The sequence below is a fragment of the Lycium barbarum genome, chromosome 6 (genome assembly GCF_019175385.1).
Source record: "Lycium barbarum isolate Lr01 chromosome 6, ASM1917538v2, whole genome shotgun sequence".
Classification (NCBI taxonomy): Eukaryota; Viridiplantae; Streptophyta; class Magnoliopsida; order Solanales; family Solanaceae; genus Lycium; species Lycium barbarum.
In genome coordinates this window covers 90,897,004-90,969,092 of record NC_083342.1, presented here as the reverse complement: position 1 = coordinate 90,969,092, position 72,089 = coordinate 90,897,004, and the positions used below count along the sequence as shown (strand labels likewise).

General features: G+C 36.1%; 5 protein-coding genes and 1 pseudogene across 6 annotated transcripts; 3 read left to right on the top strand and 3 right to left on the bottom strand.

Annotated features, from left to right (window-relative positions):
• Window positions 1-4,767: 4,767 nt before the first annotated feature.
• LOC132644190 (uncharacterized) lies at window positions 4,768-5,736 on the bottom strand. Its single transcript, XM_060360766.1, has one exon. It carries the CDS (start codon window positions 5,734-5,736, stop codon window positions 4,768-4,770), a length of 969 nt encoding a protein of 322 aa, XP_060216749.1.
• Window positions 5,737-9,296: 3,560 nt separating this feature from the next.
• On the bottom strand, window positions 9,297-13,192 carry LOC132644801 (uncharacterized). The gene is made up of 3 exons (XM_060361414.1): window positions 12,958-13,192; window positions 12,819-12,871; window positions 9,297-9,668 (listed from the first exon to the last, which is right to left on the bottom strand). The coding sequence occupies exons 1-3, from the start codon at window positions 13,043-13,045 to the stop codon at window positions 9,549-9,551; spliced, it is 261 nt and encodes an 86-aa protein (XP_060217397.1). The 5' UTR covers window positions 13,046-13,192; the 3' UTR covers window positions 9,297-9,548.
• Window positions 13,193-36,217: 23,025 nt separating this feature from the next.
• Window positions 36,218-48,207, top strand: LOC132644800 (glutamine--fructose-6-phosphate aminotransferase [isomerizing] 1). 2 transcript variants are annotated; one of them, XM_060361411.1, is made up of 12 exons: window positions 36,218-36,521; window positions 37,012-37,032; window positions 39,075-39,247; window positions 40,822-40,930; window positions 42,564-42,709; window positions 43,347-43,511; window positions 45,812-46,172; window positions 46,279-46,529; window positions 46,606-46,720; window positions 46,821-47,076; window positions 47,151-47,319; window positions 47,775-48,207. In XM_060361411.1, the coding sequence occupies exons 1-12, from the start codon at window positions 36,314-36,316 to the stop codon at window positions 47,856-47,858; spliced, it is 2,058 nt and encodes a 685-aa protein (XP_060217394.1). In that variant the 5' UTR covers window positions 36,218-36,313; the 3' UTR covers window positions 47,859-48,207. The 2 variants fall into 2 exon arrangements, with proteins under 2 accessions (XP_060217394.1, XP_060217396.1); XM_060361413.1 differs by lacking the exon at window positions 37,012-37,032 and having other exon boundaries at window positions 36,219-36,521.
• Window positions 48,208-51,793: 3,586 nt separating this feature from the next.
• Window positions 51,794-52,753, bottom strand: LOC132599802 (uncharacterized). Its single transcript, XM_060313005.1, has one exon. It carries the CDS (start codon window positions 52,624-52,626, stop codon window positions 52,201-52,203), a length of 426 nt encoding a protein of 141 aa, XP_060168988.1. The 5' UTR covers window positions 52,627-52,753; the 3' UTR covers window positions 51,794-52,200.
• Window positions 52,754-53,221: 468 nt separating this feature from the next.
• On the top strand, window positions 53,222-57,158 carry LOC132644799 (subtilisin-like protease SBT3; annotated as a pseudogene).
• Window positions 57,159-59,132: 1,974 nt separating this feature from the next.
• On the top strand, window positions 59,133-62,418 carry LOC132644189 (serine/threonine-protein phosphatase 7 long form homolog). Its single transcript, XM_060360765.1, has 6 exons — window positions 59,133-59,733; window positions 59,826-59,990; window positions 60,074-60,511; window positions 60,593-61,207; window positions 61,528-61,592; window positions 62,322-62,418. The coding sequence occupies exons 1-6, from the start codon at window positions 59,296-59,298 to the stop codon at window positions 62,416-62,418; spliced, it is 1,818 nt and encodes a 605-aa protein (XP_060216748.1). The 5' UTR covers window positions 59,133-59,295.
• The last annotated feature ends 9,671 nt before the right edge of the window (window positions 62,419-72,089 follow it).

Sequence of the window (72,089 nt, the reverse complement as noted above, 5' to 3'; positions counted from 1 at the left end):
TCTTTTCTTTAGATTCTGCAGTATAATCTTATTGGATTCATCCTGGCCGTTCGCGCTCGGGTGATATGGGGTGGACAAGATCTTCTCGATCTTGTATTCTTCGAAAAACTTACTGACCTTGCTGCCTATGAAATGCCTCCTGTTATCGCATGCGATTTTCGCGGGTACCCCGAATCAACAGATTATATGGTCATGAATGAAATCAATAACTTCTTTCTCTTTGACCTTCTCAAGTGCCTATGCTTCAACCCATTTAGAGAAATAATCCGTCATAAGTAAAATAAATTGTGTCTTACCTGGGGTCCATGGCAAAGGCCCCACTATGTCCATACCCATTTCATAAATGGCCATGTAGAAAGGACCGGATGAAGCTCTTCCCCGGGTTGGTGTATTGACGGAGCATGCCTTTGGCATTCGTTGCACTTTCGAGTGAAGGCTTTGGCGTTATCCTCCATCTCGTTCCAATAGTAACCCGCTATGATCAGCTTGCGGACCAGTGAGTTGGATCCCGAATGATTTCCGCAAGTCCCCTCGTGAATTTCCCTCATAACGTAGTCGGTTTCTCCAGGCCCTAGTGTAACATCCCGTAAATTCGAGTTAGGAGTGAATGTATGAAAACCAGTATTAAGTTTATATTTTAGCCATAGTAATCCATTCAGGATGAATTTGGGTGATAAACTGTCGTTTTGAAGTCAACACAAATAGTGAAGTTCGTAAGAGTTCTCAAACTCGTCTAAATTTCAATAGGTCTGACCTCTAAGACAATTTTGTGAAAATAAGTTAGGAATTTGAGAAAACTTCCTAAATAAAAGTTATAGGTCTTCAAAACACCTTTCCAACGGTAGGTTTTCCAGCTCCAACGGAGCTCTGCGCTAGGAGTTATACCCATTTTACTGAACATCGTCTGTGTAGTGTAAAAATTAGGCGTGTGCCCCAGGCAAAATTTTCAGCAAACTCAAAATTTTGATGTCGTCGAAATGGATACACTGTGTGAGCTACCCTGGGCGACGCCCTAGGCGACGCACTAGGCCATTTTATGCTTGAAGCGATTTTTCCCGAATTTTATAAAAGCCTAACTTCGTTATATTCATTCCCACTTCGTTTTGGCCGACTTTTTAAGAGGAAGCAACCCTAGAGTTTCCCCAAAACATATAAGGTAAGTTCTTGATCAATTCTCATCATTAATTCATCAATCTAACATGAAATTAACACTAGTTCATCTTTCAAAAACCCTAGATTCTTTAAACACAAGAAAGAGAAGAAGAAGAAAGGGACGTTAGGAGATGTTAATATTCCTTCAATACAGTATGATCCTTGACTTTTTTGATGTTATTGAAAGGGTTTAGACTATTTTAGGTTATCCTATGGGATTAAAATCCATGATTGATTCATGAAGTGTTCAAAAACACGTTCTAGTCATGAAAACCCTAGCTTTCGTTGGTAAGAAGGGTTTATGCGTAGAAATAGGTTAGAGTTCTAATCTCTCCTATCTAAAACTATTGTATAATAATTGTTGGATTGTTGGAAGTACGCTTGAGCGGGAATTAACGTATGCCTCTTTTGAACATACTCTTTTGATCGATTTTTTTATGAACTCTTTGGTTTTGATTTGTATGTCTCTTTTAAAGTTCTTTATTGAATAAAAAGGTGAACTTTGCAGGCTTTTGAACTCTATTTCATGCTTTGATTGTGGTTGATATACGTGAGGGACAAACCCACATTAAATCTAGATTGTATTATACACTATATATGTTCATGAGATTATAAACGTTTTCCTTTATAAGAGATGATAAATAACAAAGGATAACGATTGGTAATGATATTGGAATTCTCTTGATGGATGATTTAACTAGTTACTTGAAAGGTTGTTGACTCATAAAAGTATGTTATCACGAATTGTGGAAATTGAAACTTGTTTAAAGAAGTGAAACGTTTTCAAGACATTCTTTGAAATGATTTATCTTTACGATATGGCATAATGAACCTTAATGGTAAATGGTGATGTGACTACCTTGAGATGAATTGTAATTCAGCTTTTATGCTGTGAACTCTGTTGATGTGATTTTGCCTAGCCATTCGGGAGGATGAGTGGTCACCGAGGATTTCATATTCCGGTGTGTTTATGCCTAGCCATTCAGGAGGATGAGTGGTCACCAGGGATTTCATATTCCGGTGTATTTATGCCTAGCTACTCGGGAGGAAGGGTAGTCACTATGAATCCTAGTGTGGTAATTGCCTAGCCATTCGGGAGAAAGAGTGGCCACTGTCGGGTTCACTACCCGGAGTGCGGTTATGCCGAGCTATTCGGGAGGAAGGATAGCCACCGAGAATTACATATTTCGGTGTGGTGCGCTGTGTTTAGGGAACCTCTACGGTCATCCCTTCGATGTGATTGATTCTTAGGCCTGTATTGGCATGTGTGATATTCTTATTCTTTCATGGCACTGTTGTTGACAATCTTGATCAATTTAAGAGGCATATTTGAAAGCTGTAATTTACAAGAGGCTTCCCAATCGGTTTTGATAATGCTTATTGAGATACACCAGTTGAATAACTATTTTTATACTGATTTCATATGGTTTTCAGAACTGACTTCTTTACATATTATTGTACTCTATTTTCGTATTACTTGTTGTCCCCGAGGCACTCACTGAGTACGAAGTACTCAGGCATACCATTGTTGTTTTTATGGTATGTTAGGTAACGAAGAAGAGCAGGTTCTTGATACTTCAGGCGCTTAGGAAGGACTTGCTGTTGTTGCTGATTTGGTGAGCCCACACGTTCATTTGTGGGACATCCTATTAATTCCATTTATTTATATTAGTTTTTCGAGCTGCGTCCCGACGAGTCAAACTATTATTCCTTTATCTTAGAAGCTCCATAGTATATATTCTTGTGGGTAGTTGTTGAGTTATTGATTAACTCTCAGGCACGTTATTACGTTTGACTAAGTATTTGATTAATAAAGACTTCCGCTGAATTAATTCATATATTCATGATTTGTTTACATTTATTTTATAAACTGTTGGAGGCGAATATTAAACCTGGCGGGTTCAAGTATTTTTAGTGCATCTTTTAGGTTCTTTCGATGTTGTTCATGACGTCGGATGCCGGTCACGTCTAGGGTGGATTTTGGGGCGTGACACCTAGACATCTCGCCAAGGGGCCGTGGAACGACTTTCGGTATAACTAGTCATCGACCAAACAAAATCTTGTTGCTTTAGTTCGGAGGGCCCTTGATTCTTTGGCATCGGACGGTAGCTTCCCTATTTGAAGATAGTCTATGTATTTGTTCCTCCAATCCCAAGTGAGGCTGGTCGAGTTTATCTCGGCGTGACAGGTCTCGATGACCGATCTCATCAACTGCACCACAGCTCCAAAATCGAACTCATCCGATTCTACCGATGATCCCAAGTTTTCCAGGGCATCTGCCTCGTTATTTTGATCTCGAGCCACGTGTTCCAATGTCCATTCCTTGAACCGACGAAGGACAACTTGCAATTTTTCTTGGTATCTCCTCATTCGGTCATCCTTTACCACAAATGTTCCATTCACTTGGTTGACCACCAGGAGAGAATCGCACTTGGCCTCTATGATTTTGGCTCCCAAGCCCTTAGCCAGTTCTAAACCTGCAATCATAGCCTCATACTCGGCTTCGTTGTTAGTCAAATCAACAGACCTAATAGATTGTCTTATTATGTCTCCCGAGGGAGGTTTGAGAACGATCCCTAACCCGGACCCTTTTATATTAGAAGCACCGTCTGTATAAAAGGTCCAGATTCTCGAACTAGTCCTCGAGGTAAGAAGCATCTCTTTATCAACCTCGGGGATCATGGCCGACGAAAATTCTGCCACAAAATCCGCCAGTATTTGTGATTTGATAGAAGTTCGTGGTCTATATTTAATATCATACCTGCTAATCTCTACAGCCCATTTTGCTAATCGGCCTGAGAGTTCGGGTTTATGCATGTCATTCTGTAGGGGGTATGATGTTACGACGCATATGAGATGACATTGAAAGTAAGGTTTTAATTTTCTAGATGCGCTCAATAAAGCCAAAGCAAGTTTTTCTAAATGCGGGTATCGGGTTTCAGCGTCATCTAGGATTCTGCTTACATAATAAACTGGGTATTGCGTACCTTCTTCCTCTCGAACAAGGACACCACTTATCGCTATCTCAGACACCGCTAAAGATACAACTGCTCGTTCGCTTTTGGCGTGTGGAGTAAAGACGTGCTTGATAAGTAATTCTTGAGCTCTTCTAAGGCCATCTGACATTCGGGGGTCCAAGCAAAATCGATCTTTTTCTTTAGCAATGAGAAAAATTGATGACTTCTGTCCGAGGATCTGGAGATGAATCGGCTTAGGGCAGCTATCCGCCCAGTCAACCTTGTACCCCTTTGATGTCGTTTATCACGATGATATCTTCACTTACCTTTATCTTATCCGGGTTGATTTCGATTCCTCGATTTGATACCATGAATCTGAGAAACTTACCCGAACCAACACCGAAGGCACACTTTTCTGAGTTATTTTTAAGAAATTCAATAAATTGTTTCCTGAGCTTGGGGGTTGACCCCGTGCCTAGGTATACCTTCCTGTCAGGTAGATGAACGAACAGTATGAATTACTTGAGCTCTTCGAATATGGATCTAGTGGCATCTGAATCATCACCACAAAGGTCCTCGGAACTCCGAACTCTAACTCTTCATCTGGTGTGTTTCTATTCCGATCCTCCGACAACTCCGGGATCGGAATCTGGGATTGTTATTTGGCACTTTCCCCTTCGTTCCATTCCGATATCATTGCCGTCGTAACAGATTCTTCGATTGCGAACATTTCCTTTGCGGCCTGTTGCTCACCATGAATGGTTTTGATCCCTTCTGAGGTCAGGAATTTCAACGCCTGATGCATAGTTGAGGGGACCGCTTTCATGAGGTGAATCCACGGTCTTCCTAATAATGCGTTGTATCCCATGTCTCCTTCTATCACATAAAATTTGGTCTGCTGCGTAGTTTCGGGCTTGTTGATCGGTAGGGTGATCTCACCCTTCGTAGTTTCGCAGGCCATGTTGAATCCGTTGAGGACTCGTATTGCTGGCACAATCTGATCTAGTACTAGTTGCTCGATGACTCTACATCGGATGATATTAGCCGAGCTACCTCGATCAATCAACACACGTTTAATTCTAAATTTATTGACAAGGACAGATATTACCAGAGCATCGTTATGAGGCTGAAAGATGCCTTCCATGTCCTCGTCACTGTATAAGATGGGGTCGGCGGGTTCATAATTCCGAATACGCTTTTCTCTTGTTATGGAAACTTTGGTGTGTTTCACTACCGACCCTAGGGGGACATCCGTTCCTCCCATGATCATGTGGATCACTTGCTGAGGCTCTTCCGGCCTATCCTGCTTGTTGGCATCCACGTTCTTGAAGTGAGTTTTTGCTTGTTCACTTAGAAATTCTCGAAGGTGTCCCAAATTAAACAGATGGGCAACCTCCTCTCTCAACTGCCGACAATCTTCAGTTCGGTGGCCGTGAGTGTGATGGTATTTGCAAATAAGGATTTTATCCCGCTTCTCTAGGTCAGATTGGATTGGCCTTGGGTGTCTTGTTTCCCTGTTACGGATAACGGCCGCTGCTATGGTTGCTACATCGACACAGAAATTATACTCGGACAACCTTGGGATTTCTCTATTTACCGGGGTTCTATCGGCAACATTTCTGTTCATCAGTCCACGATTACTTGGGCCTCGATCATTCCTTTGATCATTCCTCCTATCATTCTTGCTCGATTAGCTGTTGCGCCCGTAGCTCCTTCAATCAGGTGGGTAAGGTTGATACATGTCATATGATGGTCTTAAATCTCGAACTGTCGTTCTCCTCGATCGATCATTCCCTTTACCGGAATGCCATGATACTGAGGCGGCTCTTCGATTGATACCTATTGTGTACATCAGCCTAAGCGATTGTCGGGTACTCTTTCAAGTTTTTCTTTAGCTCCATAGATGTGATCAAGCCTCTTGAGTTGAGACCTTGAGTGAAAGCCTGAACGGCCCAATCATCAGTGATCGGAGGTAAGTCCATGCGTTCCATTTGAAACTGGGCCACAAACTCGCGAAGGGTTTCATCATCTCGCTGCTTAACGTTGAACAATTTCGATTTTCGGGTTTCGACCTTGATGGCTCCGGCGTGGGCTTTGACAAAAGCATCCGCGAGCATGGAAAATGAATCAATCGAATGCTCGGGTAAGTTGTGATACCATATCATTGCTTCCTTGGATAGGGTTTCCCCGAATTTCTTAAGTAGCACCGACTCCCTTTCATCGTCGGCGAGATCGTTGCCTTTAATAGTACATGTGTATGCTGTCACATGTTCGTTTGGGTCCATTGTCCCGTTATACTTCGGGATATCGGCATGTGAAATCTCTTTGGGATTTTCATCGGTGCAGCACTTGACGGATCTGATCCTTTCAACACCAGAGGTGCCCAAGAATCTGGCCGACCCTCAAGTTGTAGTTCTCCACCTTCTTATCGTTCGCCTCTATCTTATTTTCGACGGATTCGACTCGTTTCGTCAATTCTTCGAGCATCCTTACCAGCTCGACACTCAGCCCAAGATGGTTCTCGTTATTCCGAGCAGCGCGTCTTTTTTCCGTTTCCTCGGTCTGCTCCGATGGAGCAACATCGGGTGCTTGATTTCGGTTTTGCAATTGTGTTATAATCTCTTGCTGGGCATGTAGTTGGGCCATAGCCATGTCCAACTAGTTTTGGAGCTATTGCAGCATGGCTCTATTATCCCTCCCCCCCCCCCCCCCCCGGCTGGCACGTTGCTCACCGATGACCCGACCTGGTCAGGATTAACTGAGGGTACGTTGTTGTTGGGTATGCCCTCATCGTTGTGCTCATGATGGCTTGACTCAACTTGAAAATTGACAGAATAGGAGTCCGACATGTTTGGTAGACCTGAAATCAAACCTCAAAGAACAAGTGTAAAATGTCGAGTGTAATCAGAACTTGTATTAAACCACCACTATTATCCCAGGCCCCACGGTGGGCGCCAAATTGTTTACCCTAAAATGGATAACAATTGAATTTATAGGTGAAGCCAAGGATATGCGGTTTAATTTAATACAATTTATAATTTTATAGCAAATAATAGTACAGAATCAGACTACAAATCTAATTATGGAGGGCACCGGTTGGCCTCGAATACCGGGGGTCGAGGTTAATGCACGGGGCCGAATGGAAAACTCTGAACAATGAAATAAAGAAGATGAACAATGCTGATGATGTTATTGCTTGCTTGAAATATAAATATGCTGCTCTCTTTTTGGGGGGGAAAACCTGGCCAAAATAAAAGGGGTCTCTTCTTTATATAGTAGAGGAGTCCCGACCCTAGTACAATACTAAATAAGGAATAAAATCGAATAAAATCTATTGACAACAGTTGACGTGATCGGTGCCGAAATATTCGGCTGATGGCGGATATTTCAGTTTTCTTATCATGGTGGCTAACCGCCTCTTCAACCTGCCTCAATGTCCTGATTCTGCTCGATCTCGGAATCCGATCCCCGATATGGTCGATCTCATGGCGACCGAGCATAGGTTTCATGTGGGGAAACCGGGGATATCAATTACCTCGGTTTCACCGTATGCAAGGCCTTATAGAAAGTAATTCATATTAATTATTATAGCAAGGATTCGTTGGGAAAAAAAAATAATGTGTCATGACTAGAGGTGTCAATATGGGCTGGCCCAGCCCAACCCAACCCAACCCTAAAGGGCCAAAGAATTAAATGGGCTAGGACGGGCTGGCCCTTTTAATTGAAGGGCCTACAAAATGGCAGCCCAACCCAGCCCTAAGCGGGCCGCGGGTTAGGACGGGCCAACCCTTTAAATTTTTTCGTCTTCCGAAATAACATTTTCTAAGTGATTTTTGGTACAATTTGAACATGAAACTTATGCAATATGAAATAGAATCTTCTACCACACCATTCTTAAGCAAAATCATATCATAGAAGAAAAAAATTTAAGAGAACAAATATAAATTATTATTTTTGATCACTAATTCAGATCACGTTCAAAAGAAATTAAACATAATATAAATTCTAAGACTAAAAAGTATTACTTTATTTTCTAATTTACTACTTAGTAGTAAGTACATTCTTTTTTAATCATTACTTTTATCTTTTTGTTTAATTTACTTATATTTTAAAAAAAAAAAATTAATTTATTATTCTTTTCTGGCCTCAAGGGCTGGCCTCAGCCCAACCCTTGAGGCCGGCGGGCCAAGAGAGGCTGGGCTTTTGAGCCTCACTTCTATATGGGCCAAACAAATCCTAGCCCAACCCTACTTAAATGAAGGGTTGGGTTGGGCCGGCCTCGCGGGCCAAGCCCATATTGACAGCTCTAGTCATGACCTGGAAATGCAATAATGAAGGAAATGTACTTGGTGCGAAGCTGGGGGGTGGAGGGGAGCAGAAGAATAATTAATATTAATCAACGGCCGAGATTAGATTTTGCTTAATGAGATTAAAGGTCCTGATTATGCCAGCTGGCTAACTTTGTTATGAAACTCAACAAACTAGTCGGGCAAATTACTCATTGAACAATACGGGTGATTCCCAATTCTCTTCTCTCAATTTTGATTTCTCAACTCTTTTCTTTTCTCTTCTCATCAAATCTCTTCTTCTTCCTTGTTACAGATCTGAACCCAACCTTGAAAGCTCGTTAGATCAAGCTCCATATGTATCGTTTATTAGTATTTCAATTTAGTTATTAATTGTAATTGCAATTTTGCTTTCAATTCGAAAATAAATCAGAAAACTGTTCAAAAACTTATTCGATTTGTTTGTTATTTGATTGAGATTGATAATTTGATTTGCCCAACAAAGTTGGCCAGTGGCAACATCAGGACCTTTGAATGTCATTGAGCAAAATCTAATCTCAGCCGTTGATTAATAATAATTATTCTTGTGCTTTGCCCTCAGCTTCGAAACTCACCAAGTACACTTCCTTCATTATTGAATTTCCCAGGTCATGACATTATGTTCTTTTGAATTTTTGACAATGACACTTTATTTTGATTTATTTGTAAAAGGATAGAAAGTTATCAAAAAGGGATCGGAGTATCTTCAAAAATAAAAGTTGAGATAACACTTTTCTCCACTTAAAGGAAAATGAGAAATGAAACAAGATTAAAGAGCAAACAAGTCTATTTTAAGACGGAACCGAGTTGAACGAATTTGAAGCAAATAACGTTATGTCAAATAAATAAACAAGAGATGAGATTGTTTGCTGATTGACTCGTTTGATTTGAAGCTCCTTAAACAAGGTACAGGCTAATCAGAGAATTCTGATCTTACAAAAACCAACAATGAATCTAGATTCAAAATTTATAAATAAAAAATTCAATTTAAAAAACAAAAACAGAGAGAATCATAACTAGGTCTTACAAAAGTGAAGAGAAAGCTCTTTAGCAAACAGACTGACGTCAAAATTTTGTTTATACAACTGATTCCTCTAAGGCAGTTATCACCCTTTCACTTCTTTGCACCGCTTGAGGACTCAGGCTTTTTAAGTATACATAATTGACCACCATCCTTAGTAGCAAAAGTGGCTGCTTTTGCTTCATTGCAGTGATTAATAAACTTTGTCAACTCCTGGTCACAGAAAAGAACAATGCAGAATAATGAGACAATGGAATTACACGCCTAGAGTTCGAGATAAATTATTTTCAAATTCGACATTGCAAAAAACACAAAGACGCAATAAAATAACTTTATCACACCTTCCATACTAATTTATGTGACGTTTGAATGTGCATCGAGTTTTTAAAGTTTTACTAGTATCTTATACAGTAGTATTAGTTAACAAAGAGAGAAAAATTATTCTAGAAGTACTGGACTAAGTTAAGAGTAGACGGGGAACATCAGATGATTGTCCAAGTAAATACGTTTAAGTGCATCTTTCAAAGAAAATGTGATATAAAAAGTTGGTACTTGTGAAATCATGTAAAACACTTTGGGACACGGACATCCCAAATGGAAAGCTTATCATATAAATTGGAACACAGAGAGTAAAACTAGTACTAAAACTTAAAAAGACCAGCGAAGCCGGAACACTGAACACCGAATATCCTGACAAAACGCATCTAATTTTCAAGAATCATTCAAATTTAGCGCAAGGCTGCTTCTGTGTGACAATGATAGATAGTTCATGCCAGAAATCACATTGATAACTTAATTATTTGCTAAGAACAAGCAATTGGAGATTCAAGTCTGCTTTCCTACAATCAGAGATTCAGAGTCAGCTTGTCATTTGCAGAATGCCACTATAAATTATCATTTAAACCTGTTCACCAGTTAAGCAAATGATTTGGCTGAACGTTCAAATTGAAAGTGCAGCCAAATAGCCCTCTTTGACCACAGAGATCAAGCCACTGCAGTAAGCATTTTTAAGAAAAGGCAATTGGAATGTGAAGACTTTAACCTGAGCAATGGTAATCTAAACAAAACATCACTGGATATACCCAACACCAAGGCACGAAAAAACAAAGATAAAACCAAAATGAAATCACTTGTGCTGCTGACCATTCTGGTTCTTTCTCTGCTCCATCTGTCCTTATGCCCAGCATATATCAAATTAGCATAAATATCCTCTTGATAACCCAAAACTTAACTGCTTGTAGCATCTATATTTAAGTACTCAAAAGGTTGCATAAAAAACAACTCAAAGTTGAGCAGGTTTTTTTTTTTTTTGTGGCAAATCTCACACAACAGTTAATATTAACCAGTCTGACGTCTTGCAGCTCTTTGAAGCAATATGAACCAGAATGTGTTTTCCTAATATAGCACCCTAATCATTTATCACCCTCCTCGAACACTCTTAGTTCGTTTCCATAGCCATAGGTACACACGTTACCCTCTAGGAACACAGAATCAAAACCCCGGATTAAGTGGACTGTGAAACTCAGGAAAGCCCTTTCCAGCAAAACTAAGAGTTTTACTATTTTCTTTGCATAATCTATCCTACCCTTTTCACACCTTTGTACCCAGCAGTAACACATTACACTACCGGATCCAAACCATGAATATTCATAGTATTTGGCAAAAGCGATAAGCTTCAATCACAGTTCCTATGCAAATGTTTTTCCACTATCCTGAACTTAGTTTTAGGGGGGGAAAGTAAGGGCCCCTACTAAGGGAATTAATATAACAAACTAACGCAAATTCCATTAGGAACAGTGAATGCAAAGTGATTTCTTCCCATCTGCCTAAACTTTCTGGAGATACCCGTGTTGGTGAAAGGTAGCAGCTACCTGATAAAACAGCCGAAGCGAGTGCTAACTAGCTCGAACCCCAGTGTTCTCACTCCAAATAAACTTCACATACTTGTGAATCTCAAACTATGTGCTGACAAAACTTTTTTATTGGTAATATGTGTGGTCAAAACTAAGATGGCTCGTTCCATCCATTTCTCATTTCCCCATGGAATTTTGGAGAGTTCAACAATTTTAGATCACAGGTCCCATTAATTTCCAATTTTCCCTGAAGTGAATGGCAGGTTACAGTGATGTCAGAGAGCATAACTCTTTCACATATTAATACATTTCTGCAGGCTGGAACTCTTTCAATCACAAAATCAAACTATAACCTAAATTAGATTAGGAAAAGATAATGGCCCTCTTTCCAACTATTTTCAGCACAAGTATGAAAAATTGCTATGCCATAACATATTTTTCACGGAAACGTTATCCTTAATGAATTGGATGACTATGTTAATCATAGCCATGGAAAAAAAAATAGAAAAGTGTGGGAAAAATAACGTCAGTTCTTTATGGGTCTAAGTAATTTTCCACTCGCTCCAACTCCTCTTAACCTTAATTACCCCTATAAATGTTATTCCTACTCTTTCTATTCGTCACAAAAACCACACCCATTCTTCAAATCCAACCCACCACCATTATTACATTCTATGTACTCAACTACTCAGTTTTTTGTGCTTGGATGATGTTGGGTGTTTCAGCCTACTGAGGACATGACCCTAGCTAGTAATAAGGTATGGAGGTTGAGGATTAGGGTAGAAGAGCTAGTAGGCAGTTGAGTGTTGTAGTACTTTTACATGGGAGAGTCAAGGGGCTAGTCTCCTCTTCTCATCTCCTCTCTATTTAGTAGTATTCACATAGTATCTTATTCTTCATTTTTTTACTACTTCCTGTCACTCCATTTGTTTTGTTTACCTATCATTTTTAACTACTTCCTGTCACTCCATTTGCTTGGTTTTCCTTGCTTTTTTGTTGTCATTTTTTTTTTCCTTTCTACATCCTACTCTCCCCAAACCCCACTTGTTGGGGGGGTTACATTGGGTATGTTGGTGTTGTTGATGATGATGTTATATATGTGCAAGTACTTTTTTTTCCTCAGGTAAATTGTTATAGTCCAAAAACTACTTCTGAGTGTATTTATATGCTGGTTACAACCAACAAGTAACATGGAGTAAAAGTTGAGATAATGCATCTCAGTTGGTCCAAAACATTCCGATAATTTTGGAACTCCCACGAAAGGGACCACATCAAAAACCAAATTTTCATTAATATACAGCCCAACCTTATTACGCCACGTAGCCATATTTTCAGTTTATACAACATTATACATCAACCTTGTATAAAAGGTGTTTACTTTATACACAAATATGGGCTAACAATCGGCCCAACGCGTGTAAATATTATCTCCCAGTAGACATAGAGCGTAATTTTCATAAAAACAAAAAACCTAGAAATCCCAAGGCATGATTTAAAAAGAAACACTCACTCGATCGACGTCCATCTGCTTTGTGTGCTTCGAGGGTTTCACAACTCTCTTCCCTGCAAATTATAATACTTGTTAGCTCCCTATAGACACAAACACAAAGAAACACACACACACACACACACACATATTATATATATACCTTTGCGAATTTGAGGGACTTTTCCATGTCGACTGGGTACTGATTGCTTCTTCTGTTGCCCTTTGAATAGATTTGCTTTTTGTGTCATCTTTCCCCCTTTCTATTGCTTTCAATGGCTACTAGGGTTTTTTGTTGGGTGCTAGGGTTTATATTCTAGAATTTCTTTTAGACGGTGTAAATGTAATGCCACCCTGAATTTCTTTTGCCGAGCTCGCTAAAAAGGGCGAAAATAGTCTACTTTTGAGTTAATACCGCTTAAACAATACTCTCATCATCTCAAATTATATGTATTGTTATTAAACATAATTGTGTCAGATTATCTATCAATTTAGAAGTTTAAGGCAAAATTATTTATTTTTTCTCATTTTATCGTTACTAGAATTTTTACGTAATCAAGAAATTATATTAATTAGGAGTAATATTTAATTAAGGATAGCTTAGTTAAAATTTATTTTTTTCTCTAGGACTTAGTATTTTCTTAAGTCTAAGTGGACACTTATTTTAAACCGGATGAAGTATTTCCTAAGGGGTATAAAACAAAAAAGTAACAAAGTGACAAATAAATTGAGACGGAGGGAGTAAGTGTTATTATTATCCCTAAACTATAGTATTTCAATAATTTAATGTGAAAATTGAACAATTTCCCAAAATATAAGAACCAAATGAACAAGGTTTTGACATTTGCATCACTCTAGCGTATTATTGCCATAGCTAAGGGTATTCACAATTTGGTGAAAAGCGGATTCAAACTTAAAATCAAATCAAACCGATTAAATAAATGCTATTTTTTTGTTTGGTTTGGTATTAATTTTTTTAAAAATTGATAATATTTTGTTTGGTTCGATTTTGTTAAAGACAATTTGTTCGCGATAATTTTTGCTAGCAGAAAATAGATAATTGCATTCATAAAACAAATGTGAGAAAAAATCATTTTATTGATTATTTTGTGAGTACAACTCTGGATGTATCCCTTGATTCTAATCTCCGTGTTGTTCGCCTTGATTCGATGGTCCATGTAGCGTCTTTCTCGAACGAAGGGTGGACTTTCTGTTGATGTGTTGAATCTTGAAAGAACTTTGAGTAGCACTTTGGATTGTTCTTGAGGGAAGACGACTCGAACTCTCCTTTTTGTTGAAGACCTTTGGAGAAGACTAATGTGGATGTCGTTGCTCTCATTTGTCTCTAGTCAAGATGCTATGCAACTTTCAAGATGTCTTTAAAACGAGATATGTGACCCATTTATGTAGGTGTGAGCTAGAGCTTGAGGGTATTTTGGTCTTCAAGTAATTTTAGCGAACTTTGGGCTAGAAAGATGTGGGTTGGGCTCGTTTTATAGAGGCCCAATTTAATGGACTAACCCAAATATAATTTGAATTTCATTCTAATCATGTAATTTTGACTTAAGTATTTTATCCGACTTTATTAACCAAAAATTGACTTGGTCAATAACTTAGAATTTAATCCAAATTTCGTATGGATTAATTCAACAAAATTTTGATGTCTACAGTTGCCCCCTACTTCAAGACTTGTTGAGGTGTAGGTTTACCGAAACTTGATTACAAGACTTGAAGTATAGCCCATTTGATTTTTTTTTTTTTTTTGTGTTTTCACAAATGCACTCGGCAATATGTATTTCGGTAGAGTGAAACAAGTTGTTGAACCAATTTTTTTTTTGGCCAACTTATGGTACAAAATGCATCTTCCATCTTAGCATTTCATTTCCAATTTAGAGATGTAATCGTCCAGCTCAAGAAATGAAGAAAATAAGTCCTTCGTGGTTTTTTTTTCCCAACATGTTCATAACTTTCTACAACCATATAGGAACAATTATTCAATTTTTGCACATGACAACTTTTCTTTCCTTGCTTATTTTTGCAAAGAATCCTTCTTTCTTGGAGTGACCTCATTCATAACAAATATTAGTGACCACAAAGTCATTTTATGTGTAAGTAAATGAATAGAGGATTCGTTTTCCTTAAATTGTTGGTTTATCTTTCCATATAGTGCAAAAGAATATATGTTTTCCTTAAATTGTTGGTTCATCTTCCAATATGGTGCAAAAGAATATTTTCCTTCTTCAGTTTTCAGCACAACTTGCCTTGTATAGGATTGAAAATTGTTGATGAAAATCTCTATATAAGCATTTTCCATGTACAAAGGTTCACCAAAGAATTTTGTCCTTCTTTTCTTCCTTGTTTTATTATTTTCGTCACGACACAATTCTTTTTTTTCTTCCTCTCTTTTATAGCTTAGGGAATCTCACCAAATTGTTCGCATCATAGTGTAGGAGTGTCCAAATGACGAGCGGCTTAATTATATAGAAAGATAACATCGAAGGATACGACATATCCAAATATCACAGTAAAAATCCTTCCGAATTGACGGAAATTAGCTTGTGTTTTCTTCTCTCAACACTGTGCAGTCTCACGGAAAACTTCATATCTTGAGATTGGAGTGCCCAACTGATAAGTGGCTTGATTCTATAGAAATAAGACATCGAAAGCTACCACATATCCAAAAACCAAAGCAAAAATCCTTCTAGATCGACGGAAATTATTTTTTAAAGTTGAGTTCCGCATCTGCATGTCGTGACTTTGGGCAGCATTCATGAGCTCGCTTCATTTTTTTTTTTTTTTGGTATCTTCCTTTTTTGTAGGTCAGCACGAGGATGCAAATGTTCTCTATTTCAGACGGACAAGATGCATGCAACGTCGCAACCATTTTTTGAAAAAACCAAGCATAATTCTCGTACGAAGAAAGAGCCTCCAAAGTTTATCATTGTTGATCAGCGAGGAACTGCTTGGAGTGTCATCAGTCCAATTTTGATGAAACTTGATGAATCATTCTTTTCGGCTTTGGAAATAAGTGACTTAATTCATCCTTCCTTGGTGATTTTTCTCTACTTTGGTGGATAATAACTTGGTGCTTCATCCTTCTTTGCGCCTTTATGAATTTGACAAGACATCAATTGACATATTTACGATCACTTATTTGCAAGAAACCATTTAGAGACAACACTTGGTGCGTCCACCATTTTTACGGGCTGGTAGAGAACACTTGGAGTTCCTTTTCCTACTTTAGTGAGAAGGCACATGGAGAATCTCATCCCACGGCTTGGTGGAAGAAGCACAAGTGACGTTCTTTTCTCACAATTTTGTGAAGGCGTAAGGAAAATGACTCGTTATTTACCTTTGTTGTCGGCAACCTCTTCTTTGACTTAGTAAAGAAGTCAAGGAGCCAGCGTCCTTCTCGTGGCATGGAGTATTTCAACCTTCAAGATTTGATGGAGAAGTACAATGACACAATGTTCACCATCCCGCATTGAAGCATTATGGTGTCGTCATTGTGGATCTTTTTTTCTTGCAGGTTTATGAAGGAGCACAAACAGTCTCGATATCAGACTAAGAAAAAGGCCACGTGATCGATGAGAAATCACTCGGTATGCCCACCCTTTTAGTAGTTTTTTTTTTTGGCGGACAATACTTGGAGCCTCCACTTTCCTTGCGGTGTTGATAAATTAATTGTATGGAGTATATTATCCTTAAGGCTTAGAGAGAATGACACTTGGATTAGTCCTTCCAACCTTGGCGAGAAAGTTGATGGTGCATCTCCCTCTTCAGATTGGCGAGAGACACACTTGAATGTCACGACCCGGCTAGGGGCCGCGACGGGTACCCGGGGCTAACCGCCGAGCACCGCTCTACTTAATACTCAATTACTCATTAAATACTTCTTTCAGAATTTATAGACGAAACATGTGAAAATCATACTTTACAAGAAACATACTTGCTTTACATACATTTGCCATACGGCTATCAAAATAGTACATACATATAGTAGTATCTTGTGGAACCATCTAACCCACACTGCGCATCTACGAGCCTCTACTGACGTGCTATACAATGGACGGAACAAGACTCCGTCATGCCCCAAAATGGATATATATATATATATATATATATATATATATATATATATATATATATATATATATATATATATATATATATATATATATATATATATATGTACGTATACACAAAAGAAATCACAAGCACCTCCGAACAATGGAGTGCTCTCAACAGCTGACTGCTCCTATGGCTCTGGATCTAGCTCGTCTCCCTGTCTACCTGTGGGCATGAACACAGCGTCCAAAGAAAAGGACGTCAGTACGAACATTGTACTGAGTATGAGAGGCATAAATAATGAAGAGAGAAACAATAACAACCTAATGAACATCAAAGTGAACATGTGAAGCTGAATCATAATCATAGGAAAGATGATGCATGCTGTCTTACTCATACTCTTTATCATATCATGTATACATATCATGCAAGCTGCCCGTCCATATCGGAACGGTGTGATCACCCATAATATAAGCCCGCGTCCAGGCCTCCCGCGTCCGGGGTACCATCTCATGCCGCCCACTAGTGGTGTCTGCCCATGCCCGAGAGGGTCATGGTGTATCCGTGTAGCCGCCCGCCGAAGCGGTGTCTGCCCGGCCAACTAGGCGCGGTGTAAATGCAATCATGACATGCTTAACATAAAATACGTATCATCATATACTTTTAAAAACATGCTTATCTTATCATCATACATGCGTGAGCTCATGATCATTTGTACTCTACCGGGGTGACGTAAGGTCGTGATCCCCCGATCTCTTTATGGAGCAATTTCTGACATTCTGCCTCACCTCGAAGAAATTATTACATGAGGTGAGTGTAGACAATGAGGACATAATCATCGCTTTAGCATTATCATATCATATCTATTAGCTCATGGAAAGAAGGGGATTTTATGCTATGGGATTCATGCCATTTGAAGAAGGGGACTAGCCTCACATACCTTGGTCACTTAGCTAGAATACCGTTCACTTGCTCTTCTGCAATATCGCGTCGTTACCTTCATAAGGGAATTTGAATTATCGTTAGTTAGTGGACTATAAGAACGCGTCGCTATTTTCTAAAGAAAATTTGGCAGCACTTCCTTTGTTTATTCTACTTTTCCCATCGTCTATATCAATTCCCAACATTCACAATAATACCCACAACATTACTACCAATAACCATCATTCATATCGACTCATCACATTTCACCATTTTCCTCCAATTTTCCCATAATTTCCTACCTAGCTTATCATCGTGTTTTCACACCTTTAATACTTATTTCATGGTAAAATCATCATTTCTAGCATATCCATAACCTTAACACTTCAACTTATATGATTCAATTCCATCATCACTCAATGGTGGCACTATTCACCTATTTTTCTATGTCTTCCTACAATTCAAGCTTCTCCTATGTTTCTAACACTTAAATAACTTAATAAGGTCATGAAACATACCTTGGATGGTGATTGAACAACCCTTGAGTTGAAATGATTCACTCCAACAAAACCCTAGGTCCTCCTTCTAGGAATTTCTTGACTCAAATAATCCCTTTTGATGTGTTCTTGCACTAGGTTATGGTGAATTGATGAATTTGATCTTAGATTTCTACTTGTGTTCTTGGTTTGGGAGAGTGTAGAATATTCTAGAGAGAGAGAGGATCGTGTAGTGGAAAGTGGGAATGAAGAAAATGAGACTTGGATCATATTTTATAAAATTCAACTTCAGTCCCGATGTCATTATACGGTTCGTTATACGGTCCATATAAATTTATACGGTCCGTATAACTGGCCGTAAAATGGACCCAGAGATCACCCCTTTCTATGACCATTTGACGATCCACTTGACGGGCCATATAATCGTTATACGGTCCGTATAATTCACCGTAAAATCGACCTTCTTTCAACCTCATTCTGTGACACTTTGACGATTCATTTTTACGGACCGTCAAACCGTTATACGGTCCGTATAGTACACCGTAAAACTCACCCTTCAGCCAGCCTCTTCTGTGACACTTCTACGGTCCGTATAATGGACCGTAAAACACTTTTACGGTCCGTATAATGGACCGTATACTCCAAGTTCACTGAAGCTTATTTTCTTGACTTGGTTCCATTTCCGATCCTTATGGAACCTTCGTAAAAGTTGTTCAACTCCTCGATACCAATCTACGGGACCTTATTACTTGCCTTCAAAATGCCACACACATATTATATCCTTATTAGCCTATTTTGCACATGCTAACGGAAAATTTCCGGGGTGTAACATTGAGGTACCTCATTTTTTCAGCTATGACGAACAAGTACATGAACTAAGTAGATATGTCCCCAGACCGAGTGAGTAGACTCATTGATGCACCAAGATCTATCTACTACAAAGAAGTTGATATAAGAAGATCGTCAAGGAAAATTGCTCCATCCTCCAAAGGTGTACAAACTTGTCTATATATTCTCCAAACGTGTGAAAAGCAGCAAAGGAAACTTCGTGCAAGCAACTTTCTTTGGCTCCGTGTTGAAGGGATGTGTTTTTTTACTCATGTGATTGCACTTAGAAAGAAATTCTAGATTGCCTATTTACCTTAGTGAAGAGAATGAAGTCATTACGTAGTTCAGAAAGAGTATTTTAGTTGAGTTTTTTTTATATGCAATTTATACTCGTGCATCATGGAGTGTTGAAATGTGTAGTTTAAGCTCATGCAAAAAGGAATGTTGTAGCATGAAGTTTAGGCTCGTGCGACGAGAAGCACTTCAGGAAAGAATTCCAATAAGGTAATTGGCCTTTAAACCTTTAATGAAGCAATGTTGTACTTTGTTTTAGTGTTAAACCCCGTGCCTCTTTGTGGTTGAAGATGAGTTTCACTTGATGTTGTGTTGGCATTTGGAATTTGATTCTTTAAAGTTCTTTAATTCTTTTGCTTTTTGTGAGTAGCCAAAGTCCAAGTTTCACCATCCTTTTTGTTGGAGTGGCCATCCACCTTGCGAGTGTTTGGAGTTTCCTTTAATGTGAGAACTTCAACTGGTTCAGAGCTCTCAAATTGTAGCATGATCGTTCCATCTTCAATTTTTGAAAATGCACTAGAAGGCCTACATTTTTCTAGCACCATATTGTTCTTGTTTTAAAGATAAACAATAGCATGGTTTGCCTCGACTATGTCTTCACCATCAATGATTATTTTCCATCCCTAACCAAAGTCATGATCTTCTCTTTCAGGATGAAACATTTTTTAGTTGGATGACTCACAATGTGATAGGATTTGCAGTACTTGGGATCGTTGACTTTGTTGGCTTCGTCGGGTTGCTTTGACGGAGGAAGTTCAATGACCTTCTTGGTCAGCAACTCTTCAAGAATTGAAGGGATATCAGAGTTAGGAAAAGGGCACACTTTTTCTTTTAATTCATTAAATGTTGGATGCCCCCTTTTCTTCTAAAGGATGTGGACTTGCAACTTTTTCCTTCATTTTTTGTTCAGCGGAGACTCTTATAGATAATGTTCCTACTGCCATGGTTTCTTCAGTTTTGCGCCTTGATGGTTGCTTGAATTCTTTCTTTTCCTTCCTAGGATCGAAAACATGTGAAGTATTTCCATGAGTCGCTATGCTCAACTCCATGCCGGGTGCTCACGTTGTCAAATTTTTAAAAGTTCATGGCTTAAGTCCTTGGAGAATGTATGCAAGGCCCCGATGCATTCCTTGGATACACATCTCAACATCAGACATTTCTAAGAGATGATCTTTGCAGTGTAAACTCAATGCTCGCCATCGGTTGATATAGTCAATCACTGGTTTATCCTTTTGTTGCTTGGTGGCTGTTAACTCTATCATGTTTACCATTCGACGTGTACTGTAGAAGCTATTAAGGAAATCCTTTTCAAGTTGCTCCCAACTATCAATTGATTCTCGCTCGAGATTGTTATACCAATAAAAGGTGTTTCTCTTCAGCAAGCGAATAACTTTTGACAAGCAGATCGCCATGTGTACCAATATTGCTACAAGTCTCCACAAAATGTGCAACATGTTGTTTTGGGTTTTCTTTACCGTCGAATTGTTGCAACTTTGGCGGTTGATATCCAATCCGCAGAGGCAGAAACTCAATTCGCTTGGTATATGGTTTAGAATAGTACAATAAGTTTTATGATGGTCCACCATATTGAACCCTGATAGTATTTGTTATCGTATCTTGCAGTTGATGGATACACAGCGTCACAACTGAAGTAACTTAATATTCTTTGAGCGCTGGGCAACTTGGTAGAAGATTTCAACCTCTTTTTTTTTTTGTGGTGTTGGGATGTGACTTGACTCTACAGGGTTGTAGAGTTCCAATTTGTTCATCGGTTGGGCTATTTGAAGATCTTTGTCCTCCACAGATTTCCTCAATGCTTTAATAGTTTGCATCATTGTTGCGAGTTGTTACTCTAGGTTGGTCGCATTGGTCATCATGACACTCACCGTGTTAGAAGTTGAAGAATCCACCAAGTCCTCGGACTCGTAGAAGTTAGAAAATGCTTGAGAAACTTCTCCAGACGACGAAAATGAGAAGTTGCCCCCAGATTTTGCAGTCGTCATTGTCAGTTTATTCTTATCTAACGTCTCTAAAGAGATGAAACACTTCGATCCCTTCAAACCACCAGCTTTGAACATGCTTCGAGTCATTGGGCAAGTAACAACAATAACACTTGTGGGTAGAACATCAAAGCTTTTCTCTGAGGCTATCACAACAGTAGATCTGCGAATTTGCAAATTTGATTTTGGAGATAAAGAGATGGAGGGCAGAGTTTGTCCCACTGGGCGTGCCAAAAAAAAATTCACAATAAATTTTGCTAGCAGAAAATAGATAACTGCAATAATAAAATAAATGTGAGAAAAAAAATTATGTTATTGATTATTTTGTGAGTGCAACTCTGGATGTATTTTCTAATCTCCGTGTTATTTGCCTTGATTCGAGGGCCAATGTAGCGTGGTTCTCGAATGAAGGATGGACTTTCTATTGATGTGTTGAATCTTTGAAGAACTTTGAGCAGCACTTTGGATTGTTCTTGAGGTAATACGTCTCTTGAACTCTCCTTCTTGTTGAAGACCTTTGGAGAAGACTAATGTGGATGTCGTTGCTCTCCTTTGCCTCTAGTCAAGATGCTATGCAACTTTCAAGATGTCTAAAATGAGATATGTGACCCCTTTATATAGGTGTGAGCTAGAGCGTGAGGGTATTTTGGTCTCCAAGTAATTCTAGTGGACCTTGGGCTAGAAAGATGTGAGTTGGGCTCGTCTTGTAAAGGTCCAATTTAATGGACTAACCCAAATGTAATTTGAATTTCATTCAAATCATGTAATTTTGACTTAAATAATTTATACGTCTTTATTAACCAATATTTGACTTGGTCAGCATGTCAATAACTTAGAATTTAATTCAAATTTGGTATGGATTAATTCAATAAAATTTCGATGTCTACACAATCCGAACCGGACAGATCAATTATACACACAATTTAAATAATTATGTACATACACAATACATTAGTATTTATGAATACTTTTAAAAAAATTGTATTGTTTTTCATCAACATTTTATTTTTACCATTAATTTTTATATCTAATAGACAATGAACTTTAGGTTTTTTCAACCAAAAAAAAAAAAATTAGGATGGCACTGATGTGGCGCGAGAGTGTGTAACACCTCCCTTTGTGCAACTAGTTATACGTGTATCATGATTGTATTAAATTCACTTTTAAGATTGTAGGGTGATCTAATAGGTCACCTTAATAGTTTGACTGCGATATCGAGATTTCGGGTATAGTTTAGGGGTCAATTTATGTCTTTTGCCTTAATTTATGAGTTCATGGAATCTTCTGACAAGTCACTCAATTATTTAGAAGAGCGATTCCACTTACTAATTATTTAGAATAAGTAAAATCATATATTCAGAAATGTTGAACTGTCATTGTTATTATTTACGGAAAAGGCTCAAATATATCATCGAACTATCGGAAATGACTCATTTATACCACTAATCAATAGTTTAGCTCATTTATGTCATCGAACTATCAGAAATGTCTCATGTATGCCACTCATTAATAGTTTAGCTCATTTATACCATCGTCGTTACCATAATGACTCATCCATGCCATTTTTCATTAACGTCGATTTTACAATACCAGATATGATACGTGACCTCCAAGTAGATGTTGTAGGTGGGTCGGGTGTATGGGTCAGTTTTTTTATTAATTTGGGATTTTAAATTGGGGTGATTTAATTAAACTACGTAGACCTCTAATTGGAGGTCACGTGTCATATCTGGTATTATAAAACTGGCATTAATGAAAATGGCATGAATGAGTCATTTTGGTAACGGCGATGGCATAAATGAGTCAAACTATTAATGAGTGACATAAATGAGTCATTCCAATAATTCGATGGCATAAACGAGCCAAACTATTGATGAGTGGCATAAATGAGCCATTTCTGATAGTTCAATGACATATTTGAGCCTTTTCCATATTATTCATGTTAAAAGATAGCCCCAAATACAAACAGTGAAGGAAGAAATAACTGATTGACAAATAATAGATTTTAATAGGTTAGTTTAACTTTTATTTACTGATAGAGTAAAGAAATTCTTACACTATTAGGTTACCCAAAATTTATTTAAAAGTAACCCTTCTTGAAAAATGAAATTTGTAATTTAAAAAATAACGCAAGTTACCTACTACAACATGTAAATTTAGATAGCGTCAAAATTACTTACAATATTTATTGATTTGTATAATTTAATAGATCTTTTTATTCAAACAATACAAAGCATTGTTTAGGAATAAACAAAAATAATTCCAATACTTATCGTCACGGGCTCTCATCCGTTAACTGAAAAGAGTTATTTATTAGGATACTCTGGTATATGCCTGTTAACCGGTTCCGGTTTACCGGTTTTAAAGTCCAAACCGGAACCGGTCCGGTTTGGATTGCTTAAAATATTTTTTTTTTGTTTTTTGTATTATATATATATATATATATATATATATATATATATATATATATATATATATATATATATATATATTATAGTATTTATTTGTATATTGTAGCTATATTTTCATATGTTATACAACTTTATAATTAAAGTTTAAATATTTACTGACTAACAACCTAACAGCAAGTCAGCAATACAGAATAGTGCTTTTCGTATACATATATATGTATAACTTACATATACTTATATATATGTATAACTTAATATATATATACTAAATATATGTATAACTTAATATATATACTATACATACTTATATATATGTACTATATACTATATATACTTATATATATATATATATATATATATATATATATATATATATATATATATATATATATATATACTATATACTATATATACTTATATATAGGTATAACTTAATATATATACTATATATACATATCTACTATATATACTTAATATATATACTATATATATTTATATACTATATATACTTATATATGTGTATAACTTAATATATATACTATATATACTATATATACTTATATACTATATATACTATTTTTTCTTTATATACTATATATACTTATATATGTTTAAGTATACCATATAACTTAATATACTTATAAGTATATTCTTAGTATATTTTAGGTATATTCATAACTTAATAAAAGTAAAAATATGAACACAAGTAAATAAAAGAAAGCTCAATGAGCCATATATTTTATTCATTCTTGGATAACATTTATTTGCAAGTTGTATTTTTTTTAACTTGCAAATAATACATGAGTTATACAAAAATAGTACAATAATAAAATCACCAATTTTGAACCATTTCGTTAATTTCCCTCACATCATATTCGTTCATGGAAATATCTTCAAAATCTTCCATTTGGTCCGGTCCACTAGCTATTAAATCTTCAATTTCTTTCTCTTCGCCTTGCTCCGCTTCTGAGTTTTGGTTGCGTCGTTCCGATCTAATCCAATCTCGAATGCACACTAGTACTTGCAAGCTAAAGCCGGATAATGAATGTCTATGGTCTCCAATTTGCTGTCTTCCTTGGCTAAATGCGCTCTCCGAAGCCACGGTTGATACTTGAACCGTAAGGATATCTCGAGCCATTCTTGAAAGTACCGGATAGCTTGCCTTGTACTTCTTCCACCATGCTAAGACGTCCACCTCATCCAGTTGGCTGATATCCACATTTGGCTGCATCAAATAAAAGTTAAATTCATCAAAGTTTGCAGTAGAAGAAGAAGAAGTTGGCTGTGAATGTAAAACTTTTAAACCCGACAAGCCCTTTTTGCTACTCTGAGAAGTAGTAGGGCGTGGAGCAACGGGTGTAGCACGTTCTTCCAAACTAGAATAATGAGTAAAAACTCTTCTAAACTCATCATCAATAGCGAGATCGGCTTCAGCTAAAGATGGTTGAACTCCCTCTTCAATTTCTAAAAATGTATAAATTTGACTAACCAAATTTTTAGTATAAGACACTTTTAAACAAGGATTTAAAAGGGAACCCAATATAAATAAAGTTGGGATGGGAAAAAAATACTTCTTAAATTTGATTATCATTTCAAAAATAGACACTTGATAATCGGGTTTATATTTATACTCTTGTAAAACTCTAGCTATTTCCGCTAAGTAGGCTAAAATTCCGGTTACCGTGGGATAAAATTGTCTAGAAAAAGCAAGAGTTGCATTATAAAAAATTTCTAAGAGTTCAATACATTCTTTAACATCTTCCCAATGCCTAAAAGTTAACCAATCCTCACTATCAGTATTATATTTGTTGTGAACTTGTTGTATGGGAATCCTATACTCATATGATTGTTGTAGCATAATGTAAGTATAGTTCCACCTAGTCTCAATTTCTACTTGAATTTTCCTAGGTCTAAGGTTATTTTCCACACAAGCATTCTTAAAATCTCTAATTCTTCCCCTATTAGCATTACAAAAAAGAAATGCAACAACATTTCTAACTTTTTGAACAGAATCATCAAAATGCACAAGACCATCTTTAACAATTAAATTTAAAATGTGACAACTACATCTTACATGAAAAATATTTCTTAGAGGAGGGTTTATTTCTCTTTTTAAAAGACCAATTGCCTTTGTATTATTAGAAGCATTATCTAAAGCAATACAAAGTGTTTTTCTATAAATGTTAAAAAATCTCATTATAGTAGACATTGAATCGGCTAAAAATTTTCCATCGTGACGACCTTTTCCTTCGTCATATAAAAAAGCTATAATTCTTTTTTGCATAACCCAGTTGTCATCAACCCAATGACATGTAATAGCAAAAAAATCTAAATGGTTAATACTAAGACCCAAATCAGCGGTAAGACAAACATTACAATTTAAAGAATTAAATACATGGCGCAAATAAATCTATATTTTTTAAACAAATCTATAACATCGGCTCTACAAGTACTTCTAGGAATACCCTTAAATAACGGGTTATAACAACGTTGAATGTAAGTAACAAATCCCAAACCCGAGGGAAAGGAAAATGGTAAACAATCATAAGCTACCATTTTAGCTATTTCTACGCGTTCTTTTTTCTTGTCATACTTAAAATTTCTACCGGTTCGTGGGTCTATCGTCATTTGAATCCCCCCCACATTTGAACCCGTTTGTTCTCCCCAAATATCCATATGTTTGGTTCTCATATGACCATTTAGTGTACCCGTTCCACCATCCTTACCAGTTCCTTGCTTAAAACTAAATACTTGTCCACATAGGGTACACGTAGTTGTTTGGTTTTCCCTATTCTTAGTCATAAATTTCCAAACTTTAGCTGTTGGCTTACGAGTTCTAGGCGGTTTGTCTTGTGTATGTGATTGTGCAGGACATGTATCTTCTATGAAATTTTCGGGGGGTTGTGTTTCATCATCATCATCATCATCTAAGTCTTCATTAAAAGTGTCGGTAAAATGTTGTTGCATTGCCTCATGACCTAAAAGTGGATTATTTCCACCAACATCAATACCTAAATTAGGTGTTTCTTCCACAAATGTTTCCTCATTAAGCGCACCCCTAACAGTACAACAACTACTACCGGCACCACGTCTTAATCTCTTTGACATTATTAAATAGAATTAATTTAAATCACAATCAAATAAATCACAAGAAAATAAATTACAACAAATTAAATTGCTAGAATTAAATTGCGTAAATTAAATTGCGAAAAATAAATTGCTAGAATTAAATTGCGAAAAATAAAGATAGAGTTGGAACGAAGGTACCAAATTGCCGGATTAATTTCCAACAAAGTGAAAACAGCTAGAATTGCAAATCCACCAAAGCTACTTCGGATTATTGCAAAATCACCAACTCCACCAACAATATTATAATTGCAAAATTAATAATTGAAAGTTGAAACTATAATAAGACTTTGTGGCTAATTATTGCAAAGTAACTATAATTGAGAGATTGAGATTTGAGAGATAGATGAAGAAGAGTGAATTGATGTGCATCAAAATGAAAATGAAGAAGGGTTTATATAGGGGTGAGGATGGGTTAAAGTGTTAAAAAAAAAAAATTGGGGGCCAAAAATTAAAAAACTGACCGTTTGGCAACGGCCATTTTTGCAAATGGACCGCTGCCAACGGTCCATTAAGCCCAACAACTCTTTCGTTTTTTTTTTTTTTAATTTTTACCGGTTTAACCGGTCCGGTTTTACCGGTTTAACCGGTTTCGGTTTCTAAAATATTGGAACCGGACCGGTAAACCATTACACGGTTAACCGGTTCTATCGGTTCCGGTTCCGGTTTAACCGGTCCGGTTACCGGTTAAAACCGGTAAGGCCAAACCGGTTGCCACGTTTACTCTGGTAAAGAAAAAGGAAGCTACTACTTCATAATTTAAGACCATGGACCGAAAACACGACAACAAACAATTAAACAACTTAAAAGGATGACAATCAACTAACAAAAAGACTCAAACACTGAAAAAACAAACAGACTTCACTTAGAATCTCAACAAAATAAACGACAAACCAAAATAAGCTGGCTAAATTCTTTCCTGATGACAATAAAATTAATGGCTTTTCATTTATCTAGGTAAATTAATTAGCCACAGAAGTCTCCCCGTCATATGGTTCAACAAGAACATTGAAATCTTTCGTTACACACTTTCTTCAGATAAAAATGGTCTAAGAGCCATAGAATTGGCGATTGCAGTACGTTTTTGGAGTTCACTATGAAGATCCTCCACAAGTTTATCTTGTCTTGCTCCAATGCTACCAACCACACATATTCTTTATTGCTGTCAAATTCAATCACATCAGAATGATAATTTTCACAGTCATCATATGATTTCCAGTTTAAGAACCTATCTAAGATTGTGCTAAAATTAAGGGATCCATATACATACAATTTTTCACTTGGGGAGAAGAAAAGAACATCAACATCTGCCCCAATATATCGTAATTGAAAGTTCATGTGCTTTTTTGAAATTGCTCAACTTTCTCTATGAAAACGTAGTGAAACGTGTCGCTTTAGACTCTCGCGTTTTCATTTCTATTTTGCCGGCACATAGGGTTGTTTTTGGCCATTGCAAAAGCGCCAAAGAGAGGGGAAAGAAAAGTTGTCTGAAATTACTTTAAGGAGAAAGTTATTTAATTTATAGGCCGTAATATTCTCTTTACTTCATGTTTAGTTCGCTTCATTGATGAATTAAATATTACTATGTGATTACTTAGATATTTACAACAATATGAAATATTATAATATGATTAATTGCCGATTTAGAAGCCGTGACGGAATTAGGATTTTCACTAAGGGGGTTCAAAATTTGTAAAAGTGAACGCATGAAGAAGTCGAAGGGAGTTTAACAACTACTAAATATACATAAAATTAATTTTAACCATGTATAAACAGTGTAATTTTTCGCCAAAGGAGACCCAGTATATATATGTGTATATACCTTGAGAAATTAGTATATATTTAGTTGTAGTTGTGCACTCTAATAAACGAAAGTTTCTTTGGGGCACGTTGGTTGCAATTGCTGATTTCTTACATGTCACCCCGGATCGAACCCGAATGTCACTTTTAATTATTTTTTGAACCTATTTTTAGGAAAACAATAAGCGTTAAATGAGTTCACCCAGATTTGAACCTGCACTGTCACCACATGTTGCACAGCCTTAGCCACTGAGCTATCTCTTGCATTTGCTTCATTGTGTTAAATTTTATTTATTACACATATTTGACCTATATACTTGTATTTTCGTCACTACTACACTATTAGTGACCGGTCCGACACAATATTATCTCTCAATCGTCACTAAATTTTTGTTTGCGTTTATGTTAAGATATAGTGCCCCCGCCGTCTTAAAATCCTGAGTCCGTCTCTGAGGAGACCCCTTGGCTATGCCTGGTTTAGAAGGAATTAAAGTTATACGGAGTAACTTATTTTCATTCAAATCATATAATATTCTTACAACATCAAGGAATGTGTACGTAATGCTTTAGTCAATTTGATAGCAAGGACATGAAATTAACAATATACAGAGTAATTCTTTTTAAAATCTTCACTAAAATATGTTGTGCAAGTATACTAGAAAATTAATTTGTTTGACATGTCAAGTTAAATCTTGTAAGTTTTCCTCAATAGAATTATGTTACCTAGAAGCTACTATTCAATTAGCTTCTTTAATTCTTTCTTAGATTTATGAAATATGTACATTTATAGTCTTATCATATTTGCATCATTTTTACCATTCTAATGTTAATTTCAGGATTCTATGTCCTCTATTTTATATGTCAACGAGGACATAGTAAATTGAATAACTATAATGGATATCTTTGTAAAACCGATAGAGCTTGCTTTCTTTTTGCTAACATATATAACAAGTTAAAGGAATCACCAAAGGATGTTTCATAGCGAATGAAGTTGCTCTTCCCTTAAACAGAGGTCTCCCGTTGGAGCCTTGGATATGGAAAAATCTTTAATAGGGAGCGATTTTTCCGAATGAGCCCTACTCGGAGCGAATGCGAATTAGTCGATACTGGACATCGGATCGAAAACAAAAAAAAAAAAGTAAAAAATGAATAGCCAATCAAAAAGCCCTCATCCTAAATCAAACATTATCCCTCTCCTTTCCCCCAACCGATCCCCCAAAAAGCAGGGGAACAAAAAGCAAAGAAAAGAAACACCAAACTTCAGTTGATGTTTCACCATTTAACTATTAGATGGATACATGAGATATTCTTTCCATTAATTTAAAATCGTGAAGAAAAAATGGGAGGAATTAAAAGTGAAGGCTTTCTGAGATTTTATAATGAAAGACCAAAAGAAAATTAGCTTATTATTTAGAAATCTTGGAACATATAGATAAAAAAAGCTAGCAAAAAGAAACTAAAAGTTCAAAATGTGAGAGTATATTTTTTGTAATAATTACCTACAATTAAATATCCAACCGCAGGTAAGGAGAATATTCTTGCGCTATCTCAATTGCTGGAATAAAGTTGCAACTACACCTGCTTATATAGCTAAAACTAGCTGGTGTTCTGGTGAAGAAAACAAGGGATACTAAACTTCAAGAACTTGAGATCTCATCATTTTAAGTTTACAGCATTTTGGATTTGCAAAATGAACTGATGCCATATAAGATACAAGAAGGATTTAGACTAAAGTAACGACTCCAAAAACCAGCATGCACCTAGTAGTTACTGTATCTAGCAGTTTCTTCTTTTCCTACGTTGTATAGTTGAAATCCTTTAAGATGTGGTTTGGTTACGTTAGAGTAGAATGAGGTAGAAGGAAGTCTCAGAAAATACATAATTCAGGCATATGATGTGTTTAATGTGCTTTATTATTATCATAACACTAAACCGAAATGAAAAGTTAGTGAATACAAGAATAGCTGCTTGTATGCAAAGTGATAATATGAAAGACACATAACATAGCAACACTTGGAGAATTCATGTAAAGACGTGAAATAGACAGCTATGAATTCTGTGTTGGAAATCTTACGGAAAATACTTCAACACGAACACGTGTAGGGACTTTTCTTCATCACGAACACTTGTAGGAACTTCTTTTGCACTTGAGGAAAATGCTTGATCACGAACAATTGTAGAGAATTCTTCGTAGCTTGAGGCATGCCAATGGCACTGTCCTTAAGGATATTTCACCCGGTATGGGTGTATCCCCCAGGATTCAACAAGCTCTTCTAGTACAAAACTAGGAGCCAAAATCTAACAAAGATTTATCTTAAAGAAAACCCAACACACATCTCATAAAAATACGGGGACAAGAACTTGATTTGATCTCTCTACTTCTCAAAAGAAACACAGTAGAAATATATAGAAGGAATTCATCTCGGTCCTCTTTCACACACCAAATGAAAGGACTTTAGCAATATATATATATATGTAAAAGATCCATAACCTGAGAATGATTGACAGTGTCAATTTTCAAACGGTTATAATGCACTAAAGGGTATATGGTTAATGGCAATAAAGAACCAAATTTAATTGCCAACATTTAATGGTCTGTACCCATATAATGGTCAAAAACGTTAGTGATATACCAAAATAATGGTTAGTTAAGGCTATTAAAGATCAAATGTATGTTACAAAGAAATGATTCAGACATGAGATATTTATGGCCTATTATATTTTGAGATATTAAAAAGAAAAGAATATTTTTCTAACATTCTGTTCATGAAGCAGAGTACCATCAATAAGTACGCATGGAATGTTTGCTATCTTCAACCAGTATTCTCCTTTTTCCCTCAAGCACCTTTGTTTTAGAAGTGGTGAGCCTCGAATTTCCAGATATGATATTGTATCAATTCCAGTTACATTCTTTGTGTTCAAAATCATATTCATAAATTCTACACAAATATTGGTTTGAATAAATTTTTCAGTTGTAAAAAGCTTCTTTTTTTCGAATCGGTAACTAAACATATTAATCAGAATATTTAAAAGGCAAATTAAAGTTACAAACAGAAAGCTCCTTTCACAGTTTTTCTGTCTTTCTCACTTTAACAAATTAGGAACTGCTCACTGCTTATTTAGAAATAATATCTATTTAAACCTTCTCCAATTAATATTTTAATAATAAGAATAATACTAGATGTGTTTGTATGTTATTCTCTTAAGATCGTATAGTTTTAATGTTGAACTAAAGGAGATCTAGTATTCCTTAATAAAGGAATTGGTTTCAGATGCTAATAGTATTACGATCATTTGTTCAAGTCAATCTAAGTTGCTCGGACTCTCTAAATTTGTTGTCATACCCGTGTCGGATCCTCTAAAAATGTACTATTTTTTACGAATCCAACACGCACCCATCGACATTTTTAAGAGTCTGAGCAACATAGAAGTCAACTACTTACGTAATAGATATAGTGACTCGAGTCTAGAGTAGAGATTACATTAGAATGGTGGAGTTACTTGGGGAAACACATAATTTGTAGCTGGCGCGCAGATTGGTTCTCTAATTATAAAATGAAGAAAATCTTTCAGTGCCATAATATTCACTCACAAAAATAATTGAAACCTTAATGGTCTTCCCTTAACCCAAACCAAAATTATCAAACAAACAAATCGTAACCACGATACTATTATCGAGCTAATACTCACGAGTCACTAATATCTCTTTTCCATAAAATCAACTTATCTTCTCTTCTACAATTATTATTAGAAAGAAAAGAGCTCAATAGTGATGATCTCAATTTTAGCTTTAGGTTATCTCCAACCCACCTCCATTTTTACCTCCAAACTCCATTTTGGAGTCAAAAGTAGAGGAATTTTGCTCCAACCCAGCTGCAAATTTGCCTCCATTTTGGAGGGTGAACAGTGTCACTCCAAATTTGGAGTGACACTATTCATCCACTCCATCACTATTCCCTATTATTTTATTACTTAACCCTTTTAATTTATCATATTATATTATACCTAATTATGTTTATGTAATATCTTTATAATATTAATTTTACATCTTAATTTTGGTGTATAATTTTGATAAATTAATTTTCGTGCATATATTATTTTACCATAATGTAATATGTATTGAATTATCTTGTATCTCAATGATTTCACTTTTATTTGAATTATCCGTTAATATGTATAATCTATAACATTTGCTTACAAATTATATTATTTAAAAAGTTATCGTATAAAATAATTTTATTTTAAATGGTTATATAAGAAAGACATACGAATTATATGGGATGAATATGTAAAAAAGAAAAAAAGATAGAATTTTTTTAATGAAAATAAGAAAATAAAATTTAAATAAAAGATAATAATATAATATAGAAGAAAGAGAAGAATATAAAAAGAAATATTATTTTTTAGAGTAACGGTCGGAGTTAGTTTACTCCATTTTGGAGTTACTCCATTTTGAAGTAAAGATTTGAAGTGAAGAGTTGGAGATGGCCTTCGAAGCGATTTACCGACAAGAAAAATAATCCTTTTCCTACTGCTAGCTAGTGGTAGACTTAGAGCTATGTATGATGAATCCCCTTTGCTGCTCCCTTCCACAATTTCATTCATCTCAATTTGTTTGTCGCAGTTCAACATGACACAAAATTTAATCAAAAAATATTTTTTTTGAAATTTATGATTTTAAATATGATCTAATATTTGTGTAGTTATAACACCTTTGACACTTATTATTTTAACAGAAAGGCTCATAAATATCCCTAATCTATGTAAAAAGTAGGGGTGTACATGGACCTGGTTGGTTCGGGTCTTTCAAATGCCAAACCAAATCAATTGTGTCGCGTTTTTAAACCTATAAACCAGACCAAACCAACAAAAGTCGGATTTTTCAAATACCAAACCAAACCAATTGTGTCGGGTTCTTAAATCTACAAACCAGACCAAACCAATAAAAGTCGGATTTTTCAACCTCAGATTTTCTCGGGGTTTTTTCAAAAAAGTCTTCATATAATTTTTTCTTTAAATTTAGTCCTAATAAAATACAACTATATAATTGAGGTGTTTCTTAAGAAAATAACACAAAAAGTGAGATGAGTGATGACATTGTAATTAAATATTCAACAAAAAAGATAATGAAATCACATAAAATAAATATTGCTGATTAATAAGCATAATGAAAATGATCATAATCTAAAACTAATAAATTATGGTAAAATAAATACGGCTAATAAGTATTAATTACATGACAAAGAAAGAAAAAAATTGAGTTATATATTTTTACCAATGAAAAACTAAAGAAATAGATATCCAACATTATTGTCATTCCTAGTGTTAGAATTGAATTTATTTTGTTAGCATTAATATTGATTTGATTTTAATTTGGATTTTATCTTAGTTACTAATATCTCTTGGCAATAAAACTTATTGGACCATCCAAAATTCTAAGTCAAGCTTGAAATATTATGTTCAAAGATAAAAACTATGATTAAATTTAAGAAATATTTATAAATTATGTTACAAATACGTATTTTTTATGTATAAAGTATTACTTTCTCTGTCCCAATTTATGTGATATAGTTTGTCTTGACACGGAATTTAAGAAAGAAAGGAAAACTTTTAAAACTTGTGGTCTAAAATAACCTATAGATATTTGTGTGACTGTAAATCATTTCATTAAGAGTAAATGAGGAAGTTTTAAGTTTAAATTATTTCTAAATATAGAAAGTATCATTCCTTTTGGGACTAACTAAAAAGGAAAGTGTACCACAGAAATTGGGACAGAGGGAGTACTAAAAGTTGTATATAACTAATGTCAGGTTGGTTTGTTTCGATTTGATTTTTTTTTTAGTTAAAACCAAACCAAACCAATTATAGATCCTTTTTTTCCTAATATCAAACCAAGTCAAACAAAATCACTAATCGAGTTTTTTTTTTTCCGATTTGACTTGAATTATCGGTTTGATGCGATTTGTTGATTTTCTTTGTACACCCCTAATAAAAAGGCTAATAAATACCATCCTTCCACCTTTGATAAAAATACCCATAAAGTTTATTTTTGGGCTCAAACATACCCCTCAAACTAACAGGTTAAATTCGACTCTTTTTAAAAGCCACGTGGCTTTTTGTAATTGATTCCACATTTTAAATTAATTAAATCACACCCAATTTTACAATCTTTTCTTGCTCAATAGAAATTACTAGGCTTTTGCATTCAAGGTTAATTTCTCATTAGAAAGCAGAAATGTTCATAAATAAATATTGTTATACATGTTGAAAGGTCCTTGTTTCATAAACAACTGCTGTAATTTGATCCGAAACTATGTCAAATCTTAACTAAACTGTTTTAAAATTCAAATATGAGCTCCCCTTCACGTTCCGGTTCATTTGAGATTGAGATATCCCCCATGTGAAATCGAGGTCCACTGCATTAATCCAAAATTTGAACAATCATCTTCTTCAACCTTGAGAGTTGTTATAAATCGTTCTAAAATCATGTCAAATCTCAACAAAATAGCAAATTTTAGATATAAATTCTCCTCGATGTTCTGATTATTTTGAGGTATCACTCAATCAAAACGAAGCTCGTTTGCGGTAACCCACATTTTTGAATTAGAGCTTCGAAGCTTTGTTAATGGCCGTCAATGGTTTCCATCTCCTTCTTCACGTTTTTCAGCAACCCGAATGCATATATACTTCAAGTTCGACAATTGCACACATAGAAGAAGAAGGAATGAGATGGGAGTAAAAGAATGATTTTCTGAGAAGAATAACATGAAAGAAGAAAAGAGAAAGATTTTTTTTTTGAAAAGTTTAAAACTTAATCCTGAAGCTTTTAAAAATACAACGAGGCACCCATGCGTTTGCTAATTCCATCATTAGTAATTTCTGGAGCAAAATAAATGGAAAAGAAAATAAAGGCTCTGCCACTTAGAAAAAACTTTTGGGCCCTACTACCTTATTCTTCGGTGAAACAGAGGCCACAGATCCTCGTAATGTTCTTTACTGGGAGCTGATACTATAGTGCCGAGAAAAATCCTTTCCCTATTTCCTACTCCTTCTATCTCAAAATACTTTTTTCATTTATACGCTCATTAAGAAAGCATTTCTAAGGTAGCATTTTGACAAATATTTTGAGACGGAGGGAATAGTAGTATTAATATAGTAATTTCCTTTTGACCAAAAAAGTCATTAAAGCCATTTAATGACAATCAAATTGTTAATGATATCTTTACAATGTTGTTAAGTAGCAATAACTAAAAAAATATCAACAGTGGTCACAACTCAAAAGTCACAAGTCACAACTAAAGCATTGTTGTCTTGAGATGACGTGTCAAAATTTCATTAGTTGGAATGATCTGTTGAAATCCCAATCAACATTGAAAAGTCAATAGTCAAATCTCGTCACCTTCCTCCTCTTTCTCATGTGCCTTCCTATATTACTACTACAACTTGACAACACTAGTATATAACTGTCTCTGTATTTTTTTTCAAATCAAACCATCCTTTCTTGATTGCATCAAATTTTTCTTGAAAAAAAGAGTACTAAGGTTCCAAAAAAAAAAAAAAAAAAAAAAAAAAGAATGTGTGGAATATTTGCATACTTGAATTATAATGTGACAAGAGAGAGACGTTACATTCTTGAAGTTCTATTTAATGGTTTGAGACGTTTAGAGTATAGAGGGTATGATTCTGCTGGAATTTCAATTGATTCTTCAAATCTCAATTCTGAATCTCTTGTATTTCGTCAAGAAGGCAATATTGAATCTCTTGTCAAATCTGTATATCAAGGTAACCATTATTCTATTATTTTTCTATGGGTGATTAATGGTTCTTTTTTTTAGACACCCTGATTTGGTTTCATCCATTGATCTGGGTGCTCTTAATTCTTTATATCTTAAAAAAGAATTTTATGTTTGTGGAATTGTTGACAGTTATATTGAGATTTTTATGATAGTTTATTAGCGAAAAGTATTAACTTTATGGGGTTAAGTTTGTTTGTGTTAATAATTCTTGCTCTGATCTGGGTAATTTTTTGTTATCTGTATTACTGTATGTGCTGGATGAGAAGAAAAGGTGACACAAAATTAGTGGAAAGAGTTTAATTTGCTAGACAAGTTGTAATTGTTTAACAAATTTGTTATTAGAAAAGTAATAGTGATACCTCTGACTCATGATCATTTTGATAATGATCCCGTTTATTTGTTATAGTTTCATGCATCAATGCTGATGCTTTTTTGTTTTTATTAATTTCTTTCTATTTTCTATTCATGTGTTGTAGGAGTGTGGGATGAGAAGGAAGGTAAAGCAGGAATGTTAAATTACTCTACTTAGGAAAGGTTTAACTTGATGGATTTAATTATGTTAAATTGTTCTAACTCAATTTGTTGTCAGCACGCCTCTAATTGGTACTTCAAGGAATTATGGTAAGTTGGGAAACCAACTCAGTAGGCGGATGCATTCTTTTGCTAAATATGTGATTGTAATGTGCTGTAAGGTATTGAAAGTGAGAAGTACTGTTGCTGACAGATGGTGAACTAGTTCGATTAATGGTAGCATTTGTCACGAGAATGTGGTAGCACAGAACACGATTTCAAAAGCTACAGCGCATAGTGTGTGGTAGCACACGTCACGTTTTCAAAACATGCTGCTGATTAAAGCCTGGTATTTAAGTCGTAGAAGGGTAGAGGGGTGGATCAAGACTCCCCCAAGTTTCTAACCTGTGCACGACAAACCGGCTAACACATATGTGATTTCTTGGTTATCCAAAAATAAAGGAGGAAAGAAAAAAGGATGATTTATTTATAGAAGAAGATTATTCGGTGGGTTTTCAAATTTCTTTCGTGCCTTTTGCTTTATTGACATGCCTTTTCCATCACCAAAAATTACTTGTTGGATGCATAGTTAATGCTATTATTTTTTGGTTTCATCTGGATGTAGTAGTTGTCCTATTCAGTGAAGCGTGCTTACTTTAGTCCATGTCATCTGGCACGTTCTCAGTTTAATGATACAATATATTCTTAGCTAGGTCGTAGCTTTATTGATGTTTGTATGAATAAGATACACATTGCTGATTAGTACTATTTACGAGTAGACGTTGAAACTCAGAAAATCTCCATAGCTTAAAGGGGCCATTTATTCACTTAGACACACATCGTCAAATTCTCGACTAAGGGGACATTTTCCTAGTTTAAGCATACTGACATTGAATGAAGCCAGCAGTCTCCTCTTGAGATACTTAGTAGGCTCCTTTGAAAGGTGTGTATGAAATTAGAACTTGCTCAACTTGCTCAGTGATGCTTTTCATGGGCTTAAGTAGGGATGTACAGTTTCCTGATATTACCAGGCTCTAATTATTTGTTTCCCCTGGGGTATACAACAGCAACACACCCAGTATATTACCAAAAAGTGGGGTCTGGGGAGGGTAGAGTGTACGCAGACCTTACCCCTACCTTGGGAGGTAGAGAAGCTGTTTTCGATAGACCCTGGGGTGTGTAGGGATTTATTAGTGCTTGTCCACAGACTGGGATTGACAAAATTGTAGGCCTGCGGTGGTTTAGATTAGTTCTAGGATTTGGAACTGATGTAATTTAGTAATGTTAAGCTGTAGGGTAAAAAAGAAAAAGAGAAGAAAATGCAGTTACATTGCAGAATGAGTGTGGATGCAGGATAAAAGACAGGTGTCACTATTAACTATTAGATGGAAGGCTAGTTACAAACTATGAATTGATTGTGATCTCTGACGCACACCTTAAACATATGGTCCAGTTTCAGAAAATATGGAGAGAGTGATGCAGGACTCAAGTTGAATGCGATGCAATTTTTCCTTTCAATATGGCCATCTTTTGAGCATGTTCCGAGCTCTTTTTGCGCAGATTAAGACTTGCTTTTATTTGCCTAAGCTGCATGTCCCCTTTCCACATTCATTTAATTAAAAAATTATTTTAGACCTTCTCATTGTGTTATGCTTTCAAGGAAGAGTTTGACAGTTTGTTGAATACATTTTCCATGGTATATAGCGTGTTCCCTGTTGGAACTACCAACATCTGTTGTGCCAAGTCTTTTTAACTTTAACTCCATGCCTTTTGTATAGTTGAGTACATTTTGCATGATTATGAGCAATGTCGGTGTTGGACTGCTGAATCTACCAATCTTTTGCTGCCACCGATTTTTTGTCAGATTGATTACTTATAAATTACATTCTAAAACACTAATTATTTATGGTTATGGGGGTATACTATGAGGAAATTGCCATTTTATGGCGTCCTGCTTTTACATTTTGACTTACATTTTCCAGTGATATACTATCATTTTCTGACCCTAACATTAAGTCCACTTCCTCAGATGTTGCTGCTACAGATTTGAATCTCGAAGAATCATTTTCTGTTCATGCTGGAATATCACACACTCGGTGGGCCACACATGGGGAGCCTGCTCCTAAAAATAGTCATCCTCAAAGTTCTGGTGCTGGAAATGAGTTTTTGGTTGTTCACAATGGTATCATCACCAATTACAAGGTACCTATGACTTCTTTGTGTGCTGAGAATTTATTTGTGTGCTGACCTTATCTTGATCTAGCCCAACTTTATTAGCATTTTAATGTTTAATTGTTTGTTGTTAAAATTTAGAGCTATCATGTTGAATTTGAAATTACCAACTGTATGAAAGTATGAAGTTGAAAGAGGCATTACTTATCAAATTTAAAAATAAAAAGGGCAACAACAAACAACAACAACAACAAGCCCAGTATAATCCCACTATGTGGGGTCTGGGGAGGGTAGAGTGTACGCAGACCTAACCCCCACCTTGAAAGGTAGGGCGGCTGTTTCCGAAAGACCCTCGGCTCAAGAGAGGAGAGAAAGAAAGTCAAGACAAGACAAAAGGTTAGATATGCTCAAGCGTATCGAAAACAATATGAAAGCAAGGAATAACGAAGCAAGAAAGTCATGGTAAAAGGAGAATTAACTGCTATAAATAACTATGAAAATGAAAACAATGAAGGTAAATAAGTCATTATAAACCAACAGATACTCGCAAAAATAAAAAGAGCAAAAAAAGAAATGAAGTCGAAAGACGCACTTATCCATTTTTGATAATTTTTAGTTATTGGACAGTGAGAGTATATGTTTATATCTGGATTTACTTAGTAGGAGAGAAACTGCTGATACATGCAAGTATGGGATATCCTTCGTCATTGTCAGAAAGCAGTTGGAAGGAAAGAACATGGTAATTTTTGCTAGTGTAGAATATTCCTTGCAGATCATCATGCAGCCCAGACCATTAAATAGCTTTTCTTAATTTGGAAAGTCTGTCCAGATAGTCATTTAAGTCTTATTATTGTGGGGGAGCTCTATTATCCATACTAAACCAACTGTGGTAACTGCCAGTTAGACTAATTACTATGTGACATTCTTACTTAAGCAACTTCTGGAGATAGACGAGAGTGTCAGAGGTTTAACAGTTTAGGAAGAATAGTTACCATATTGTCTGATCTTTCCTGAACCTTACTGCTGTTAGTTTACAGGATTTGTACAAGAAGCTGGAGTTCTTAGACTCGTTACAGTGTGTAAGCACAACCTGAGAAGTCTCTAGATCATGGTGCTAAGGATTCTTATTAGACGGAGGATCCACTATAACTTATTAGTGTGTTAACTTCAGTTTTATATTTGTTTCCACCAGGATTTAATTATTTACTTTCACGGACGGACGATTTGCCTACATTGTTTTTGGCTGCTTTTTTCTGTCTATGGGAAAACTCTGTTTTTTAATAACTCCACTTTCCTTTCAATGAGCTGCATACTAACTTATTTCTCATTTTAACAGAGAAAAGAGTTTGGACTTGAAAGATATCTGCTGTATCATTTCTGGAACTGATCATTTGATATGTCAGATTTGGTTACTTGAAGTGCTTCCTTATTTGATTTGATATGTTCTTACGAAGTTCCTCTTTTCGATTTTCTTGTGTTGAACTGCGAAGTCCTAAACTAAATTCCGTTCTCTTATGCATCTAGGTTATTCTTGATCACGTTTAGCTGCAATAAGTTCTTGTGTATTATGCACTTATGCATTTCACGGTCTTTTGACTCTCCAGGTGCTGAAACAGACCCTTCTCCGACACGGTTTCACGTTTGAGTCTGAAACAGACACAGAAGTAATTCCCAAACTTGCAAAGTTTATCTTTGATAAAGCTAACGAAGAAGGTAAGTACAGTGTTAATCCAGTTGATTGCTCTGAATGCATACTTCCAACCCTTCTCAGCTAGTCCTTTTTCCTTCTGCTCTCTTGACCATGAAATCTTGGAATAGCATGGCCAGTCATTGTTGTGTTCTCTGTTTGCAATTGTTTGCTTCAAAGCACATTTCTCTCTAGGTACATCTTTAAATGTAGTTCTGACGTAGATCATTAGCAACCTGCTGTGATCTGCCTAGGGGTGATTATACACAGCAAAGGAAACTGCGGCCTGACAGTTACAAAACTACGATGTAGAGCAAGAATATTTGAGGATAGATTATGTGCAAGTAAAAAAGATCAGCAGCAGCTGAAGTCCTGGCATCAGAAAGCACATGAAAAGAGAATAGTCCATGTAATTTAAAAAGCAGCCACTGCTTACGGCTAAGGGCTAACTCTAATGATACCTAATACTGAACTAAACCTACACCACACAGAGGCTTACGCGACAACTCAGATGTCACTGTCTTAAAAATTAATAATTAGTTAAACTTCCAAAAGAAAAGTGATAATTTATTGAATGGGTTTTCCTGATCCTATAAATTAGTAGTAATAGATTGGTTCTGCTGTTTCCTTTCACAATTAGTTTTTATAGCATCAAGTTTCAAGTAGCAAACTTGAATGCACTATCTTTATTATTGGGTGTTTTCCTCTTGCAAGATGGTCAGTTTACTTCATTGCGGTACCTTCTTTAAAGTAATCTTGCTATACTTGAATCTTCTTCCTTACCTCCTCATTAATCAAAGCCTTTCATAGCTATGGAATAGTTCTTGTCATGAGAGATCTTGCAATGTTGGGGATCGATGTAGTTATTATCTCTTTGTGCCCCAAATTTTCCTTGGCTTCATCTTCTTTCTTTTTATATTTAATTATATTTTGTCCATCTTTTTAGTCAAATTTTTCTGCTAATGACAATTAAATATGTCTGGAGTTCAAATTTTATGCATTAAACTGCACAATATTCATTGACCGTGATATCAATATCATGTCATTTCTTTTTAACTCTTTGAACTATCAGTTCAAACTATCTTGCTTTTCCAAGTGACTGATCTATAATTTTTATTCTCCATGTTAGTCAGAATTAGACAGCTGTAATATTTCTGTTTTCTAATTTGGTTCTTTTGTAACACTGGGCCCGTCTTTTCAATGATTCGACTCATTTGGGTTTCTCCAACAATTATTCTTCACAGATCTATTTAATTTATCACTATCAGTCACCTCAATGCATCAAGAATATATCATTCTTTGCTTCTCCTTGATCGTCCCCTTTCTATATATCAAGTCAGCACAGAGTCTGTAGGTTGATTTATTTGCCTGTAGAAGTTCTGTTCTCTCTCTCATTGAAGCTACTCAGGAGTTTTGAGAAGCTTTTCTTCGCAGCCACAACTGATGACTGAATAACCTCTAAGATCTTTGGGCGTCTTATTCTGATAAATGAATGCAGTTGCATTTCAGCTAACTTCTCCTTGACTGTTTTTGCTGGAGATTATGGAACGTCTGTTCCAGTTTAGTTCGTTTTGTTTGCTTTTGACTTTTTTCCCTTCATAAAGCATCAAAATCTTGATATGGTGTACCAGTAGAATAATTGTTAAACTGTTGTCTCAGGTGATGAGAGCGTGACATTCAGTCAAGTGGTGCTTGAGGTAATAAGGCATCTGGAAGGAGCCTATGCTCTCACATTTAAAAGTCGGCACTACCCAAATGAATTGATTGCTTGCAAACGTGGTAGTCCACTTCTTCTTGGTGTGAAAGTAAGTTAACTTGTACTATGGATGAATCTGATCTGTACCTGCTATAAATCTTTTACATTTCCTTTGATAAGAGTTTCTGTTTACAAAAAGATGCATTATTCATTGCTTGTCAAATAGGAACTTTTCTGTATTAGACCTCTATTGGTATGGCTTGGCTTGGCTTGTCTCTTATACAGCTGCTACCCTCTTATTTTTTTCAACCATTATGGAAATGCTAAATATCTTCGGGCTATCACATAAAAATAGAGAGTATAGTCTGATTTTCACAAGTTTGTTTTTAGCTCTGTGTCAGTCCCACATTTTACCAGAAGAAATCTAGTTTATCACCTCTCCTGCCTTTCAACCTCAGGACTGCAAGATGGGTGTGTGACTGTTCAATAACAAAAAGAATAATATAATCCACTAGTATAAAATATTTATATCATCTTCTGTATGTGCAAACAGGTATTCAGGTTTGGCTTATCTTGGATTAGGCTATCGTCCTATGGTCCCATTATGTAGAGCTGACTGTGCTTGACCCATTTAGGATCTCATGTTCATATAGGATGGATTTTAACCTAAATGGTCAATGGAAGAAATTTACTTGACTGTGCAATCCATAGGCTCACACGTTAACAAGTGCATTCTTTGATTCCAGGACTTAGAAGAAGAGGCCTCAGCAGGATCATCATTTAGTGATGCTAAATTTCCTTCAAGCAATGGGCAACCAAAGGAATTATTCTTGTCCAGTGATGCTAATGCTTTGGTTGAACATACTAAGAAGGTCTTGGTAATTGAGGATGGCGAAGTTGTTCACATCAAGGTACTCCCTTATTGTTAATTTCTAGGCTATTTTCCATTAGAAAATGGAGCTCATGACGACTAAGCTAACTGTGAATTGTGATCCTATTTCCTTCTAATTTGAGCAACTCTCTTTGGTAATATACCACCTCTTCATTCTGTGAACACAAAAACTGAATCTTAGTTGGTTCATCATAGATGCAGATGAAACTGAAATATTTTAGAAGTCTCTTTTCTAGTTTAATATTATGGGAAAAGGGTCAAAAATGCCCCTCTACTTTGGGAAAAGTGTTAAAGATATCCTCCATTACCAATTTGGGTCAAAAATACCCCTCCCGTCATTAAAGTTTTCAAATATACCCGTCTTAACGGAAATCTCCAACAAACCCGATTTCATTTTTACAACAGCTCCATTTAAATCCGACCCAACTACATAAAAAACCCATATGCGACCAACTTGTTCCTGAGTCATACATTTGGAGCCACTAGGCACAGGAGTGGGTAACCCATATGATTTTTTTAACTTGTATGGAGTGGGATGGTGATGACATGTGGGCCCTTTTCTTTAGTTTTTAGTGAATTTGTTAGGGGTAATGGGTTGTGCAACTCCTCCAAAATACACTAAAAACATGCTAAAAGCTAGAGACGCATGCTCGATACTTACCCGTACTTGCTATCAGCTAAAAGCTGGGTGTACACGTACTGGAGATGTATGAGAGCCTCAGTTCTTGTAATGTTGATTTTGATGCACTATTTAGAGCATCGTGGCGAAAGGATTGCGCTATCAGACCAATATTGCTAGAATGAAGAGTTATGAGGTGCGTCTTGTTTTTTGTGTGACGAGGTAGGATATGATACAGAATCTTCTTTAAGATCTCTGCACCAAGCATTAATTAACTTGAGGGGAAAATGCTCCTTCTAGGATTAAATTTTATACCGATGAGAGAGAGGGAGCAATTGCTAAATGGTATTTTGAAACTGTTTAGGACTTGGACAGATTGTAACAACTTGCATAAACAGTAAATGTAGCTGAGAATAAGAGGTAAGATGAGCAGAAAGCCACAGAAGATACGGGCGAATGGATCACTCAAACAACAAAAAATATGCCTCAATCCCAATCTAGTTTGGCATTGGCTATATTAATCCTCGATATTTTTTCCACTCAATTTGGGCCCATTTCATTCTAATACTTACAATATTTTGTCTTAGATCAAATTTCAGAGTTCCCTACGAATTTGTTGCTGAAAGTTTGTAGTAGCTACCAAATTGCGGTGGTTTACTGATTTCCCCCTTTCCTCTTTTTTTTTTTGGGATCATGTTAGCTCCATAAACAAATGAATGTTAAATGGAATACACGGGATTGTGGTGTCTAAATTCCGGCAATTCATAGATTAGGGACAGTCTTTTTGGAGAATAACATGATAGATGTAACAAACCGAATTGAAAAAGGATGGTGCAATGAAGTACTAGAGGAGTGTTATACTGTATTGAGATAACTAACAAAGAGAATGGTAAGTCCTATAGAACAGTTGACGACTAATCCAAATCAATGGAAGTAAATATGGAATTTCCAAGGTCCAATGCATCCATAAAATGAATTACTAGAAACGTGGATGTTAAGATTGCGCAGTCATCAAAGATTGAATAAGTTTGTCAGCATTTGGTGCATTCTGATTAACAAAGTGGGGTAACGATTGGGAAGCACATTCATGACTTGTTGAACTACGACTCACATGGTGTTTCGCCACAATTTTTCATCTAGAACATAGGCTCAGTGGGTTTAGACAAGCTATTGGAATCTATGGCTAACGTCTATTTAGATGGTTGCAGTATGTGTAGGAATCTTCACCAAGTCTTTTGGTGATTAATGGGATAGGTGGTCTCCTTATATGGTCTTGGGCAATTTTCTCCTCATAGCTAGCTTTTGGGGTTGAGTTAGGCCCAAGAGCAATTTATTTACATGGTATCAGAGCAGGACCCATCCCACCCGATGGTGGGCCCCATATTTAAAAGCCCAAGGGGATGTGAAGAAGTCCCACATCAGTGGTTAATGGGATGGTGGTCTCCTTATATGGTCTTAGGCAATCCTCCCCTCACGAACTAGCTTTTGGGGTTGAGTTAGGCCCAGGATTAATTTCTTTACGTCCACCTTGCCGTGAAGGCCTAACAGAACTCCGAATCAAGAAGTACATGCATTTTAAGTAAGAAGAAGCACTTAATGCCTTTTCTTCTTCCTTGGTCGCTTATAGAGTGGGCTTCTATTTTTTTTTTTAGATAAGTATAGAGTGGGCTTTCATAACTTTTTGCTTTCTGTTGAGTCAGGATGGAGGCGTGTCAATTTACAAATTTGACCAGGCTAAGAATAACCATGGTGGTCCTCTTGGTAGACCTGCTTCTGTTCAGCGTGCCTTATCCATTTTGGAATTGGAGGTAGAACAGATAAACAAAGGCAAGTATGAGCACTACATGCAAAAAGAAATTCATGAGCAGCCAGAATCTGTAACGACGACTATGCGAGGGAGACTTATACGTGGTGGATCATGTAAAGCCAAGACTGTTCTCTTGGGGGGCCTGAAGGATCAGCTCAAAACCATAAGAAGAAGCAGGAGAATCGTTTTTGTTGGGTGCGGCACTAGTTACAATGCAGCTCTTGCTGCAAGATCCATCGTGGAAGAGCTTTCTGGTTAGTTGTTTATACTTATAATGAAGTTTTTTGAGCTCTATCACAAGGGATAAAACGTAGATTCTGGAGTACCTTTGGTCTCACTAGTTTTATTTCTCTAATTTAGGTATTCCTGTAACCATGGAGATTGCCAGTGATTTAGTGGACAGACAAGGGCCAATATATAGAGAAGATACGGCTGTATTCGTTAGTCAATCAGGAGAAACTGCTGACACTCTGCTTGCATTAGAGTATGCTCTGGAAAATGGCGCATTATGTGTTGGCATTACAAATACTGTTGGTAGCGCAATTGCTAGGCACACTCACTGTGGCGTTCACATAAATGCGGGCTGTGAGATAGGAGTTGCAAGTACTAAGGTAGGTATATCATGGTTCCTTGAAGTTTAGTGGTCACTTTTCGCGTTGGCTTCTCAATTACCTCTTTGATAAACAGGCATACACGAGCCAAATTGTTGTGATGGCCATGTTAGCTCTTGCAATTGGAGGTGATACACTCTCAAATCAAGCAAGAAGAGAAGCAATAATTGATGGTCTATTTGACTTGCCACGTAAGTTTTCATTTGGTGCTAGCATTCATGTTTCTATTTGTCCTTAAATATGTATGGGATCATCATGGTTCTTGTATGCTACGTTATGCATGAATTTCAGGCAAAGTGAAAGAGGTGCTCAAGCTTGATGAAGAAATGAAGGATCTTGCTAAGCTGCTAATTGCTGAGCAATCACTTCTTGTTTTTGGAAGAGGTTACAACTATGCAACAGCTCTTGAAGGTGCTTTGAAGGTAAAGGAGGTGGCACTCATGCACAGTGAAGGTATACTTGCTGGAGAGATGAAACATGGTCCCTTGGCTTTGGTTGATGAAAATCTCCCTATTGTAGTAATCGCTACCCGTGATTCCTGTTTTAGGTCAGTCTTTAACTAATAATGAGAGTGTCATGACCGTGAATGCCAGTTTTTTAACAAATTTGGTTGGTGCGCAGCAAACAACAGTCAGTCATTCAACAACTTCATGCACGGAAAGGTCGACTGATAGTGATGTGCACAGAAGGAGATGCAGCATCTGTTTCTGTTGGTGGATCATCTCGAGTGATTGAAGTTCCACATGTTGCGGACTGTTTGCAGCCCGTAATTAATATAGTTCCATTACAGGTAATGTTTCTACTCTGCTTTAGACGCATAATTCAGTGAAACAGTGAAATAAGAACTTTAAGTGATTATTGGGTGACAACTATACAGCGTCAGCATTCTTCGTAGCCCTAAACATTTTTTCTTCTTTTTCGAATACGTTTACTGTTTCTCTCTGGCTCTTTCTGTTAAGAACTTATTTTACCTTGTATACATGTAATGTTACGTATACGGTCTATGTGTGCATTTTGGCAAGTTTTTGGAAAAGTGGGAATCTGGAAAAAGTTTGTTTCCTCATGATACAAAATCTAATGCAGACCTAAAAATTTCAGCTTTCAATGTCAGTAACTTCTGTGAAAGTTTATGAATCGTGATAGTTGCTGCACATCAGCTTTCCTGTCCTCCAGTTATTTTAATTTTGTTTGAGATTTTACAGTGAGCTCAACTATTTTCTTGTGTTTGTCGTTTGTCTTGCTCAGTTATTGGCCTATCATCTGACTGTACTACGTGGATACAATGTTGATCAACCTCGCAATCTTGCCAAAAGTGTCACAACACAGTGAGCTAACCATTTTCTAGTCTTTCCCTATGTCCAACCTCTACCACTTGATGACAACAATTTGATCTACTGGTACAGCTTTTGACTCCTACTACAGGTCGCATTGACCACAATATAGCTAATTCACTCTGTAACAACTAGATTCTTTTTGTTTGGTAACATATTTAACATAATAGTTCTATTCATATTAGTGGTTGGTTATGTAATCGAGCTAATCTTGTAGACATGAAAGACCATTTGGAGCAAGTCTCAGGAAGTTCTTTTGATTAATTTTATTTGTGTTACTATTGTTGTGTGTTGTAACAATAGATATGAGCAATTTGCATTTTAACGAATGCATTTCAGGATGAGTACTTTATGATTTTGTTCAAAGTTTGAAACGGAGTACCAATGTGGTGTTCAACGTTTGCACTGTATTGCTCCATCCGGATAAAAAAGAGTGTCCACTTAGCCATTTGCACACCCTCCTAGGCAAAAGTAGATAATTTGACTAAACCACCCCTAATTAAATAGGTGTTCGGATTTGGTCACTAAGGGGTCGTTTGGTGTGAAGGATAAGCAAAAATAGTCCCGGGATAAAATTTTAGTGCCTCTTTATCCCATGTTTGGTTGGAATAAAAATCCGGGATAACTAATCCCGGGATTGTAGCCTTATTTTATCCCACCTTGAGGGTGGAATATCTTATCCCGGGATAACTTATACCGGGATTAGTTATCCCGGGATAAGTTATTTCCCAACCAAACGAGCCTTTAAGGGCAAAATTTGGAAAAATAAGGTTAATTATTTCTTGGTTTGATAAGTGGACACTCTTTTTGAACAAAAAAATAAATGCTAAGTGGACACTCTTTTTGATCCAGAGGGAGTATTGTAATTAATGACCTTCCTTTCAAGTAAAAATGTTATCCCTAAAATCTAAGCATGATTATCGTATGGGTTTGTCGTTCAACTGAAGTTGATTGTTCTCCATTTTAGGCTGCTGTAGTTACTCGACTTGAAGTCTCATTGGGATGAAAAGCCTAGTTAAATATAGTAAATTTCTTGCTTGTTTGGGAACACTTGCTAAGATGAATGGACTATATTCTCCTGCTGGTTCCACTACTATGCATATGAAGATCTGCCAAATATTGGTGATAGCAAAAGTGAAAAGGGAATAGAAGCTATATAAATCGGCTCAACAAACTAGTTTTATATAGTTTGTAGTGGTTGAAGAGGAGCATTGGGGCAACAGTAAAGCTATCATCCGTGTGATCTATAGCTGACATATTCGAACCGTGGAATTAGAGCACTAATACTTATGTCATGGTAGACTGTCTACATTACATCTTTGGGGTGCTTGCCCTTTTCCTGCCCCTGAGTGAACTCGGGATGTTTCGTGCATTAGATTGCCTTTTTTTTTTTTTGTTGTTTTAGTGGTAGTAGCTAGTTAGTTGACTCAACAACTCCGCACTGAAATTTAGATACGAGGGTCTCTTCTCCAAATCTCAAGTGCAGGTGAAAAATGCCTCTTTCCTTGGATTTCTTGTTAACCTTTCCCAACTCGTATACACATGCTATACTGTTTAAATTTTTGACTAAATCTTCTTCTTAAGACTACTAAAGCCAGAACGCGTTATTGAAAAATGTCATATAATGACCTAACTTTGTCTAACACTGAAAATTTGACTCAACTTCTATAACACTGAAAATTTGATGCATTGATCCTACTAGTACTCTGAATCTGTTTCATCTCAATATAGATGGAACAAATTATTTTTCTTTCCTCTTCTATACAAACCAAACACATTCAAGTGGAACATTCCTTGGCTTCCTTTCTTTTTATGGAAAACAAACATTTATCTTTTAAGTGTCGATAATATTGTGTTGAATAGTCGTCACATCCCACACCTATCATTACATGATTGAACTCGCATCCTTTATCATACTGGGGACCATAAAAATGATCTATGGCCTAGCCTATAGAGCAATAGCGTTCAGAACAATTTAAGTGGACCAACTATTTACTAAATATTATCTTTCGCCACACGAACTGAGTAACTCCACCAAAATTGAATAGATAATCAGCTAATTTTCTTTTACCTCTACTAGAATTTAAACCATGATTTTCAGATTTTAATTACGGAAAAGGTCCAAAAATACCCCTGAACTATTGAAAAAGGCTCATAAATACCCTCCTTCCACCTTTTGGTCTAAAAATACCCTTAATGTTTATTTTTGGCTCAAATATACCCCTCAAACTAACAAAGTTAAAGTTAACTCTTTTAAAAAGCCAAATGGCATTTTGTGATTGGACACATATATTATTTAATTTAAAAATTAAAAAATATGAACAAAACTGATTTTTTTTTTGCATTTCGTGAATTAATCAACGAAATATGTTTTTTTTTTTGCATTTCGTGAATAAAAAAACGAAATAGGAAATTATAATTTTTTTTTGCATTTCGTGTATTGAAAAATGAAATAGGATAAAAAAATTAATTTTGTTCATATAAAAACAAAATTGGAAAATATATTTTGTCCAATTTTCCAATTTCATTTTATATGAACGAAAATAATTTTTTTTTATCCTATTTCGTTTTTTAATACACGAAATGCAAAAAAAAATTATAATTTCCTATTTCGTTTTTTTATTCACGAAATGCAAAAAAAAAAAAAACATATTTCGTTGATTAATTCACGAAATGCAAAAAAAAAAAAACAGTTTCGTTCATATTTTTTAATTTTTTAGTTTTTAATTTTTAAGTTTCCACACAATTTAAAAAAAAATAAATGTAAATTACGGAATTTTATTATTGGCAATTTTTTTTAAATCTGGAATTTTAAATTACTGGAAATTTATTATTGGCAATTTTTTTTTAAAATTTGGATTTTTTTTAAATTACGGAATTTTATTATTGACCAATTACAAATTGCCATTTGGCTTTTTAAAAGAGTTAATTTTAACTTGTTAGTTTGAGGGGTATATTTGAGCCAAAAACAAACCTTAAGGGTATTTTTAGACCTAAAAGGTGGATGGAAGGGTATTTTTAGACCAAAAGGTGGAAGGAGGGTATTTATGAGCCTTTTTCAATAGTTCAGGGGTATTTTTGGACCTTTTCCATTTTAATTATAACTTATCGACAGGTAGGCCACACCCTTAAAGTGCTTCAATAATTTTACCAAATAAGGGGGCATTATCAGGAAAAAGAAAATCGGATTTGATTCTCATAAATTACTGAAGGGATATTTGGAAAGAGAAAATATTCACAGCAAGTGAAAAAAAACAAGAGAAAGAGGACAAAAAAAATTAAAAAAATCTATTACTTACCCTGCTACAAATTTTAAAATTTTCTCATGTAGTTCTTATAAATCCCCTTCAGGTAACAATGAAATAAGAGGAAAAGAAGGAAACCCATGTATGTAGCATGTAGCTCATTCGATTGCCTTGTTAAGGATTTCAAGATTTAATTGTTCTACCTAGGGATTTAAGTTGTTCTGTCATATTCTCTTTTCTGATCTTTCAATTCTCTGAATATTGATTTAAGGATTTCAATGTTCTAATCTCTTTACTTTTGTATTGTTTTGGTTTAGTTGATTTGATGAATATCCAGGTAGCTAGTTGTGTTGCCGAGCTAAGAAATAGTGGAATTACTTGGTAATTAATAAAAAGTTTTAGTTACCAAAAAATATGTTTACCTATTCAACGAAACAGTTCCTTTTTAATATTTTATTACACCTTACAAAATATAATTGTTCAACTTCACAATCAGACGATATCTAATTATTTCGTATTCAGCTTTTAAGTCTGGTCTAATAAATTTACCTTTTATCATTTTAAGTTTGTATTTTTTCCCTTTAAACTTCGTATTATATATCACAATTCACACACATACTTTTATTACTACGAGATGGAAACAAAGAACCCAAAAACAAGTTAATTATACCCCTGACGGAGCCAAAATGCATAATCAAAACTTCTATTTGATATATATTTAACATATAATAGGAAAATGCTCCGTTTCGTTCGAACAGAACTGAGAATACCGAAGATTACAATTTACAAACCCCAAAACTACTCTACTTTCGGTTCTTTTGATAATAGTAAGAATTACAATTGTCAATGTTGACTTTCTATACAAAACCGAAAGGAAAAACTAAGATAAGAGAGGAAACAAAGATCTCCATAAGGAGGATTGCAGTAGATTAGTTAGTTAGGTACCTGAACTTTCAGCTCGTCGGTGAAGATTCCATTCCCATCTTGTAGTTCCCTTCTTCATTTTTCCTCCCTCTACCCACTACGTGATTAAAAAAAAAAAAGATGTCTGGATCTCTTATGTTATTGCAAAAGAAGGTTTCTATTATCTATAACTTACACATCAATTCCATCTTCATCTCCACAACTAGACATAGATTCAATGACAAGAAGCAGTTGATCATCCAGATACCTCTGCAACAAGAATGTCCCTTGATCACTTCCATCTACACTACTCCCCTCCCCTGATTTCCACGACGATCGACGACGACGGCATATCCGGTAGCAAATTTCAGCAGCACAGATGACAGGACACGTGGCACAAAAAAGAGGAAGAAGAAAAGGAGAGCAAAGAAAGAGACACAAGTAGCGACGACTTAGCCAAGACGTGAAAATCATAGTGGAAAGGGAAAAAGGAGATAGGGATTGCATTGAGTGATTCTGATCATGTTGAAGTGGGAGCAAATTCTGGGAAGAGGGGTTGTCTTGGTAATATTTGTTGTTTGAGTTGAAAGAGAAGCAGAAGCACAACCAGTCCCACATGACTTGGCTTTGTTTGTTTGCATAATCAAACGTGTGGGGGAAGCGAAGATGATAGTGATGGAGAGAGAGCGAGAGAGAGAAACTGATCTGATTCTTGGCCAACTTTCCAATTTTATCCTAAGTATTTTTCTGAAAATGTATTTATTGAGAGTCTGTGCTTGATTAATTAATTTTAAAATATATATTTTTAATATTAGAATAGTACTCCATCTGATCTATAATAAGGGTCCTTTTGATATTTTTTTAGTGGATCAAGAAGGTATTAATTATATTTTTTCGAATTTATCTTTGTTTAAATAAGTGGGTTTCTATATTATCAAGAAGCTACTAATTAGACATCATTTAATTAAGGGTAAGTTAGTGAAAATATCTATTTTTTAGGAGTGTATTAATTTTTTAAGGGTGGGTCCAACGCTAAAAGGACACTTGGTCAAGATTTCAAAATTACCTCTGAAAAAAATTACTTTAATTTTAGCTTATGTTACCGCTCAAGAGTTATTATTTTTTTCTTCTAAAAGCTTAGCCGAACACCTCAATTCTTTAACATAAGATTTTTTTTTAAAAAAAACACTTTTAACTTTGGACAAACAAGCTAGTTAATTTTTCATATTAGGTCGGGTTTTGGATGGAGCCAGGGGGAGCTGCGCGATTGAGAATTTGAGATTCATTTTTTTCTCTACCAAATATTGAGATGCAGCTTTTATGTGTTGGCAAGTGAATATGAACACGTGATTGCTAGGCTACATAGATCTAACTAGTAGAATTAAATGGATTTAAGTGGGGTCATAATTGACAGATTGCCACCTACAACTCACAAGGTATCCTTTCGAGCAGCCTGTAAGAATGACTAGACATCCATACAAACCAAGATCAATATTTGGTTTAGTACACTTTTACAAAATTAGCCGCCTATGTTTAATACATTAATCCTCTTATTAAATTTCACCACCTGACTGCACTGACTGCTAAGGGGACCTCATATGCTTCTATGCTTAATCCTATAAAGTCAGTTGATTATTTGATGGCTTAAGAAGAATAAGAGTGTGAGTGAACATGGAATCTAGAATGCTGTGTCTTTGTTCTCCACATCTTTTCTTGCTTTCATGGGTTCTTTCGGCTCATCTCTTTTTAGCTGTAGCACAAAGATCCACATACATTGTCCACCTTGACAAGTCCCTTATGCCTAATGTCTTTATTGATCACCATCATTGGCATTCTTCTACCATTGATTCCATCAAAGCTGTTGTTCCTTCATCAGTAGACAGATTCCACTCTGCTCCTAAACTAGTTTATTCTTATGACAATGTGTTTCATGGCTTCAGTGCTGTTTTGTCCAAAGATGAATTAGGAGCCTTGAAGAAGTCACCAGGTTTCATTTCAGCTTACAAAGATAGAACTGTGGAACCTCACACTACCCACACATCTGATTTCCTCAAGCTCAGCCCTTCATCTGGTCTATGGCAAGCTTCTGGTTTAGGCCAAGATGTGATCATTGGTGTTATTGATGGTGGCATCTGGCCTGAATCCGCAAGTTTCCAAGATGATGGTATGCCTGAAATCCCCAAGAAGTTGAAGGGAATTTGCAAGCCAGGCACACAGTTTAACACTTCAATGTGCAACAGAAAACTCATTGGGGCTAATTACTTCAATAAGGGAATTTTGGCTAATGATCCCACGTTGAACATTTCCATGAATTCTGTGAGAGATACTAATGGTCACGGCACACATTGCGCTTCCATTACTGCTGGGAACTTTGCGAAAGGTGTCTCCCATTTTGGATATGCAGCAGGAACAGCAAGAGGAGTTGCACCACGAGCTAGGCTTGCTGTGTATAAGTTTAGCTTTAAAGAAGGAAGCTTTACTTCAGATTTAATTGCTGCTATGGACCAAGCGTTGCAGATGGTGTCGATACGATATCCATTTCTCAAGGGTACGGTTTCATTCCTTTGTATGAAGATGCTATATCAATTGCTTCTTTTGGAGCTATGACGAAGCGAGTGCTAGTTTCAGCTTCAGCTGGAAATCGAGGTAACAGTGGTGTTGGAACTGTAGTTAATGGATCTCCATGGATCTTGTGCGTAGCATCAGGCTACACCGGTCGGACATTTGCAGGAACTTTGACTTTGGGCAATGGCTTAAAAATTAGGGGATGGAGCTTGTTTCCTGCAAGAGCCATTGTCAGGGATTCACTGGTGATTTACAACAAGACTCTATCTAACTGCAATTCGGAGGAATTGCTATCGCAAGTTCCTGATCCCGAACGCACCATCATTATATGTGATGATAACGGGGATTTCTCTGATCAAATGCGTATTGTCACTCAAGCAAGACTTAAAGCTGGCATCTTTATTTCTGAGGATTCAGGAGTGTTCAGGTCTGCTAGATTTCCCAACCCTGGAGTAGTGATTAACAAAAAGCAAGGGAAACAAGTCATCAATTATGTAAAAAACAGCGTTCCTCCCACAACCACCATCACGTTCCAAGAGACATATTTGGATGCAAAGCCAGCACCAGTTGTTGCTGCATCCTCTTCACGAGGCCCATCCAGAAGCTACTTGGGAATTGCAAAGCCAGATATATTGGCACCAGGGGTGCTGATTCTTGCAGCATATCCGCCAAACGTATTTGCTACAAGTATTTGGGCGAAAATAGAATTGTCCACTGATTGCATTCTTGAATCAGGCACCTCCATGGCTGCACCACATGCTGCTGGAATTGCAGCAATGCTAAAAGTTGCGCATCCTGACTGGAGCCCTTCAGCTATTAGCTCTGCCATGATGACCACGGCAGATCCTTTGGACAACACTCGTAAACCAATTAAAGACTCCGACAACAATAAGGCCGCCACGTCCCTAGACATGGGAGCAGGGCAAGTTGATCCCAACAGAGCTCTTGACCCGGTCTAGTATATGATGCTACTCCACAAGATTACATAAATCTTATATGCTCTATGAATTTCACAGAAGAGCAGTTAAAAACACTTGCAAGATCATCAGCCAATTACCACAACTGCTCAAGTCCATCATCTGATCTCAATTACCCATCATTCATTGCCTTGTACCCGTTCAGCCTCGAGGGCAACTTCACCTCGTTGGAGCAAAACTTCAAGAGAACCCTTACAAATGTTGGTGAAGGTGGAGCAACTTATAAAGTGAAGATAGAAACTCCTAAGAATTCCACAGTTTCAGTGTCACCACGAACGTTGGTGTTCAAGAAGAAAAATGAGAAGCAAAGCTATTCTTTGACAATTCGCTATATAGGTGACGAGACTCAGAGTCAACACGTTGGGTTGATCACTTGGGTTGAGGAGAATGGTAACCACTCTGTAAGGAGTCCTATAGTGACAGCTACCATTATTGAGGTCTGGGGTAGTGATGACTAGGACCATCAGTTTCTTGAGCTGGAAGTACAAAATACAAGACCAAGGGGAATCAAGAGGGAAATTACGTATATATACTGAATGCTTGTCCGATCAAAAAGTCATCGGAATAAATTATAGTATATGCGTTGGAAGCAAATTTGCTTCTTAAAACGCCCTATAGCGCTTACTTATATCTGTAAGAACTGTTTGATCTCTCCGAAAAAAGGTTAAAAAAGAAAAATCAACAACGTTGATACACACAAAAGAATTTCAGAAAACACATTCTTTACGAGGAACATTTAAGAAAGGAAAGTGAGCAGATTTTACCCAAATCAATGGATTGATCGAAAGGTAAGGTTGAATTGAAAGGGGAAGTTGCCACCAATAACTTCTCAGCGTGCTGTTTGGGATTGAGTAGGAAACTGAGCATGAATTTTTGGGAGAATTGATTGTTGGCTTTCATTGAAGAAACAAATGAAACCACTTTTTGGAGAAAGTTCACCTAGCTTAAGGTGATACTATTGGAGGAAGTGTTTTCTCCGTAAAGATTAGGTGGGATCATCAGTTTTTTTGCCGGCAAAGCCATCAAAAATTAGTGACCGTTTCAAACGTAATTAGAAAGTCACTTTTTAATGTGAAAATAAATACTGAAATTGAGATTCATGGAGCTAGAAATAGGTATTATGAGTGAAATAGGTACTGCATTCTGACATGCATTGAGTGATTAGAAAAAGTATTTGAAGTTGTAGTTGAAAAATGGTACTTAGAAGTTGAAGTTGTGTTTGTACATGCATTTATTTTAAAAAAAGCTGAAGTTTTGTGAGCGGGTAGAAATTTTCACTTCAAAAACTCATCTTCAAAAACTAACCAAACAATCATTCTACTATGGAAGCAACCATTGTTTTGGAAATACACAATTGAGAGAAATAAACCATTATATATGACTAATAATTTAATTAAGGCGGAGGTTTTTAAGGAACTTCGTCCTAATCAACTGAAGTTCAGTTATGGAAATAAATTAAGGAAATTAAAAAAAAAAAGGGTAGTCATTTGTATAAAAAGAAAAGAAAGTGCTCGTGAATCAAACGTCACAGATTCTCTACAAGCTACAAGTTTCAAACAAGCAAGTATTTCTCTACAAGTTCTCAAGATCAAGACCACCAAATTCAAGATCAAGACCACCAAATTCAAGATCAAGCTCCAGGCCCATAAATTCAAGTACAAGTCAAGATCAAATCCCTTAAGTTCAAGATCAAGCTCAAAAGCCCTTGAATTTATTATCGAAAGGAAGAATCAGAGGATTCATAGAGATTGTAATACTCATATTTGAAATCAAATACTATGATTGTTGCGATATCTTCCTGTCTTGATTATTATTTTCTCGACGCGAATTTTATTGTCTACCACTTTAGCCTTGCAGCACAATCTTCAACCTCTGGAAATTAACATTGACGCCGGTGAGCTTATTCATGTACTTGGAATATCAAATCCTAATTTCTCTCATATGATTGATGACTGAAAGTACATCCTCTAGCAGCTGAATAGCCCAACCGTTGGGCATGTCTACAGAGAGCAGAATCAACTTGCAGATGGGCTTGCAAAACTAGCTCCTACGACGAATGCAATTGTTTGTTTAGAGGTTTTTTGGGACATCCGTCAGTCACTAACTGATGTTTTGCAAAGGGATCGTGAAGGAGTTATGTACATACGTATGGTATCAGAGTCGGAGCCTAAAGGGTATAAAAATACACGGTTTTTACCAAAAGGGAACGTTTAAAATTTATTATACCGAAAGGGGTATATCGTGGGCTGATCCACGATATACCCCAATTTTTTTTTTTTAAATTGTCAGACAAACGAAAATAAAATAAAATTATTTACAAGTATAACGTGGACTGATCCACGTTATACAATATAAATTGTATAATATGGATCAGTCCACGTTATACAATTATAACTTGTATAACGTGGACTGATCCACATTATACAAGTTATATTGTATATTTGGACTGATCCTTTTGCCCTAAAATATTTCCCTTCGTTCCCTTCCCTAAAATCTTCCGCCGCTTCATTCCCTTCGTTCTCTTCCATTCTCCTCCATTGCTTACAGAACCTCCATCTTCTTCTCCTTTTCCTTCTCCTCTATTTTTTTTAAACCCTGCAATACAATCTAATTTTTGAAGCAACTTCTTCATCTTTATCTATTATTGCTATTTAAATTGAGGTATTTTTTCTAACTCATATAATATTGTATATTTATAATAGATATAGATCTGTTTGTCTTATATATCTTAATTGTTGTTTTTTATTTGTGTTATTTGTGTTATTTTAATTTGAACTTAAAATATGATTGTTAGAAGCATTATTATATAAAAGGTCCGATTTGTTTAGTAGCACTTTTGAAGAAATTTGTTGTTATGTTGCTGTTATTTTTGTGGATTGTTATATGAAAGATCTGAATAACTAAATAATATATTTTGTTAGGGATTGTTATGTTGCTGTTATTTTTGTTAGTTTTGTGGATGTTTGTAAAACGTGGACTGATCCACGTTATACAAAATATATTGTATAACGCGGATCAATCCACGTTTTACAAGTATAGATCACTATCTTGAAACATTGTGGAATTGTGGATATTGCCAATAATAGACCGATGATGATATTTTCGGTACAGGAAAAAAGAATTGTGAAATGTGTCATAAAGAATCGAATTTTTTTTCCTCCCTTTTGTGAATGTTGCTTTGTTTGATGTATTTATGCATTACCATAGTAATTTATGACTGCAGAACCTGTAATTTCTTCAATATATTATGTTATGGATTTTTATACAATATATTTTGTTATGGATTGTTATACAATATATTTTGTTATGGATTTTTATATAATATATTTTTTTTAATAGTGAGTTACTCCAAATAACTTGATCTGGACTTCATTTTTTTTTTATATAAGGTATGGAGTTTCCACGGGTATGCGTACATCCGGGGCCAGAAGTGTACGATGTGTTAACACTCCAGGAGAAGCATCGATCAGAGGCTGTGTGGGATGGTTCCTTGAGAGGACCGACCGGATGCCTATTTCCTCGCCGCGCGAATACTGAATTTTGGAAGCATGTGAGGCGTCATCCTTTTCATCCTCACATCCTTGACTACTTTGGCCTGTGTGGATTTAGGGGAGTAATAGAGGTAGGATGTGTATCATATGATTGGGCAGTCATCACTGCACTTATAGAGAGATGGCGTCCTGAGACGCACACCTTTCATCTGCGTACAGGTGAGGCGACCATCACATTACAAGATATCGAGGTCATGTTTGGCTTGGTTGTTGATGGTTATCCCTTGAATAATCTTAATGCTAGATATATAGATATTGGTGGGTGGCAACAATTGATCCATGAGCTTACTGGTTGGGCACCCGGTCTGGATTGTTTTAATGGTGTTAGTAGGTTAGAAGTACATAAATTAATTGAATATATTAGAGGCTTAGATGATATTACAGATCAGACCCCAGAAATTGATGTGCAACAGCGGGTTAGGTTGTACTTGCTATGGCTTTGTGGCGGCACGATATTTCCGGATAAGTCCGGTGACTTACTTAATTTAGATTATTTGCTTGACATGCGTGACCTTAGAGCAATGAATGAACAAGCTTGGGGAGCGGCTGCATTGTCATATTTGTATACTTGTTTATGCCGTGCTTCGTTGAGGAAAGCCAAGGATGTGTGTGGATTCATTTCCTTATTGCAGGTACGTGACCTTTAAAATTATATAATTTTATTTGGTTGTCCTATTTGATAGTTATAAGGTTTTTATGTATTTATTTTTATTTTTTAATATAGGTTTGGGCTTGGGAGCGCATTATACCGATGCAGCCACCATGCAGGGCTCTTCCGCCACACACGGCTCTTGCACGAAGGTGGACTCATCGTAAATCCCACGAAAATGAGGCACGTGATGTTTTACCCATATGTAGGGATGTATTGGACAACCTAATAGATGGCCAGGTATTTTATCATAATTATGGTTGTTAATGGCGTTTTGATAGAATAGTTACGCTTATGTGTAATTTATGTTCTTTCTATCGTAGTTTGTGTGGCAGCCTTATTCAGAGGCCATCATCAATAGACTCCCTGAGTGGTGTCTGCGTGGCCGAGATATTTGGATGGCGAAGGTTCCCCTTATTTGTGGGATCTATCGAGAGTGGCACATGGTAGACCGCGTTCTCAGACAGTTTGGTAGGAAGCAACATATTCCGGGTCCATGTGCAGAGATTGATCCTTTTCATTACAAACGTGACAAGCGGTATGCTATAAAAGTGGAGGATCAACAATATTTTACAGAAACAGAATTTTTGTGGGGAAATCGTCGAGATAGTTTAATTCTGGCCGAGTATGAAACTCAAGATCCAGAGTCACTATCAGAGTATTTTTGTTGGTATCGACGTCACTCGCGCACTTTCATAGGAAATCCTACGCATAAAGTGGATAGAGGATACCAACACATGGCAGGCAGGCATGAGGCACTGGTACGTACATTACATTCCATTAGATGTTTGATGTCTTTATATGTGTTTTAGACCACTATCAAATCTCGATTTTTTTTTTAGGCTTTAGGACATCAAGAATCATACAGGTTGGCTCAGCAGACTATCCAAGATCCAACCAAGTCTAATGAAGTGAAGGAAATAGCAGAGATGTTTAGCCACATTAATACAGAGTCCATGGCTGCTGCCTCTCTGGGGACGATGTTGAGTTTCGCTCCATATTATACACCACCGGCAGAGTATGTTGAGCAGCCTACTATGCAAGTGCCTCGTCATCAACGTCCTAATGTACCAAGACCTGCGGCGCGTGGTAGAGGACGCCAATCAGGTAACAGACGGGGTCGAGCTCCCGTGGATCACCAGTTGGTTGATGAGGAAGAGGTTCGTTTTGATCAAGATATGCCCAGCTCAACGATGCATGCAGATGATGATGCATATCACCCAATAATAGATTTTATGTCCATCTCATCGACGTCTGCTCCCGAGGTTCAATCACCAGCGGTAATCAGAAGTGAGGGGCCTTTTCAGGCATTCGCATCGTCTGGGCCTATTAGCCTGGCAGTTATGGCCCAACAGTTTGGTGGTCAGACAAGCAGCTCTTATGGGATGACTGAGGGGCCTTTACCTGCATTCACTGGACAGAGCTCTTCAATTGGGAGGAGACTGAGTTTTACCGATGTGAGTATTCTAACCACTCAAATAGCTTGTATCTTGTTTAAAGTAATGGCTACCTTATGTGTCTATATTATTTATTTTGCATAGTCTCCCATGGCATTTGATGTTGGATCCTCACACATTCTGTGCCGGATGTACATACTTTAGAGCCACAGGTTAGCTTTTAATTCAATTTTTTTTTAGACTTGTGGTTTGTTATGTGGTGTTTTGTCTTGGTTGCTTTGGTTGTTTGTGTTGGTATATGGTATTGGAGGAACTCCTTGTTACAGGGGAGATGCTGCTCGATTTTACGTAGACAATCAATTTTTTTATGGCATTTACAGGATACAGGTGTGATACAAGAGGAGGTTCACCAACGTAGATCAAAACGAGAGCGTCGTCAAACTCGGTGTGGCACGGGGGGGGGGGGGGGGGGGGGGGAAGGGACACTGTAAAAATTAAATTATTATTTTATAGTGGGTAACTTCATGTTGAAGTATTAGTATGTAAACTTTATTGAATTCAATTTTAGATGGAAAAGTTACTGTTTTTATTTGCCAATTTCTGTCTGTTTTTATTCAATTCTGGTTCACCTCGTTTCTGCATATTTAATGTGTGTAAAGTTTGCAACAAAATTGAATTGGAAAACGTTGGAGTGTAATTTTGTTGGCCAACGTTTTAAAATATGAATTGCAAAACGTTGGCTGGCCAACGTTTTGCAATTCATATTGTTGCAAAACGTTGGCTGCCAACGTTTTTCCTCCAAAATCGCAGAATACATGCGGTCGTCGAATCTGCCATGCAATCGTCAAATCAAGCGTGTTTTGCGTAAAATCAAATAGTAAAATCCGTGAATCATTAACGTTTTACAAAATATGAACATATTGTTAATTGGTAATTGATTCGAGAATTTTTTTTTACTCGAATCGTTGCAGTCGTCAAATCACGCATGCTGCTATAAAAGTAAAAACGATCAATAATTTGTAAATTTGTTTGTGTAAAATCGTCGAATCTGCCATGCAATCGTCAAATCAAGCGTGTTTTGCGTAAAATCAAATAGTAAAATCCGTGAATCATTAGTTTTATATAAAATCACAGATTTGTATGTCTCACTGAATTCTACACTTCTCTATTGTAGACTTCATTTTTTACGAACTCTCAACTTCTCTCTTGCACTCTCCATTAATTTCTACTTCTGTATTCTGTTGAAAAACATATGGCGGAAAATTATGTAAGAGTTAATTTATATTGGGGTGGGGAAGTTGTGTACGAAGAAGGTTCAGTTAGATATAACCGTCGTCCGGAAGCCGTACAACGGTTTCCAATTTCCCTCAAATACGATCGTCTACAACATGTTTTCATAAGCAAAATGGCCATATCTGATCCAAATCTTTCGGTGGTTATCACTGGACGATATCCAACATCAATTACAGCTAGGGGATTTCCCATTTACGAGGAAACTCTTATTTCGGACGATGACTCCTTATTGTTATTTCTTCGAAGTCCTGATATATTTAGCAATCATATCAGTATAGCCACACTTGACATGTACGCAACTGTTGAACGCTCTACTAATGTTGGAGCACCCACTGACGATGAGTTTGATATTCGGGGTACTACGTATCTTCCCGCTATGAATATTGGGCTTCAAAGAGGTACACTTCAACAAGAAACAATGGTAGGAGTTGGTAGCCAGTCACATAACTTTGGTTGGACTATGCAGAGCTGTGATATTCCTGGACCGAGTAGTGCTCCAGATACAACTGAATTAGATGGCGGGAGTATAGTTCGATATCACCCTACTCAAGTAGAGTCATTTACAGAAAGGTAAATATAACGATGTTTTATGAAAACTTTCTCATTTACGTTCTATTCAATTTTATTTATTTATGTAGGTGTAACGATTTTGAAGAAAACCCCGTGTTGACTCAGCTCACACAAATTGTGAGCAATAACGACGTAGCTAATGATCACTCCGATAAGTCAGATAGTGATATCCCATTAGATCACACAGAAACAGACGATGATCACTCATCTGATGGTGATGGTCATTCTTATGAAGACATTACTACTCCGAGTGATGGTAACGTTAGCTACCATTCTAATGCGATTCCATATTTGGACAACACAGAAGAAGGCCCGGATGATTTTGCCTTCATGAGAGATGACGGTCCAATTCGATCTGCACTTTGGGATTGTAATAAACCTGAATTTATCAGATCAGGTTAGTATGGTGACAATGAATATTCTTTTTATTTGTTGGACCATTTTTAAGGGGCTGATAATTTTTCTTGTACTATGCAATTAGGTATGTTATTTCAGAACAAGCAGGAAATGAAAGGCGCAGTGAGACTATATTGTCTCAAAGAAAAGAAAGAGTTCATTTGTGATCAGTCCAAAGGTAAATTTTGGAGGGTTATTTGCAAGCGTCATATGTTGGGGTGTGAGTGGATGATCCGTTTTAGAGAAATTTCAAGTGGTATGTGGAAGGCAGGCAAAGCGGATCTCCACCACAGTTGTCTGACGGATGATTACAGAAAGGATCATTCCAATTTGAACAGTCACCTAATTGCTACTACGTTGATACCATCTATTATGGTCGATCCATACATCAGTATTAAGTCAGTTCAGCAAAAAATAAAAGGATTGCATTTGTTTACTCCTAGTTATAGAAAAGCACAAAAGGGGCGTAAGAAAGCTATTGAAATGGTATTTGGTGATTTTGAAACCTCTTTCAAGACATTGCCTCGATACATAGCTGCCTTAAAATATTTCAATCCGGGGACCGTTGTTGAGTGGGAGCACCAATCAACTACAATGCAAGGTGAACACATCTTCAAGTTTCTGTTCTGGGCTTATAAACCAAGCATCGATGGATTCAAAAGTTGCAGGCTTGTCATCTCAATAGACGGTACTCATCCGTACGGTAAGTATGAGATGAAACTGCTAATTGCTGTTGGAATTGATGCAAACAATAACATTTTTCCACTTGCATATGCTATTGTTGCACGTGAGAGCTTTGAGTCCTGGACGTGGTTCCTTGTGTTGTTGTGGAGACATATTGTTCGTGAGAGACAAGGAATTGGACTTATTTCTGACCGTCATCAAGGAATCTTGCAATGTGTCCAAACACATGATTGGTTACAACCACCATCCACACACCATAGGTTTTGCGTTCGGCATTTGAAAAGCAACTTCAATAAAAAGTTCCTCAGTAGTGACCTTGAGAAGCTAATGTGGTTGGCGGCTACAGAGCACCAGAAGAAGAAGTATAAAATGAGGATGGAACAAATCAAAACAATGTCATCTCCAGCGTATTTGTGGTTAAAAGCTCTTCCGGAGGAAAAATGGACATTGCATAAGGACAACGGTCATAGGTGGGGGGCTATGACAACGAATGTCTCCGAATCTTACAACGGTTTATTGAAGAAAGCTCGTGGATTGCCAGTTACTGCCATGGTCCGTTATACGTTTAAAAATCTTGTTGATCGGTTTGTTGAGAGAAGCACCCTTGCTGATTTGTTGATTGCGGATAAAAAGTTTTGGCCGCGCGCTGTTGAAAAGAAGTTTGATGAATACTGGGAGAGGTCCCTAAAGCATACTGACATGCAGCAATACAATGCAACTGAAGAGGTCTTTGAGATTCTAACATTTGCACACGAAGGTAAGGGCGGAAATATACATAAAGTCTCTGCCGAAGGGAAAAAATGTTCGTATGGAAAGTGGAGAAACTACCATATGCCATGTTCACATGCAATTAAATTTTGTGATATTCGCGGAATTCAACCAAAGACCTATGTTAGCAAGTACTACAGTTGCAGGTTTTATAAGCAAACGTACAGTGGAAATTTTTCACCGTTGGGTGATGAGGCATATTGGCCACCTTCTCCCTTCAGTTTAATTGCAAACACTGAATACGAGCGAACTTCAGGAGCGCGGAGTACAACTAGAAGGAGGAATGAAATGGATATAGCTCCTGCTCGCATGGCTAGAAAGTGTAGTACGTGCAAGCAAACAGGTCATAACAAGAATCGCTGCCCCGATAGAAATCAGTAGTTGTTGTTGCTTGGTTTTTATGTTTTTTCTTAACTTGTACAATTGTTGTTTCTTTATGTACTCTTTCAAGAATATATAACATGTCTTGTGCAGTTTAATAGTTAGTATGTAATTTAACATTTACCATTCAGTTAATGTGTGACGTTTATTTAACTTATATTTAATTTTTTATTTCTGTTCGCATATATAACACATTTAATTATTTGCATGTGTTAAAATATTTATTTGAGTTAATCATGCTTTAAAAATTTAAAAAATCAATAATTTTTTTTTATTAAAAACATAACCGAATATGATTTAAATCTAGACAACGTCTTATAGAGTGAGTATTTGGAAAACGGAAAAAATTTCGAAAATTTATTTACAAGTATAACGTGGACTGATCCACGTTATACAATATAAATTGTATAACGTGGATCAGTCCACGTTATACTTGTAAATATTTTTTTTTTTTGTTTGTCTGACAATTTAAAAAAAAAAATTGGGGTATATCGTGGATCAGCCCACGATATACCCCTTTTGGTATAATAAATTTTAAACGTTCCCTTTTGGTAAAAACCGTGTATTTTTATACCCTTTAGGCTCCGGACTCTATGGTATCATCTCAGGAAGCAGCTTTGCTTACTAACTTTTGTAATCACTCCAATAGTAATAGGAGTTCAAACTTGTCAAGTTCTGAATGCGCGGTCTGTAATATTGTGGCAGAGCCGCACCAAACTCTCATGTAGACTAACTTTTTGGTATATATATAATTGTTTACGTACACTCTACCCTCCTCGGGCCCCATCCGATGCAATTATACTGGGTATGTTATTGTTGTAAGTAAAAAATCTACTGTGTCCTTACTCTATTTTTGGCTCCAAACATTATATTTTTCCCTCCAACTAATTTCCCTCCAAAAAATGCAATTATTTAACAAATTACGAAGAAATAGATAGTAGACTCATAAAAAAGCGTTTTGACTAATAGATATTATTTCTTTAACAAAAATTATAACATTAGTATTATAAGACAAATTAAAGACTGCGCAAAGCGCGGACACGTACACTAGTCGTGTATTAGATAAAATACTTTAACCACTTCCGCAGTCTTTAATTTGTCTTATAATACTAATGTTATAATTTTGTTACTACTTTCTTTTATTGTCCATGCATGTTTGTTTTATTTTAATTATCATAACCTTGTTGTATTGATTCACTTGGTTATGTATTTCTTCAGAAGAATTGCGTGAAGTCTTTTCTACCTTGCTTTGTCTTGCAAGGTCAGGTCCCTCTTAACTTGATTTATCTTTTCACGTTTTAATTAATTAAATTTACTTTGTTAATTACCTCAACAATTTCATTACTGTTAGTAGCAGTGTAGATCTTTTTCATTTTCAGCACTTCTAAAAGTTTGTCGTTGGTGCAATAACAAATATAGGGAGTCGTCTTTGATAGAAAACATTTTACTTCAGTGTAGATTCACTAATGCCAATTCAGAATGATCAGGCCACAAAACGAGTATCAAACACAAAGTGAAAATTAATAAATAATTATAAAGTGCATATCTATAAAAAGACGTGAGATCCAAAATCGTATAGCACAAATAAAGAACGCTCACCTACAAATGAAAACTGTTTATGAGTCAAGCGACAAATACAGAAGGTACCAGGCTCTTTCAAGCAGTGCCTCTCATTTTTAGAGGTCGAGAAGCAATTAATTTTATTGACGAGGAATAACGTGCAACTTTACGTTTATAGAGACTAGTATACCAAAAGTCTTGAAAACAAAAAATGCCGGCTAAATGCCGACCAAACCAAAAAACAAAAATAACCCATCAGGAAAGTTCTCGACGGTCGGATTCACCTATGTAACGCCAGTAGATGTCGGGATCGGCCTTCACCCAGGGTCAGATGCAAGCTTCTCTGCTCAAGTTTCACTTTTCCGCACCTCAAACTCTCACGAGATGCCGTGAAAACCATCGCCATAGAGTAGATTCAATCTAGTCCTACCTGGTAAAGTTTCTTCCAATCGCTTCAAAATAACCTGGAAATGTCGATGATGTGAAAAGCTTTGAGAAAGTGTGCTCGATTTGCGCCCTTTCGGTGTATAATCTTTGCATGAGCCTTCTGGGTACTAAATCTAGCTTAGAAATCTTGATTTGTTGCTACTGAGATGCATGTCTGGTTGACTGGTTGTGTAGCTTTATGAGTTTGTCTGAATCCAAACTGTATGATATCTCCGAGAATTCCTCTGTAGAACTCTTAGTCTTCTTGAAAATTAGAATTGATCTGTGCTAAATATCAAACACAACTCTAGCTTCCAACGAATCAAAAATCTATGAGGTCAATTGCAGATTCCTTCCACGTGTTCTCAGTATATAAATGATATTGATGTTTCCTTTGTTCAATTTCTGCTAATTCTTCAATGGGATGCGACGAGGCTAATACCACTATTACAAGTCTTAGCAATTTTTGAGTTACAGATTCAACTCATATCATTTTACCCAGTGTTTTTGGCATTCTTGACTCTTAAATTAGGGACCTAATGCTTGTCTAAGTTAAGTAGCTTCCTCCTTGCAATAGGATTATTATTGTTATTCTTATTCTTATAAAATGATTATTTGACAAAAGATAATGGTAAAAGAAAAAGAGATAAACATAAGATTTTTGAATTTGAATCAAGATGAACGTACTCCTTGTTGAATTTTTTGCATTTCATTCAAATTTTTAATATTTTATTTAAATTCAAAAGTCTTATTACAATATTCAAAAATCGTACTCCTTGCGTGTTTTCCCTCTTTGCATCTTTATTGTATGAACTTATCTTGATTAACGATCAAAATGGTGTGATTTTGCAGGATTGAGCTAGAAAGTTATACTTGGTTAAAATTATTTTTTAAATGTATATATTAGATGTTAAACCTCGACTTTTTGTGTTTATTTTTTCATATATTAAATCTCTTAGCGAAAATCCTGGCTCCGCTAGTGACGCCGAGTCATATAGTACACGTTTGCATAAAATAATACTATTAATATTATTAAAGAAAAATTCTGAATAAATAATTATACATTAAAGAATAATGTATAAGTTTTTGTGGACAATTAATGTGTATTGGGACTTGTTTGTCGCGATCAACATGATTGGATATTGTGTGAACCTACCTTAGATAAATGACATTTTTTAAATAAATTCCAAACATATAATTAAGCCTATCTGAGTTGGCGCAATACCTTTATAAATTGAGATGGATAAGATTACTGTGTTTCTGGTCCAAGAAAGAAAGTTGAAGCTCTTCTGCTGTAAATGTATTCTTTTCCTTAATACTCGATGGACCGCATGGGCCGTTTTAGAAAAGAGGTCTGACACTGGAAAAGCAGTCTCACACTTAGTTTAATCATTTTATAGGATCAGCCAAAACAAAGGAAACAATATCATCAAGCTAAGTAAACAATATGATTCATACTATTTTCATTCAAGTTTGTGGAAAAAGTTGCATAATTACATTCTTGAGCCTGCTAATGGGAAAGATAAAAGGGTCAAATTGATCGTGTACACTTTGATAAGCGAATTTCCCGACAATTGCAGCTTAGCGTTTGTTACAAAAGAAATTTCACTTATGCTAACACAAGTCAAATATCAAGATTGTCTTCTTAGTTTCTGTACAACTTCCCAACCTGAAGACAAAGAAACATCATGTTAGTACTGCTTGGCATTCAACCCTATATCAGGAAAAAAACCAACACGACTTCAGGAATTGTATTACAAATACATGTTGATATCTGGAGGCAAGAATCAGAGAATCGAAGCATTTTTTGTATTTAGCACACTCGGTCTATTCACACTGAAAATCCATTGTAAGGAAGTTTTTAAGAAGAGAAGTGCGCAAAGTTCATTCAATAGGTAGGGCATTTACCGCATTATAGTTGCTTCCGTCGCCATGATTCTGTAATATTGAAAATTAAACAATGGCCTATTTTTATCATAAATATTCATCATAAAGTTGTTCGGAAGCTTTCTCCTATCAAGGCATAGATGTCCTGTCATGCCCCAAACCTGGAGAGGCGTGACCGGCACCCGATGCCATACTCGGCCCGAGCGAACTACTCTATATCGGTGAATCTAGAGGAGTAACCCTCAACTTAGGCCGACGAGGCCTACCTGCAAACAGACAATACCAACCAAGGCCGAAAATGTCGTATCCTGAATCATCTGTAAGTAACAACTATCATACCTGAAGGGCACACACACCCAAAACATGAACATGGATATGATTGGCTTAGTAGCCCATGAATTATATAAACATGATTGTAAACATGGTTCGTTATTGTACTATAACATGAAGATAGATACATAGTATAACTTGTATGAAAATATGGAAGCATGTAGAAATTCATGAAAATAAGCATAATAGTTCATATCTTGCATTTAAGAACCCATGGAATGCAGAAGATGGGTATTCATGGATTATGGACGGATTTCCAATAACCAAAATGGAATATCAAGAATACAATAACGAATTATTAATACTATCATGGTATGTCATGGTACATGTAACTTAGGGTCATCATGAATTAGAGTAGAAACCCTAGGTTTGTGGAACTTCGTGTTTTCATGAATGAATGTGGTGTGGGCCGGGGAAGAACAATGATGTTTCCACACTTAGATAGAAAGCTTACGTACCTTAATCGCTCCAAAACGTGTAACAATGGTATGAACTTGAAGAAGAAATCCAAAAGCCTTAATCTGGAACTCCTTAGATGGGTTCTTAGAACCCTAGGTTTAGGAACAATTATTTTCTATTTAGAAATCATGGATACATGTTAGAATTCACCTGAAATAATTGGAATAGGCTTACCTTGGTGTATGGATGAGAGAAGAAAACCTTCGCTCTAGGGCTTGAAAGTATGAAAAATAGAATAAAAGGCTGAAGTCTCGTATTTATACTTTTACTGCATCAGCAGTTATACGGCCCTATAACTTGGTCGTATTTCAAATGACCAAATTCCAGAAACTCAGATTTTTCCCACGAGATATACGGCTAGGAAGTACGGTCCGTAATTATTTTTACAGCCAGAAGTACGGCCCGTACATAAATGTACGGTCCGTATAAAGTGATCGTATCTCAAATGTCAATTTCCAGTAGCTAAGGTTTTTCCCATGCATCAATACAGACAAAAAGTACGGTCCGTATTTATTTATACGGTCAACTGTACGGCCCGCATAACTGGGCGTATACTTATACTTCACTGAACTGAAACAAATTTAATTCTAACACTTCCCGTCTGATTTCCTAAGTCCTGAATCATGAACATAACTTAGTTTAAAGGTACGAGACGTTACGATAAATCTCGACCTAGCTCACTTGGAAACACATCTTTTGGCAAAATATAAATGTTTTGGGAGCTAGGGTTCCTACACCACTTATTTCATTTCTTTGATTTCTTGCTTTGTAATGAACATCTAAGTGTGTAGTATGTATTTCTTCATTTGAATCTTGTTTATGGGAATATTCATGATTTTAGTTCGGATTTAAACTCTTGTTTTGCTTATGTATTGAACGATTTTATTCTTAATGGAGTGAGTTAATATTTTTTTTAATTATTCTTGTTCTTTAATGTTTTTTAGGGGATTAACTAATCGTAGGACTCGCTCATTTACTTTAGTTTAAACTCGGAAGAATATACTAGTAAATGACATTAAGGCTATGCAATGGTCTTAGCCGTTTGAACAATTAGTCACAAGTCATATTTGCACAGAATAAATATGAAGAGAACAAATTCAATACTATTCTAGTAAGAATTATTTTGAACATTTCCTTTTGAGATATCACTTTTTTTTCCCCAACAATTACAAGCATTTATTCCGTTCATGTGCCTTTACACAGCTATAACGTTTTTTGTATTTCATTTCGATTATTGAAGATTTCAGTTCAACATTGTATACAAAACTAAATAAAATTCATTACCTGGCTAACATTCCCCCAGAGAACAGATCGTTATGCACCGGCGTAATCGGAATCTTTCATGAAGGAGATTTCAACGCATAGCATGCATGTATATACACAAAAAAGAAAATAACCTATTTATGTAGCGTAACTTTTTGATGAATATTAGTTAATTTTCATGAACAAGGATTATTGTTCCAACCGCGATGAAAGACGTTTTTGTAAAAAAGAATTTTGAACCTAATACATCATTGAAAAATTTCGGCCCAGCAGGCGTGCAGTCACAACTAAATTCAAGAATAGGCATTCAAATTAAGGCATCCCAGTTAACTCTAATCATAATATCCGTTTGCAATTGCACCTCTCTCGTTCCTTTCCATCGCACAAACCCTGAGTCAATTTCTCAAATGGTCATTGAACTTGTAGGGAAGTCCCACTAAAGCAACTTTTGATTTTTTTTAGATAATAAGATCATCAAACTATGCTCATGTTTCCAAAAAAGTAAAACAATCCATTTTTGGACATAAGACCCCTTAGCCCATTTTTAAATTATTATAAAACTCATTATCTAGGCATAATTTTTCGATACTCCAAAATTCTTTCAAATTAATATTTTTCATGTTTTAATAATAAAATAGAAATATTCAATGTAATATTTCAAGCTATAAGATTAAAATAATATAACCATTCAAACTTTAAGTATGCTATAAGGTTTTCTTTGTTATATCACCTTCTTTTGGACTATTTTGATATTAGTGTTATAAAACTATATAATTAGAAATAAATAAGAGAAACAAACTAATAGTTTTGTAGAGAGGAGAGAGAGATTGTATTTCACTTGTTGATGGTATTTCAAATGAGAAGGCAAAACTCATATTTATAGAAGTATTTTGCCTCTCAATCGACAACATACAACTTGCTATAA

What these genes read in the sequence shown, in the direction of transcription:
- LOC132644190 (XM_060360766.1), bottom strand. Translation starts at nt 5,736, where the DNA reads ATGAACAGAAATGTTGCCGATAGAACCCCGGTAAATAGAGAAATCCCA.
- LOC132644801 (XM_060361414.1), bottom strand. Translation starts at nt 13,045, where the DNA reads ATGACACAAAAAGCAAATCTATTCAAAGGGCAACAGAAGAAGCAATCA. An exon ending in AGTCCCTCAAATTCGCAAAG is followed by an intron (nt 12,872 to 12,957) that starts GTATATATATAA and finishes TATAATTTGCAG; the next exon opens with GGAAGAGAGTTGTGAAACCC. An exon ending in AGCAGATGGACGTCGATCGA is followed by an intron (nt 9,669 to 12,818) that starts GTGAGTGTTTCT and finishes TTCTGTGACCAG; the next exon opens with GAGTTGACAAAGTTTATTAA.
- LOC132644800 (XM_060361411.1), top strand. Translation starts at nt 36,314, where the DNA reads ATGTGTGGAATATTTGCATACTTGAATTATAATGTGACAAGAGAGAGA. An exon ending in TAGGAGTTGCAAGTACTAAG is followed by an intron (nt 46,530 to 46,605) that starts GTAGGTATATCA and finishes TTTGATAAACAG; the next exon opens with GCATACACGAGCCAAATTGT. An exon ending in TGGTCTATTTGACTTGCCAC is followed by an intron (nt 46,721 to 46,820) that starts GTAAGTTTTCAT and finishes CATGAATTTCAG; the next exon opens with GCAAAGTGAAAGAGGTGCTC.
- LOC132599802 (XM_060313005.1), bottom strand. Translation starts at nt 52,626, where the DNA reads ATGTGGGACTGGTTGTGCTTCTGCTTCTCTTTCAACTCAAACAACAAA.
- LOC132644189 (XM_060360765.1), top strand. Translation starts at nt 59,296, where the DNA reads ATGTTTGGCTTGGTTGTTGATGGTTATCCCTTGAATAATCTTAATGCT. An exon ending in CAGGCAGGCATGAGGCACTG is followed by an intron (nt 60,512 to 60,592) that starts GTACGTACATTA and finishes TTTTTTTTTTAG; the next exon opens with GCTTTAGGACATCAAGAATC. An exon ending in CGAGAGCGTCGTCAAACTCG is followed by an intron (nt 61,593 to 62,321) that starts GTGTGGCACGGG and finishes TCTCTATTGTAG; the next exon opens with ACTTCATTTTTTACGAACTC.